Genomic DNA, 72,089 nt, shown 5'->3' on the forward strand with positions numbered 1-72,089 from the left:
TGTTAACGTTGGACACAAATGTATTTGCGTCTTCAGATTCGGTTGTGGAGGGAAATTACATGTACTTGAAGTGCGTACATGGAGCCGTTGGGGTCTACGTTAGGGGACACACTTGACCATAAAAATTCCAATTACCTCACCCTGACAGCAGCTTTGTCTCTATGCCCGCATCTATAATACGGCACAGGTGCAGAGGCAAAGGGCTTCCCTCATTTTCATGGGGCCACGCCCCATGCAGATGAAGGAGTGCATTCTTGAGAAAGCCCTGGCCCTACATGTGCACCACAGGTTTCAGTATTACAGAAGGGACCGCAGATGCTTATGCAGCCCCTTCTGTAATAGTTTATTTCAAGTTTATTTTATTTATGATCTCGGAACTCCATAGAGATCCACATAAACTGAAAGACCAACAACATATAAGAATTTTTATCCAACATAATTTCTAATATCCTAAGCGAAAGCAGACAGTAAAAATCTCCAAATATAAAACATTATAATATTTTATACAATAAAAAATAATTAAAACATCCGTTATGCCCTTAGTGCTGTATAACGGCGGGTTAAAAACCAAAGTTAACAATTGCTCCCTTCATCTAATGAGCCTTAATACAAATTTAAAAACCACTTAAAAAAGTTAAAAATCCTATGACTGAAAATTTCATTTGGTGGCTCATAAATAGAATCAATTAGTGCAGAGGCCGAGAGAATGGATGATTGTAAACAAATTGGCCTCATCCATTTATTCCGACACAATCATAAAGCAGTGCAAATAAATAACACATGATTATACATCCTGAATGGTATTATTACACAAATTACAGATCGGGGAAGAACCATACCATTTAAACAGTACCAGATTTAAAAGGAGCCTACCCTGCCTCAATAATAGCCAAAAGCGTCGCACTCCATGGGGTAGGTTCCAGGAAATATAGGCCTGTACTTAATTTATCATGCAGGAGTCAATGGCCGGGGGATATCCCTCATTAAAATGCAAGCTTCCCTATCCCTTGTGAAACTTAATTCCCAAGTGGCCTGTTTCAAAGTGCCCCTTAATTGATATGACGATAGGGTGAAGAGCAGAGACTCATTCAATTGCAGCAAATCAACCGCAGTCCTAACATTTCTAAAAATTAAAGACTGTTCTTTTAAACATTCTAATATTTCCTTTTGAATTAAAAATCTTAAAGTACCAGGATCCCCCTTTACCAGGCTTACAATCCAGTGCACTATCTCCGCAAGACCCTGTACCCAACTGCTTCTTAAACCAAATTCTAACCTGAGGGCAGCCACAGGACAATCAAAGTTAACTGAGGCTAGGCTCCTTAAAATTCGACCTTCTGTTGTATTTAAGAAACCCTATTTTTCTACAGCAAGCAATTCAATACCATACAACAGAGAAGCATGGATTTTTGCACGAAAACACCTCCAATAAAAGTGCAAAATGTTTTTTTCCAGTAGATTTGTAAAGGGAGCCCAAGCTTTTCCCCTGCGTACTAGCTTTACAGATGTTATTTTCCATATGGGCTTTGTCACTTAGGTTGCTACACACTATTTTCCCACAAAAAGTGTAAACATAAAAGTGGAAACATCCAAAACATTATTTGGTCGATTTCCCAACACATATTTTTAACCATGTCAGGCTGACCATTGAATAAAATTGTGTGTGGTACAGTCCCTTGACATTTTTAATATCACTAACTTTTCACACTATTGTCACGAAAAACCAGCTCTGCAGCATCGTGGCGTTGTAGCATACCAGGGAGGCATTTGGCTTCTCCTGGTGAGCCCGATGATGAAGCATGTCACCACCGAGGGTGGTGAGTGAGGGCTTCCTAAGAAATCCCTAATGATGTCCAATGCGAATTATTTAGGTTGATTCATTCTCTGTTGTTGTGCTTACACATTTGTTTCTTTTGACACTCTTTTGTTGTTTGACATACTGAAAACACACATCACTATCCCTGAATATCAGATGTACACACATTTAGTATTTGACCAAAGAAGGCATGAAAGAGCTGAGACTGGATCATAAAATCAAAGTTGGTCCGAACTGGGGCCACCAAATACATTTGGCCTAGGGCCCCCAAAATCCTTAAAATGTTCCTGAAAGTTTCTTTTAAAATTACACAGGCAGACTCGCAAAATGCCAACCAGCCATGTGTTGTTTAAACAGCCTGCAAATTGCCTGTCTTGACACTAAATAGTATGTATTCATGGCCGGCTTTAGCGCTGGTGGCGCCTGTTGCGAGAATCGTTTTTGGTGCCCCCACACCCCATGACTGCCTCCTCTGATTCTCTCACTACCACCAGGCATATGTGCCATTCATAGGTAATTGCTAAACACAGCACCTCCCCATGAGGTCGCCCCCCCCCTCCATTGGTCAGCGCCCAGTGCGGCCGCACCTGTTGCACTGCCCTAAAGCCGGCCCTGTACGTATTCATTTGTAATGTGACTTTTCTGTCTTTGTTCCCTTTTATTATCAGTCATGGATTATTCAGGCAGCTCTAGAAAACAATTAAAAGTTCATTCTATTTATATTTGCTGTTCAGAGTATGCACAGACAAGTGCTAAAAATTCAGCTTTAGGTGACTGCTTATATTTATATCATCTGTGACATCAAAATAATAATCATAAGATTGTAAATTTGTTGAGGGATGAGCACCTTATTTTCTTCCACCACCCTGATCCCTGGTTACTGCCATAATAGCAATAGTTTAACACATTTGAAACCCTACACTGCCGTCAATAACATGCTGAGTTATTTCAAGTGTCTGGGATTGCACCTTGCATTCAGACAAATCGCTCCTCATTCTAGCCCTTCACTTTCACCCTCACCCTGCACTCACACTGATCCTGAAACACCCACACCGTTCACCCACTTACCCTCCACTCACAGTGATCACTCTGCACTCACAGCGATCACAATGCGCCCACACTGATCACAATGCACTCACACCATTCACCCGCTCACCCTGCACTCACACCATTCACCCACTTACCCTCCACTCACAGTGATCACTCTGCACTCACAATGCACTTGCGCTATTCACCCTGTACCTCACCCTGCAGTCACACGAGCACTCTAGTCAACCTGTACTCGTGACACTTCACTCACTTGTCCCCCTCACTGCTTAATCTGCAATCTCACTCAAATAAGCCCCCCACTAACCATACATTCATTAGTCCCACTCTGCACTAACATGTGCACCCAAATTTATATGATCAATCACCTCACTCACCCCTGTAAACAAGTATGGGAATGCCCTGCCCCATCAAGGTTTTTGTCCTAAATTACAAAAGGAGACATCTAAATGCAATTCAATCCAGCCTTCCAGGGGCCCCTTGATAGAGACAGTTCTGTTTTTGCCCTGATGGCCTGGAATAATTCCTAAACAGATTCTTGCAAATACTGTTTTGTTTATTTTTTTTATGTGATTGATGTGAGGGAGTCTAGTACTATTTGCAGAGAAATGTGTTTGTTTCATGCAACAACGATAAAAAAGTTAACTATAAAAAAGTTAGATCCAAGCGGGCCTCACATAGGAGAAATTGAAGGCTATAACAGATATTATTCTTTGTAAAATTAGTGGGCTGCTGCTTTGTTACAACAGTGAAAACACATCACTATCTCTGAATAATAGATGTAAACGCTTTTAGAATTTAGACTACAGCGCCTGTGCACCGTTAGTAGCCTGGCTAAATAGGGTATGGCAGAGCTGAAAGTAAGTTATTTAAACTCAAATCTGTACTGAACAAGGGCCCCCAACATAGTTTTTGCCAAGGGCACCCAAAATCCCTAACATGTCCATGACATCACAAAGCCTGTCAGACAACATTACTCTGAACTAAAATACACAACATCATTACTTTATTATTAGCTTTATTTTTTTAAACATAAGCCTGGCGTGTCCTAAACCCCCATTGCTTCAGGCAAGCAGCTTATCGTACCACTAAGGAATTCTCAATTAGGTGTTCGGTCAGCGCCCTCTCCGCTGACTTTCAACTGTCTAGTAAAAACAATTTGCGCACAATTTATCTTGGAAAGTGGTGTTTTGAGCTGTGTAATAAGCCTCAGTCATTACACCACACCCACTCACAAACATGCAGTTTACTAAACACTCTCATCGTCCAGCTTGTCCTTTAGGATTTTGTTCTCCGCCATTACCGCCTCCATGGCCGTCTGTAGCTCCGACACATCCTCTACCAGCGATATCGTAACCAGTTCCAGTGACCCTACCTTCTCGGCCATTTTGTGGAGATCCGCCCGGATGAGGGTTATTTCGGCCGAGATGGAGCCCACCGTTGTCTGGACCTGCGTGAGAGCCCTCATGACATCGTCCAATGTCGCCTTCTTAGTTCCCACATTGTCCACTGTTTTCGCGGACGAGTGTCGTCCATCCGCTGGAGGGGACGCGGTTTTGCCATTAGTGTACCGTTCAATACGCTTCTGAGTCGTACCACCTTTAATACCCTTCCCTGCCATAGTGTTTTCGTGGTAATTACGCAGGCCTTCAGAGCGAGGGGAGCAAAAGGATCAGTCGCCGCTACAACGCGGCCCACAGTCCGATCCAAGGAGAAGCTCCTGTAGAAATGGGGGTGAATGCCCCAATATTCGTGTCGTAGCAGACGGTCTGCGTCTTCTGGCCGAATACTATCTCCCCGGTATTCCAGACTGTCTTCGGGCACCTCCTTCGACGCACTGCTCTCTTTATGGCACACGTCTTTTCCCAGGACAGAGACCCTGTCCGCTGGTCGTGTCGCGGGGCGCTTCTCCAGTCCCGACCACTTCCGGCCTGTCGCAGCCGGGTAAGACACACTTCCGGTCGGCTTCACTTGCCACTGGGTCCCCCGGAGTCAGGCCTATATTTCGGTCGCCTCGACACTCGACGATAACTCCGCCATCCGGCCTCCGATTTTCGTCCGGGTGCTTGCCGCCAGTTCCGCCCGGTCTCGGGCGTTCGGTGCCTCCATCCGAGGTGTGATTCAGCCACGGATTAGAGTACGGATAGTTGGAGAGGCCGCTTCCCTGCCGGAGCTAGTCCTCTATGCTGCCGCCATGTTCGGCCGCTAGCCATGCCCCCATATCACTACTTTTTTAATATGTTTCAAACTATCGATCTCAGAGGGACATTTATGTAATGAAGTCTTACTTAATATTAAATCTGCATCAAACAGAGGAATAAAATCTAACTGTAGTGTGTCCAAATTTTCCCAGGAGGGTTCAGCACCAGTCATCTCTGATTTACCTCTCTTTTTTACGGTGTCAGGGAAGGGGATAGCCAGGGGGTTAAGTACTGATGGAAAAAGATTAACTGCTCCACTGGTATAGTTAATGGAGGCCCCTCCAATACGGTAGTAACACAATCTCCTTTGGAGTACAGAATGTTCGAGAGGGAGGCCTCATAGGCCACCATCGACTCTGTTATAAATTTTTTATTCTGAGAGTTCACAAAATCAATTTCATTTTTCCAACTACATATCTCATGATGTATTTTGCAGTAGCTGAGAGGAAGTCTCCATACTAACTAAATCTTCAATTTTTATTTTAAACAAATTCTCCTTTGGTTCTTTTTGAGAATCTTCGTGTTGATTTAATCTTTTTCCCTCTATCCTTTTCCTTTCTCCCATTTCTTCCATTCTTTAACAAAACATTGTCTTTCTCACCACTTAACTGGGTTTTAAAAATAGGAAATACTTCCTGATCTATCCTTCGAGGTGAGTCCCCAAGCCTTTTACTTTTTGAGGCGAAGCAGAGATAACTTGTATGGGTCCAGGTTTAAGGTAAGGGGTCTTCTCAAGCATCAAACTTTTTCCACTATCTTATCATTTTGGGGATTGCCATCATGAGTAGTACAGATTGATCGACTACTAGCACCACCAAGTATGTTCTCTAGAACCTCTTCCGTCTTTACTTCCGCTTCTACTTGTTCAGTATGTACACTTGGACTAGTGTCCCTCTCCTGATTACTTTTTAACAATACCTTTAAAATTTGAGTTACAGTTTCCAACATACAGTCAGAACCTCCTACAAATGTTTCGAGCAGCTTTAGGATAGAGGATAATACATGTTCTAAGGATACTAATGAATCTGAGAGTATTACATCCTTTCTTAGGGTTTGACTGGTTTGGGTATCACTGATATTCAGATCAGGAGTCAAAGAGGGGTGTGATTGAAGAAGAGAATAATTAGATTTATTAGAGGGGTACTACTGAATAGCTTCAGTCAAATAGGAGTTGATATTGCTGGGGTATTTGCAAGTTCTGTGATCTTGCTAGTATCATGAGAAATATACCTCCTGCAAAGCTCTAAATCCAAATCGATGAGAGTAAAAATCTTTATTTTGGGCATACTCTACTAAGTAGGGACCAAGGGGATGGTAAGGTAAATCCTACAGATAACAGAAGGATTGAAGAGCCAATCAGGGCCTCAGAGCACTGTAGTAGATGCCTCTGGGATTCTAGGGGCTCTCCTCCTCCATGCTTACAATCAGTAGTATGGGATGGAATGGAATGGAATGGAATGGAATGGAAATAGATTTATAGAGCGCGATTGCTGCCCGGGGGCGTCCAAGCGCTGGGAGGTAAGAATTGAAGAGACCGGTGAAGTGACACATTATAGCTCGGAGACTTTGGTGAATAGTAAGGTCTTCAGGTTTTTACGGAATGACAGCAGGTCCGGGTTGGAACGGAGTGAGAGGGGGAGGGTGTTCCAAAGTTTGGCGGTGTTCACCGAGAACATCCTACCACCGGCTCTGGCTTTCTTTACTCGGGGGACCACTGCCAGAAAGGCCTCAGAGCGAGGAGCGGAGGTTCCTGTTTGGGTGGTAGGGGATGACGAGCTTGCTGTTAATAGCAGGTCCTGTTTTCCAGAATGCTCGGTGTGCAATGCACAACGCCTTGAATGACACTCTGTGTTTAACTGGCAGCCAGTGAAGACTTTTTAGTGCGGATCTGGCTGACTGAGCTCGAGGAATTTTTAACAGGGTGCGCGCTGCGCAGTTTTGCACTATCTGGAGTTTCCTGAGGGTCATCTCGGGAGCCCCCACGTATAGAGCATTGTTTGTGTCAAGGCGGGACTGGATCAGGCCTTGGACTGCCACTTTACTGGCTTCTGGAGGCAGAAGTGGAAGGACCTTCCTTAGGGTTTTGAGGATGCCGAAACAGGTGGCGGACAGTTTGGTAGCCTGGGTGGAGAAGGACAGCTTGCTATCCAGCCACACTCCTAGGCTCTTGACGCTTTCCTTGGGGGTGGGGGGAGTGCCCAGGGCTTGGGGCCACAAGGAGATAAAAGGTGTTGGCGAGGCAGGGCCTAGAAGCAGGAGCTCTGTTTTATCTCCATTTAATTTGAGGGAGGAGCTGGTGATCCATTCCTTTATGTCCTCTAGGCAGCTCAGTAGGCCTCCTTGGAGGTGACTGATGTTCTTTTGAGCCAGTGATACCACTAGCTGAGTGTCGTCGGCGTACGACACAATTTTGATGCCGTACGGTTCGACGATTCCAGCCAGTGGTCTCATGTAGACATTGAATAACACAGGGCTCAAAGAGGAGCCCTGTGGTACTCCGCAGCTGAGGGGCTTGCTGGCTGATACTGTGTCCCCATCGAAGATCTGGAATGATCTGTCGGACAGGAAGGAGCCGAACCACCTTAGAGCATCGCCAGAGACCCCGATGTCCCGGAGACGGTTCAGCAGGGTGGCATAGCTGACCGTATCGAATGCGGCGCTTAGATCAAGGAGGATCACTGCCACTGATCCTCCCTGATCCAGAGCCCTTCGAGATTCCTCGGCGACCGCTAATAAGGCAGTTTCGGTGCCATGTTTTGGCCTGAAACCTGTCTGGGATGTATCCAGTAGGGAGTGGTGTTCAATAAACTGGACCAGTTGGACGTTTATATATTTTTCCAGCACCTTGCCAGCCCAAGGGAGGAGGGAGATGGGGCGGTAGTTGGAATAGTCGTCGGGGTTCAAGTTTTTTTTTTTAGCAGCGCCCGCACCATGGCTTGTTTCCATGCTATAGGAACGACACCTGAGGCTATAGATGTGTTAAGAAGTTCTAGGATAACAGGCAGGGTGGTTTCGTGAGCTTGCATCAGAACTTCTGGTGGGGCTGGGTCGCGTGGGGAACCTGATTTGACTTGCCGTGCCATTTTACCGAGGGTGTCAAGGTCCAGGGGAGGGAAGTGCTCGAGGGTTGACTGGGCATGGGGAGGGAGTGTTCTCGGGGAGGGTGGGTCAGCTGTCTCTGGAACTGTTGCTCCTGTTTGAAAGGTGGAGTAAATTTTCAGGACTTTATTATGAAAAAAGTCCGCAAGTTCATTGCATTGAACTTGGGTTTTAGTCGGGGGGGGGCAGTGGTGACATTAAAACATTGTTTTATTATCTGGAAAATTTCCCTGGGTTTTGATTTAGCTTCTAGGATTTTGTCAGAGTAAACGGTTGATTTCGCCGTTTTGATCCCCTCTCTGTAAGTTTTTATTGCCTCTTTATATGCGTCCTTTTTTTCCGGGAGAAAATCCATGCGCCAGGCTCTCTCTCGTTGCCTGCAACAACGTTTTAATTCTCTTAGGGAGTCAGAGAACCAGGGCGCTGATCTCTGCATTCTTTTAGACGAGGATCTCTGGAGAGGGAGGATCGTGTCTAGTGAGTTCGTAATCCAGCTAACATAATTTTCGTTTGCTGCACTAGGGTCTGAACAGGGAGGCGGATGGGTGGCGTCCAGGCTAAGCAGCCAGGCTTCCAGCTGGAGTTTTGACCAGTTCCTCCTGAGTGTTGTACAGGGGGGTGACTGAGGGGTCTTGTGGGTTGCCCAGGAAAACGGTATCAGAAAATGATCCGTCCATGGGAGGGGGATAGGAGAGTCGACGATCAGGTCGCTGCAGCTGCTGAAAATTGGGTCTAGCAGGTTGCCCTTCTCGTGAGTTGGGGCTGTGACCAGCTGGGACAGCTGCAGAGCTCCTAGGTCGTCTGTTAGGTCTTTGGCAATGTTATCTGAGGGGGAGTTGAAGTGGAAATTCCAATCACCCAGGACTGTGTAGTTCGCCACGGACATAGCCCTTTTAGCAATGATCTCTGGGAGCGATCTATGAAACAGCTTTGATGGGTCAGGAGGACGGTAGATCAAGGTGCCCGGGAAGGATGTATTGGCATTGAACTCTATACAGAATTCTATGCTTTCGCATTCGGGAATGCTTTCTGTTGTGGTGCGGCAACGGTACTGGTTTTTGAGTATAATGGCCAGACCGCCGCCTTTCCCCACTGGTCTGTCCGATCTAACGATGTGGTATCCACTTGGTAGAGCTGCGACTAGGTCAGGGTCGGAATGAGTGGAAAGCCAAGTCTCTGTTAAAAACATAACATCTGGCTCGCGCTCCTCTAATAGTATGGACATTTGAGTGCTATGCTTAGGTAATGATCGACAGTTTAGTGCCAGCATGCAGTACTTTGATGACGGGGGGCCTGCTGAGATTTTACGGAATGAGTGTTTGCAGTCAGGGCAGCAGGACGGGAGGGATGGGGCTGGAAAGGTACGAGTACATGTGGCAGTAGTTCTGCTTCCTATGGACCGTAGAGCAGTGGGGCTATAGGTCCTGACCGGGGGAGCGGGAGAGGCAGGGGGGGTGGCCCCTGGTCCCGGCTGGTCGCGGACGGGCGCAGACGGGCTTGCCTTAGGCGCGCCTTTGGCGCGCAAACGGCGCTCCCGCTGCGCTCGTCCGCTGCGCGTCCGGTAACAGCACATGATGTAACTGAGGAAGGGGGCGTGGCCTGCCATGTGGGCGTGGCCCAGGGACTCGCCTGAATGGCGTTTGCAGCGGTCGTTGCAGCCGGCGCTATGCAGCGCTTCACGGCTGTTTCAGGAGGGCTTAGGTAGGTTTTACAGTACACAAGTTAAAAACAACAATTTTCAATTTTTAAAATTAGCGCTGAGAAGCTCCCGGCGTGTGCCTGCGGAGTCCTTTCAATTCTCAGGCGGCGCTCTCAGAGGCGCGTTTTTATTGGCTGCCTGGCGGAGGGGGCGTGGCCTGCGATGTGGGCGTGGCCCAGGGACTCGCCTGAATGGCGTTTGCAGCGGTCGTAGCAGCCGGCGCTATGCAGCGCTTCACGGCTGTTTCAGGAGGGCTTAGGTAGGTTTTACAGCACACAAGTTAAAAACAACAATTTTCAATTTTTAAAATTAGCGCTGAGAAGCTCCCGGCGTGTGCCTGCGGAGTCCTTTCAATTCTCAGGCGGCGCTCTCAGAGGCGCGTTTTTATTGGCTGCCTGGCGGAGGGGGCGTGGCCTGCGATGTGGGCGTGGCCCAGGGACTCGCCTGAATGGCGTTTGCAGCGGTCGTTGCAGCCGGCGCTATGCAGCGCTTCACGGCTGTTTCAGGAGGGCTTAGGTAGGTTTTACAGCACACAAGTTAAAAACAACAATTTTCAATTTTTAAAATTAGCGCTGAGAAGCTCCCGGCGTGTGCCTGCGGAGTCCTTTCAATTCTCAGGCGGCGCTCTCAGAGGCGCGTTTTTATTGGCTGCCTGGCGGAGGGGGCGTGGCCTGCGATGTGGGCGTGGCCCAGGGACTCGCCTGAATGGCGTTTGCAGCGGTCGTTGCAGCCGGCGCTATGCAGCGCTTCACGGCTGTTTCAGGAGGGCTTAGGTAGGTTTTACAGCACACAAGTTAAAAACAACAATTTTCAATTTTTAAAATTAGCGCTGAGAAGCTCCCGGCGTGTGCCTGCGGAGTCCTTTCAATTCTCAGGCGGCGCTCTCAGAGGCGCGTTTTTATTGGCTGCCTGGCGGAGGGGGCGTGGCCTGCGATGTGGGCGTGGCCCAGGGACTCGCCTGAATGGCGTTTGCAGCGGTCGTTGCAGCCGGCGCTATGCAGCGCTTCACGGCTGTTTCAGGAGGGCTTAGGTAGGTTTTACAGCACAGAAGTTAAAAACAACAATTTTCAATTTTTAAAATTAGCGCTGAGAAGCTCCCGGCGTGTGCCTGCGGAGTCCTTTCAATTCTCAGGCGGCGCTCTCAGAGGCGCGTTTTTATTGGCTGCCTGGCGGAGGGGGCGTGGCCTGCGATGTGGGCGTGGCCCAGGGACTCGCCTGAATGGCGTTTGCAGCGGTCGTTGCAGCCGGCGCTATGCAGCGCTTCACGGCTGTTTCAGGAGGGCTTAGGTAGGTTTTACAGCACACAAGTTAAAAACAACAATTTTCAATTTTTAAAATTAGCGCTGAGAAGCTCCCGGCGTGTGCCTGCGGAGTCCTTTTAATTCTCAACCATACCAGTGACAGTATGAACCATTATATAATCATTCCTGGTCACATTATACCCCCATTCCAAATGGTCGAATTATTTGTTTCAACTTGAAGATTTGTTTCCTTTTCCCTTTCCTATAGACTAAATAATTTACTTTTTCCTTTCAACAGCATGCCTGAAATATCCTTGTTACATAAGGGATTTGATTTAGTTTTTGCACAGGTCCTACCCACAAGCAATCGTCCCGACCTAAGTTTTTTGCCGTCATTTTTATTTAAGGCCTGCACAAAAAAAGTTCTGCGTAGGGGACGAGTCTCAATTATATTTGTTGTAGACGTATTCTTCTACAATTGTTGTAGGCTTGTTGAAGACTTGTTGTAGGCTTATTACAGTCCTTTTAATATCAAGATGTAACAGCAGTAGACTGCATATGAAGAGGAACCGCCCACAAACGAATATGCTGTATGTTATGTGTTAGTTGCTGTACCCTGCCCTTAGTTACCACTGGAACCTTTAGTAGTTGTCAATACCTAATGCTACAGAAGTCTTTTTGTATACTCCAATATACGCTTCCATTAGCTACTCACCTCTTACTTTTTTTATGAATAATGCGGTGATGAGAACACCCGCTTCAAACAGGGCAACAAACCACAGCAGCCAACAGCAAACAACGTTCACCAGTACTGGTTGTCTCTTCAGGCCCCTGGTTCACCACAGGAAAAAGACAAGCTGTATTCATCCAGCATAACCCTTTCTTGTTGAAAATCTCAAAGAGCTGAGGCAGGTAGCAGAGGAACGGCAGAAAAAACCACAGTGAGCAGCAAAGCGTCCTATCCTCCTCTCTCACTCGCTCACTGCAACCAGCCAGCCTGCCGGCCAACGGTCAACTCGAAAACACGGAATCAGGATCTGTATCAGAATGCAACGAGCAGTGTTGGAAAACCGGTCAATGCCAGAGATTCCAGATACTTTCCCTGCACCCGGTCAAAGCGCCGGGTCAGACCGTGTTCTACCTATCACTTCTCAATTCAGGACCCACGCATAAGGCAGGACACCTATTAGACCCCATATTTACCCATATCCCAGAATTAAAATGGACTCAAAGCAGCCCCTTACGTTGGTCAGACCACCACCTCCTCAGCTTCTGCCTAAATCAAACATACTCCCCTCAAAATACAGCATGGCCAGCAAACTCCATGAGAAACTGGAAACTCCTTGACATAGAAAAACTGAATCAAGCATTAACAAATAGTACACCCTCCCACGACCAGAATGTGGAAAGTCTAGTCGAAGCCACTAACCTGTGGCTAGAAAATGTAGCCAATGAATGCCTCCCTCTAACTCAGGCAAAAAGAAACTTCCATCGTCCCCCAGCCCCCTGGTTCAATGAACTTCTTAAAATTGAAAAATCAAAATGTAAAGCCCTAGAAAGGCAATGGCGCAAAGAATACAATCAAGAAAAAAAGATAATATACAACAAAGCCAGAAACGCGTACCACTCTTCATGCATCAAGGCTCGGGCCCTTTATGTGGCCAACACCATAAACAATGCTACAAACAAAGCAAAAACCCTATTCAACACAGTAAAGGACCTAGCAGGTGCTCAAACAACTGCGACGAAAAAATAGAAAAAATCCTCCTTAACATCAGCTCTAGACCTAATGATAAATGCCCACAGGATGATGTCCCTGTGTTACCGGACAAATCGATCACCCTTGAGAAATGGCCCCTTATAACCGTGGACTCCCTAAAATCCTCCTTGAAATCCATTTCTTCAGGTTCCCCTCGTGACCCTCTTCCCGTGAGTGTTCTAAAACAACTTGACACCACCCCCCTGACCATTATAGCAGACATGCTAAATGCATCCCTCAAATCCTCCACAGTCCCATCAAGCTGGAAACACGCAATGGTAACCCCACTCCTGAAAAAACCCTCAGCGGACCCCACTGTCCTAACAAACTATCGGCCAATATCTCTGCTCCCAGCCTTCTCCAAACTCATGGAAAGGCATATACACTTTGCCCTCACCCTCTCCGCCGAGGAAACGACATCCTCCATCCTTCACAATCAGGCTTCAGAGCAGGATACTCCACGGAGACCGCTCTGCTGGGCGTCACGGAAAACATCAGGAAACTCCTGGATGACAGACAAACAGTCGCACTCATTCTATTAGATCTGAGTGCGGCGTTTGATACCATATCTCACAAAATTCTCCTGGCCACACTAGAGAGAAACGGCATTCGCAGTGATGCCCTGCAGTGGATTAAGTCCTTTCTTACCGAGAGGACCTTCCAGATCAAATCCAGCCTTGCCTGCTCAGACACTTTTTACGCTCCACATGGAGTACCACAGGGCTCCATCCTGAGCCCGCTGTTTTTTAATCTGTATCTCAGACCGTTGGCCGACCTAGCGGACTGCGTAGGCCTAACACTAATGACCTACGCAGATGACTCCCAAATCATTTTCTCACTATCAGAGTCAAATCCCGCAGCTCCTTCTCTCCTCAAAATTGGACTCCAGAAAATTTTCAACTGGATGACCACCAACCAGCTGAAATTAAACGGTGATAAAACCGAAATCCTCCTACTAGGAAAAAATAAGGGGGCATATTATCAAGCAATAGCGATAATTATCGCTATTGCTTGGTTAGAGACAAAAATTTACCGCTGAGCTGCGGCGATTTTTACCGCAAATGAACCTTGGCATTAGCAAGGTTTATCGCAAATGCGATAAAAATCGCCGCAATGCATGAATATCGCTGAAAAGTCAGCGATATTCATGCATTACCGAGCTAATGCTCTTAGCCATGTTATCCACCTCCCATTGGATAACATGGCTGAGAACTGCTCAGGGCAGGTGTTAGCTTTGGAGATATTCGCGCTTAGCGCGAATATCTCCAAAAGTTGGTAATAGGAGATAGTAATGTTAGCGACTGTTTTCAGTCGCTAACATCTTGGCACGCCCACTTTGCATGTCATTAGTGATAAATATCACTGATATGCAAAGTGGGGCCCAAGATGGTCGCTATCTCCTACTAGCTGTCGCTAACTGGTGTTAGCGACAGCTAGGTAATAGGGAGATAATTTTATCTCTGCTTTCTTGGCTTTTAAAGCCAAAAAAGCGGAGATAAACCCCCTTGATAATATGCCCCAAGGAGCTCTGGAACTCCTCCCATTGGCCTCCGGAGTTGGGAAATCTTCCGTCTCCAGCAACCCAGGTAAGGAATCTAGGAGTCATCATTGATAATGCACTGTCAATGAAACAGCAGGCAAACAAAGTTGCAGGCCTATGCTTCACCATAATAAAATGGCTGAAAAAAATTGCATGGATGCTGCCCCCTGCCACACAAAAGACCGTAGTCAACGCACTAATAACATCGCGTATCGACTACGGCAACATCCTCTACCTGAGTTCAAACCAAGCAGTCATCAAGCGACTCCAAATGATCCAAAATTCAGCCGCAAGACTCCTGTGCAGGATACCAAAATCTGCAAGAGTATCAAAATACCTGAACGAACTACATTGGCTCAGGATTGAACACCGGATCAATTTCAAAACCCTGAGCTATATGTTTAGGATCAAATCCAAAATGGCACCAACCTATCTGCAAGCGTTAGCTACCCCCTACCTTCCAACAAGAAACCTTCGCTCCCAAACTGCAGCTAATTTCGCTGTTCCCAGATTTAGATTGCAAAGAACTGGCGGAAGATCGTTTTCTGTCAGAGGGCCTATACTGTGGAACACACTTCCCCTACATATCCGGAAAGAGGAAAACTACGCTAGCTTCCGGAAAAATGTAAAAACCTGGCTTTTCCAGAAACAACTGTGCTAAAAACCATGGCCAGCATATACCTTTGTTCAACCTTATGCCAAAGGCGCCGGGAAACCCTTTTTGGGTAGCTGCGCGCCATACAAATGTAAAAAATAAATAAATAAATATACTTGTATTCTTGTTTTTCTTTTAGTTTAATTCAATTAGTCCAACTGGAGTTCAAGTAGAGTTCCATAAGAGCTACCTTTTCTCTCTCTTTCCATTGAGACTCTGATACTAGTCGGCTTCTCCATAGGTATTGCCAACTGAACAGACAAAGAGAGCAAAGGGGCAGACAATAGGGGGGGCAACAAGCAGTCTCCGCTTGCACCATGAGCCCATGAGCCCTCTTTCACTCCCCTTTCCACTCACCCTCAGCAGTATGCCTGCGCTCCAGTGCTCCTGCGCTGAGCTTTTCTCCAGCACTGCACCAGCATGGCAGCACTGCACCCAGCCGTCCGCTCACCCACTTGCCACAGATGTTCTTTTAACTGCTTCCTTCCAGGTCCTGCTTCCCTCCAGCTGGCCGTCGAAACCAGCTGCATGTGCTAGCTTCAATCTGTCTCCACTCCGCTCACCACGGGCTGCTGGGAGGTGGAGTTGGAAGGTGGAGCCACAAAAAAAAAAGTTGTCCCAAGCGAGGAGAGAGAAGGGGGCATGGTACCTCTGCAAGCCAAATCTAGTCCTAGGACCTCCGGGTGACTCTGGGACCCTTATTCTGTCTGCCACACCCTGGCTCTGCCACAGTTTCAACGCCAAGCACCGCGTTCCGATCACCGAGGTCCAACAGACAGCTCTACGCAGCTCTCCACAACTCGCCGTAACATCCAGAAGCCACATGTCAAATGAAATCTGTAATAGCAAAGTCCCCCCAGGGTGCACAAAGCGGGTGCACATGCCCGTTGTGCCCACGAGGCATGTTATGTAATACAGCCCCAGGTGTAACGGATCAGCAGAGCACACTTTGCACTATTTAAGGACAAAGCCTGAGCTGCTTCTTCACAACATTTGGCAGATGTGACCCAGGAAACTAGGTTGGGAAGTCCCCGCTGTGCACTGGTGCAGTGAGTAAAGCCCCTGACGTCTGGGTCATTTGTTGATATATTTATTCTTCTTTGCTAATAAAGTAGAGTTATCTCTCCCATGAGTTCACAGTTGGTAACCTTTGATCCCAGCAAGCCCCCTCGTTTTCTCCCATGAGGCCTGGATAATCTATGTTGCTCCGTACGTCCCCCACCTAAAACACTAGGGGACATATTCTCAAGAACGTGTGATAAACATTGCAAAAGTAACTTAACGCAACTTCCAAAATCGCAGTCTATTGCGGGAAAATGACGCCGTGTTAACTAAGTATTCACAACACGGGGGTACCATGCGATAGTCTCCAGATAACGCTTCAAATGACTGCATTAAAATAAACGCCATGCTGCAAAAATCCGAAACACGAACATACAAAAAATTGGGATGAGGCCAATCGCGATACAAAAAGCAGTGAAAACCAGCAGCAGGCCTGCAAATCCCACTCGTCTGGTGGGAAAATGCACTGTAAAAGCCACAACAACAACACTCCCAAAACAATCCAAAGTGCGTAGCAACATCGATGCACCCTGACCGAGCACAGAGGCCAACGCAAACCCCACAAGCTCCACAGACCACCAGCAAGGAACAACGGGTTTGGGGAAGGCCAAAGAGAAGAGGGAGAGGAAGACTGGATGCAGTCCGCAGGAAAACCAGATCAGCGTCACAAAGGTGACAGAACACCACCATCAATTGACTCACAACCAGACTACCATGAATGCAGTTGGAGTGTCGAGGAGGCCAATGGAGGAGGCCAAGAGGCGCTGGCATGATGTGAAAATCTAAACCAGGCACAAACCCGCTGCCAACAGGAAGGAAGCAACTGCGACAGGAGGTGGGAGTCCTGCGCCACAGGAGGACCTGCAGGAAATGGAGGCCACAGTCACCAGTGTGGAGATGGTGCAAGGAGTCGGAAGTCCGCACACAGCTCGAGAGGACTTGACACAACATCAACAGGGTGAGTAACGACCAGGGACTGGGGGTATGAGGGTAGATGGGCTCAAAGGCACACATGCACAGCAATGTGTAGCACACTGCACACCCACAATTGAGGTTCCGTGACGATTGTAAGTGGTGTATTCGACTCGCACGAATATGGTCGAGTCTGGTATCTATGAACCGCAAATGACGAGTTTAGTAAGTGTGCGCAGTTTCGCTGTGCTAACTTAAACCGTTCGTTTGTTATGTGGGTTTTTTTATCTATACCCACGGGTTCCATCTTAGATACGGCATCCATTTTGTCTCTTGCCCTCAAAGTAGCCAGCGAACGGACGATGTCCGCTTCGCGACCCTGGGACTCCCAAGATATTTGCGGAAGACACATGTCCTTTGAGAGTGTCTTTATGACGAGGGGGATGATGCTGTAAGGCAGATGGCCCCGCTCGAGGCTCATCTCGCCGTGCCGGTTCATTGTCTCAGCCGTGCATCTCATTAGGCACGTCCCTTTGATGCCTGTATCTCGTGTTTCCCGATACCTCCCCTTTTACACCCTTTCCGATCTCCCCACTGTCTCCGTCTTCCTTTGCACCTGTTTTTGTTCCTATTTCGATCTGTTTTACTGTTGATTGGAATTCGCTAATGGTGGGAAGATGGGTTTTTACAGTTGGGAACCGCCAAATGTTTCCGCACTTATGTTCCGGACCTCATGTGTATCAAAGTGACCAAAGCGACCCCTCTGGGGGATAATGGTGGGACCCGGGTTGTAAACTTTTGTGTTCAATGTAACTCTATGGGTAAAAACTGTATAAAACGAGCGATCCACAGAACCAATTTGAAGCAGTCTCCCCGAACTACACTCGATGTACTTCCTGTGATTTCTGTGTTCCCTGCAGCAAATAAACCTTGAATCTTTGACGTCAAAGGAAGTGTCCCGTGTCTCTGTCATTCGTACGCCGGAGCAGGTTACCCACGAAGGTTTCAGGTGTTGTGCCCTGGCACCGCTGGGTCTTAAAGAACCCAGTCCTTCACAATGACCCTGGAATCATGTCTCTGATCCCCGTGGCACACTGCAACACACATACATAGCAATAACAGCACATCCACATTGACGACAATGTGGTACAAAGGGCAACCCCGACACTGCAGAACAGAAGACACAACTGGCTCAACACATGCGCTGGAACCGGCCAACTACATCTGACAGAGCAGAAAAATGTGAGATGGAAATGTAAATGTACCACCTCACACCCATTGTGTAGTCCAAATGTACACTCACGCTTCTAAATCCTGCACCTCCAAAACAGTCACAATGTACATTGTCATACAGTCTGCATGTTAACAAGAACAATGCCTATCAAACAAAAAAGGGGGGGGGGACCAAGGAGCTAATTTAGGTCCAGTGTCCATGCTCCTTATACTAGTATAATACTCAACAGGAGGACAAAGTTCCTATACTAGGGTGCAAAAAGTCACCCATGTATCAGGGTACAAAAAGTCACCCGTGCAATAAAACATAAAAATTAAAATTAAAGAGAAGAAGTAGGAAAAGAAGTAATCCTAGGTATAAAGGACCCAAATAAAAGAGGGAAAGTCATTTTACATCCTCTGCTGCCCTCACACACCCCAAGGGGTCTCATGCTTCATCATCGGGCGTTTGCTCCTCGTAGGGCCGGCGCTGCAATTCCCTACGGGTCCCCCAAAGGGTCACTTTATCGGAGATCTTTTTAGAGGATAGCCGGATGGTGCATGAGGGTGTGTGGGGAGTGGGTAAAGGAGGGTAAAAAGTGCGTGCAAGAGTGATAGTGTGTTAAAATTCAAGGGTAAAGAAGCAGCGATAAGATTTCATAGTAAACCCTTGGCAGTCCAAAGAACTGCTTAAAATGAATGACCCCAATGGGCCTACTTCGCCTGGGTGTCATTTTTCAAGGTCAACATGTTTCGCACCTCTGTCGACGGTAGGTCAATGGCGCTACTTCAGGACCAACATGGTAAAAAGTGAGGTGCACGTGATACAATGAGTATAAAAGATAAAAATTATTATAACCCTCTTATCTCAGCCATGGCAGGGCAGAAACCTGTATACCCTCATTGTGGTTACAGCTGCTACATGGAAGCCTCTCCTGAGTGATACCTAGGAAAAAAACAAACATAGTAAACCCCAAGGAAACATCAGTGACAACTTGATGCTCCACACTGTGCCACTTCAGTGTGCAAATCGTTTACACAAAAAGAATGAACACACACACAAGACAGGTCAGTTACAGGTCAGACAGCTGGTCACAGGGGCCAGTCTAGAATGGCATTTAATTTATTGTAAAGCGGAACCTTGACCTAACGTAAAAGCTATGGACTAATGTATAACAAATGAAAAATCATCCTGCCGTAGTTAATTTGGTAAGGTAGCCAACATGCAGGACTAGTAGTTCGAAATCAACATGCTTACCAAAAGCTAGTTTATAGCGATCCTCCAGTGGTCAGAGTGATGGACGCCCACGTATAGTTGGGCTGTAGAAACAATAAACACAGAGCAGGAACGTGAAAGCACTTTGCCAGGGCACCGATAATGCTGGGATAAATGTTAACAGTCATCCTGTACCTGCATCGTTAGTGTACTTACAATTGAATGTGGGTGCTGCCTCTTTTACACCTACCCCTGTCCAACCATCTGCCGAAAAAGAATTAATGGCGGCATGACGCAGATTTAAATCGAAGGATCGGGTCAGGAGAAAGGCGGTATCCATTTCCGGGAAAACCTTAAGGATTACATCTTAATGCGCATGTGCGGGTGCAGGAAGCAAATGCGCATGTGCATATGTAGGGCACACTACTCCCTAGCTCCTGCGCACTGGCTTAATGAAAAGGAAAGGTATTGTTGCCGATAATGCTCAAAGAAAGCTGGCAAAATTAATATAACTTGCTCGCATGTAATACCCTTCACATTCAAGATAGATCCACGTATGGAAATAGTCCTAATATCATTACTGGACCACACCTCGTACTGTAAGTAGCATAAATCTGTGTTATTGGTGACTAATCGAAAAACTGAATGTGGTTTATCTGATCACCTGCCCCTGCCAGCTTGGCTATGTTGGCATGACTACACGCAAAGTCAAACAGTGAATTTGCGAGCATCGGAGCAACGTTAGGTGCAAAAAAGTAACAACCAAACTAAGCCGTCACTTTTTGGACAGTAACCATACACCCAATGATATGAGGTGGACTGTAATCGAAGTAATCAAAGGCACAACAAATATAACAAGCAGACTATTTGAAAAAGAGCAGCGCTGGGTGTATCGTCTAGGAACTAATACCAACGGCCTTAACGATGATATCCCGTGGAACACTGTGCTATCTTGAGCAGAATATCTATGAACCCATTATGACATAAATAACTGATTTGCGTATAGTCTTAGTGTGGCTCGAGGGCAGTAGTCCGCGTGGGCCCACAAACACGTGTGGTTGTAATGCTGTGCACTGACTTGGTGGCACCACATCGAACGGAGCATAGTGACAGAAAATCTGCCATAAATAATGTTCTCTGCCATAGTATAATCAAGACTCAGTTCCAAATGAGTGACATACTAGTCCGCTGTGTATGCCGGTAGAGTACGTCAACCAGAAAGGAGTACTGCGGACTTGTGTCGCTTAGGGCGTCATGGTCTGAGGAGGACGTCAAGGTCACGGGCCTCGGCCTTGGAGCTTGCACCGGCATGTGATGGGCCCTCTTTGACACACGCCAGTGCCGGCAGGTAGGCATTGAGGCCTGGGTGCACAGGGGCGGGCAAGACTGGTTCTGGGACTAGTGTCACAGAGTGCAGCAGACGCACAGGATCACAGGCAACACTGCTCACGGCGCCGGTGTCGGGCTCATGGCGGGGTGAGAGGTGCCACCCTGGCAGAGATGTTGGGCATTCCGGAAGAGGACCATGCCCAGAGTCACATGCCTTTTATTCACAACCCTACGCTGGCCTATCGCATACCGGGCCAGCCCACTCCGCTCACGCTTACGGGGGACATAACAAGCTACATTTCTGCGATCTTCCGCACTGGCTGGGGAGACATGGTTGCGTCGACTGCCCACTACACTCATAACACCAGCGGTGTGTGTTGACATGGATATGTGTGTGGTCTGAATACTGCAGTCTGGCCATCACATCTACGCCAAACTTAGCATTATGTACATTCTCATTCATCGGTTACTTGCCTCCTTCGCACATACCTGGTCCCCACGTCTTCCCACATTCTGCTATTGTGTGGCTGAGGTGCCAAGCCGTTGATTGCTGATGTACATCGCTGGCCCAGGTTCCCACAGTAAGTTGTGCTGTTGTGTCTGGTGGGTGTGCATGTTGTCCGGCATGTTGTATGTGAGCTTGTGACATGTGCATTTCCAGTGTTGTGAGTTGCATGTTTGTGGGGCTCCCAGCTGCATGATCAGTGGCTCCATGGTATCTGTTGCCCTTCAGGTGTGGCTCTGGGCTGGGCTCCCTTTTTTGGTGCAGGCTTTCGTCCGACTTCCAGGTCAGAGCAGATGTTAATTTCCTGCTGCTAACGCCCCTTATCGCAAATTTTGGGTTCTTATCGCCGATCTGGCTGGTCGTTGAGAATGTTGCTGAGTGGTGTTGTTGCGGCTTTTTGCACGGGAGCGCCTACTCTGCATCTCGTTAGCGATAGTTGCGGGTGTCATCTGTGGTGATGTTTTTTGCTGCTGCTTTCGCAGCTAAAATGGTGATATGGGCTGTTAGCACTGGCTTGGGAATGGGGCGATGACTTTATCGCCACTTTGGCTGCAATAAGGTGCCGTTAACTTGGCGATAACTCCTTGAGAACATGCTCCATTGTGGTTTCTGACACAGACATCACCAGTGCCCATAAGCCTCATGGTAAAGCTGCACACTAACCTCACAAGATACTGTGATCAGCTATTCATGGGATGTCCCACCAGTGCTCGAGCAGCATGCCAGACACAGAGGGCCTCTGAGGCAGGGACCTGGCTGCACTCGGTTACGACCGGTTATGTGGCAGAGGCAAGAGGAGACATTATCTTCAGTACATTGATTTACTCTTTTATTTATGTTTCTAAATATCTTGATGTTTGTACGTTCAGTTATGTTCAGCATTGAGTATGCGATAGGACTGGCGGGTGTTCTATTTATGAAATTATATGAGATGCCTTTGAATAAACAGGAAAGTTTTGTTACTAATTTAATCAATGGATATGTTTATTTGATATTGGAATGTATTATACACAGTGCACACCTTAGTAATAGCTGGTTGTTACCTATGCATGGCTTATCATTCCCTCTGCAGCCCAATACCAGCCATGGTCCGTTGGAGAGCATGGAGCGGACTGTGGGTGTCCGTTAGGGACCATGAGTGGTCCCTGAAGGGACGTTGACACAACTGTATGGCATCTAGTTTGACTGCCATGCAGTTGAAGCCCACCCGCACCTGTTTAGCCAGATTCTCCTTGCACCCCTACACACGGCATTGGAAGGCCATGTGTTCTTCATGGGGTTCTGGGAGGCAGCCGTGGTGGTGGGTGCTGCCTGCTGTGTGGTCTGTGCAGGGGGTGGGGTCTCCTCGTAGCAGCTGGGCTGCCCTGCTCCTGGAGGTGGGCTGCAGAGGCTCTCCACGAGCTGTTGGAGGGCATCGCAGTTGATGCTGTGGTGGTCCTCTTTGTCATCAGAGCAGAGAGGCTCGGCCTGCTCTACAGGAGGTGTTGATTCTCCCTCTGCAATGTGAAGGGGAGATGCAGTTTATCAATGTGTTCACATGTATGTTGTCGCATTGTACATGTTTTCATACAGACTACATGACTGTGTACATTGTGGCTGTTTGGGAGGAGCTGCCTATTTGATGGTGGACAGTGGACATTTAGACAACATTGCGGATGTGTATTTTATTCGTGTACATTATCAACTCACATTTCCCTGCAATGCCAAATGTGATTGGCTAGTTCCTACAGACTTGCGACACCAGTTGTGTCCTGTGTTCTGTTATGAGGTGTTGCGGTTTGTACCACATGGTTTTCATTGTTGATGTTCTCTGCATGTTATATGTGTCTGCTGCATTTCGGTGGAGTCGCCCCTGCAGCTCTGATTTTGCTGCCCCTTATCTCTTTCATGCGGTGTGCCTTTTACTTCTGTGCCTATGCAGTGCTGAGATGTTGCATACTTGGGTACATTGCTCTCTTGGTGGGAGTTGGGGGCTGGGGCATGGTTTGTCCATAGATGTGCTCTACTCAAGTGTACATGTGTGCCATTGTACCCATCTCCCCCCGTCCCCCAGTCCCTGGTCGTTACTCACCCTGGTGCTGTTGTGTCCGGGCATGTTGAGCAGTGTCGGGTCCCCCAACTCATGTCACCATCTCCCCACTGATGATTGTGGACACCATTTCCTCCATATTGCCCAGCTCCTCCTGTGAAGCTGGACTCCCACCTCCAGTCTGCATTGCTGCCTTCGGGTTGTTGGCGAGTTTCTGCTTAGTTTTGCGCTTGATATCATTCCAGCGCCTCTTCACCTCTTGCATTATCCTCTTCAGCACTCCGACTGCATTCACCTTGTCCACGATTGACTGCCATAGTCCATTTTTTTTGTCAATGACACAGTGTAGGTGATGAACAGTTGTTGATGGTGTTCTACCACCTCTGGTTTCAGGATCCTGTTTTCCTGCGTACTGAACCGTTGGCCTTCCCTAGCCCCGAAGTTCCAGGCTGGTCCTTTGTGGAGCTTGTAGGGTTCTTGTTGTCCTCCGTACTTGCTCCGGCAACATCCATTGTGCTTCGCTGTAGTTTGGCATTTGTTTGTCTGTTTTCTTGTACTTTTATGGTGATTTTTCCCACCTGACGTGTGTGAATTGCAGGCCTGTCACTGGTTTTCGCAGATTTTTGTATCGCGATTGGCCTCATTGCAACTTTTTTGCGTTCGTGTTTTGCAGTTTTTCGGCATCATGGTGATTTTAACGCAGTCATTTGACGTGTTATTGTAAGGCATTCGCATGGTACCGCTGTGTTGAGAATACCACGTTAACACTGCGTTATTTTCCTGTGATAGACTGCAATGTTGAAAGTTGCGTTTAGCTAATTTTGAGATAGTTATCACACATTCTTGAGAATATCCCCCAATATGTTCTAGGGTTGAAAGAGACCACAAGTCCAAAGAGGCTGACCATAGAAGGGAGCCTCACTGATAATTGCGCTCAATTCTGAAGAGAGGGGGGAGCACAGTAGTGCTTCCTGCTCATTCTTTGGGTCCTACACCATCAGGTTACAAGTGCCAGGGCTTCTTGGACCAGCAGTAAAAAGACTGGCAGCTCTGCATCTTTTGTTGTTTGGAAGAAGAGACAGGGCAGTTTGTAGGAGCATCTTTGATGCGTGCTGTACAAAAACGTTTGTTGAGATTACAGAGATTACTGTGTGCTGAGTTCTTTACACTGCATTTGTTGCGATAGGATAGTAGCAAATGTCTTGGAATACTATAGTTTTTTAAAAAGTCTTTATTGTTTTTTTTAACAGTATATAACTTTTCCCGACAGTTAAGTACATACGGACATTCATCATACAGTATCAGATAGTGATCAATACATTCCATGGCATTATGCATAATAAAGAAATGCATGTGATTAATCAGAAATTGGTCAGCTGTATCCCATACTAGGCCCCCACATTGGTACCCTCCCAGTCCCTGCACTAATTGGTTCTTCTACAATGCAAGGGTATTTAATGAGGGAGCGGTCAACATAAACATAAGCCTTGTTAATCCATACTGTGGTGGTTTTTTTCATCCATCATGTCTCATATCTCCTTCATCTTCTCATCTTCCCTAGCCTCACATGTTACCTCCCTTGTCATTACTCACAATAAGGCAGATTCACGTACTCACAATAAGGCAGATTCACATGCCCAGGTCGTGTCCAGATGTATATGTTGCTGTTTCTATATCATTGTCATCAGTGGTAACACAGCGTTTAGCCTGTATAGGGCAAGTGAAACAAAGTGAAACAAAGAGCCTTTGGGGTCTCGCTACCAGCGCCTGTATGTCCCAGTATTGCCATCAAGGGTTCTTCCTCTAGTGGAAGGGCTGTCATCTGTGTCAGGGCCTCAAATACCTGTTTCCAGTAGTCATACACCCCAGGGTATTCCCAGGCCAAATGAAAAAAATCTGCACCTGCGACTCTACCTCTATCACAGCAGTCTGATTCTTTCAATTGGTGTTTAAACATTATAACTGGGGTGTAATGAAGTCTATGCTGAAATGTGAAGTGTATAATACGAAGTCTACTGCTAGCTGAGACTTGCTTCGTTTGTAGGCAACAATAATCCCACTGTTCATCCGTAATGTAAAAAGCACAGCTCCGCGCTCCAGCGTGTGCGGGATAGGCAAGGGGCAGTTTCTCATTGAGCTTGGACAGTATGATAAAATCTAGAGACTACATGTCCCTGTGAATCACCTTGTAATATCATGTGCAGTGTTGCTAGTGTGAGGCTTTCTTGCAGGAAACCCAGAGTGACATGTCGGACCCCTTGTCTGAGACTCAAATAAAGGAAGACATCTAAGGGGGATGATTGCATACCCAGAAACATGTGTGACTGCGTCTTAAACCTAAAGTAGAGGTCTCCCCAAGTTTTAATGTTGAGTCGTGTAAGTAAGTGGTGGAATCCCTTCTCCTGAAGTAGTGGTAGAAGCGGGTGATACCAGGGGGAGAAGGGGGGAATAGAGCATTGTTCCCCAGAGCATCGCAAGAATACAGTGCCAGGCTGTCACTGTACCCATGAGTGTTGTAGGTGTTCTGTCTATAGACTGAGGTGTAAAATATATAATTCCCTCAAGAGGAACAGAATCCTCCAGCCAATGTTCTGCTGCAATCTGCGGCATGTATGAAGGGGGATGAAACCAATAATAAGCATAGTGTGCTTGTGTGCAAGTGTGTTATAGGTCAAAATCTGGGACATCAAAGCCCCCCCAATGAGTATGGCCTAATAAGTACATTCCATTGTAAAAGGTGCTGTTTACCCCCCATATCAGTCTGATCATTTCCGACTTTAGTGCTTCAAAAAGTGTCTATCTGGGTGGTATGGAATATTGAGGAATAAATATAGTAATTGCGGGAGTACTATCATCTTTATCAGGGAGGCACGCCCCGCCATGGAGAGGGGCAGTGTTCTCCACCTGGTCACCCTATCAGTAATACGATTGAGAGCAGTACCGTAATTGAGTCTTATTAATTCTTTGCGATCCCTAGAGATGCAGATCCCTATGTATTACAGGTCTGAGTCACACCACTGCAACGGAAAGTCCAAGGGGAATCACTCGGCCGCATGTGTGAGAGGAAACATTTCTGATTTTCCCCAATTAATTGTTATCCCTGACAGATTACCAAATTTCATAAATTCTCTCAGAAGCGGATTGAGGTTGGATTGGGGGACTCGGACATAGAGAGTGACATCGTCAGCATAGAGGAATATCAATATTTGGCGTAGGTTACATTTTAGCGCCTTGTCTTGGTGTTGTTGCCGGAGCTTTGCAGCTTGAGGTTCAATGGCAAGCGCAAAGAGGAGGGGAGAGAGAGGGGGCATCCTTGTCTGGTACCCCTTGTTAGACAGAAGGCAGTTGATCATTATCCTTGCGGATGGGAAGCTGTAGAGCAAGCTGATCCATGATGGAAATGCATGAGGGCGAATCGAACGCCTGGTGGCGTCTAAGAAGACTGCTGCCAAGGCCAAGTTAGGCGTCATATTATGCAGTATGGTGAAGAGTGTGCGCAAGTTATGTGTGGTCGCACACCCCAGGATAAACCCCGATTGTTCAGGGAGGACTAATTTTTCCATAAGCAAACTCAGGCGATAAGCAATAACATTAGCGAGAATTTTGGCATCACAATTTATAAGGGACAAAGGTCTGTATGAGTTGCACGAGGTCGGTAGCTTGCCAGGCTTAAGCAATGAAATGATGAGCACTTCTCTCATGGAGGGGGGTAGTTTACCGTGTTCCAAAGCATCCTCAAACACCTCTTGGAGAATGGGAGCGAGTAGGTCAATGTATGCTTTGTAAAATTCGATGAGTATTCCATCCAACCCAGGTGATTTCCCTGATAATAGCTTCTCTAATTTTGTCTAATTCAAATGGGGCACTCAGAAATTCCCTCTGTGTGTCTCCTACCCACCCCAGTGCCACATCAGAGAGGTAATTGTCTAGGTCTAATGTGTCCTTTCTCCCTGAAGTGTATAAAGCAGAGTAGTGGGTCCGAAATGTGGTAAGGGTATCGGCTGTGTCTCTGTACACCACTTCCCCTGGCCCCTCAATCTCCAGTACATAGTTGGAGAATTTAGGTTTGCATATGGTCTCTGCTAGGGCCTTGCCTGGGCTCTCTCCCTCACCGTATCGTCTAGCTACCCAATACTTTCCCCTTGTCTCCTTGTCAGCTGTCTTCACATATTCCGAGAGTTTGTCCCGGAGTTCACTCTGTAGTGTACCATCCATGCCCCTCGCATGTTTATTCTCTATGTCCCTAATTTCCCTTTCCAGTGTCTGTAGTGTGCGTCGGATGTCTTGTAGGATGCCACCACTCTTCGAAATGCCGACCCCCACATTGTAACCTTAAAAGCCTCCCATACAGATAGAACACTATCCACTGATCCCTTATTTCTCTGCAGGATGTCCTCAATTTCCTGACCCAACTCACTCCGAAATACCACATCTAGTAGTGTAAGGGGCGACAATCTCCAATTTGGGCATAGGAGGGCACCTCCCAGGGGGGATATCTCCATCTATACAGGGGAGTGATCAGAGAAGACCAGCTGCCTGACAGAGCGTAATGCCGTCACAAGTTCTCTGGAAATGAGACAGTAATCTAGTTGTGCCCAAAGAGGCAGATTGTGCCATGAAATGTGTGCCTTCCAGAGCTTGGGGATGTAAGTGACGCCATGTGTCTGGCAGTTCTCCATCTTCCATTATGTCTTACAGTATTTTCTGTGCTTTAGTATAGTGATGTAGTGTGGGGTTAGACCTGTCCTTACCGGGATTTAGAGCCATATTGAAATCTCCAGCCCATATGATATGAATGGATCCAATTTCGAGAATCCTCCATAAAAAACTCTAGGGCATCAGTGCTAGGGCCATAACAGAATGCCAAAGTGACAGATTCGGGACCCAGCATACCCCACACTATGCTATAGTGTCCCTGCCTGTCAGTGGTCATGCCAAAGACTACAAAGGGAGTGTTCTTTTTAATGAGTATGGCCGTCCCCCTGGAGTATGAGGAGTAGGATAAAAAGGTGCGATGAGCCACCCATTTAGATGGGAAGGTGTGTGCATGATTAGGGTTGAGATGGGTTTCTTGAAGCATCACTATTTGATTCTGATGACGATCTAGATATGACAAGACCCTTTGGCGTTTTCTAAGGTCACGAGCCCCCTTATGTTCCAGGTGAGAACATTTAGACCATGGGATTGCACTGTGTTAGCCATTCGAGAATCAAAAGATAATAACAGTAAGAATGACCATGGAAATCAATGAATGTCGCATAAGGATTTGAAACCACATTTGTCTGATCACTCCTGTCGTACTAGTAAATCTAACTTTCATGAACCAAACAGTCCCTCCCTCCTCCCACTGAATCATCCCAAATATGCCAGAACATTCATTCCCTTCCCCCTCCCCCTCCCCCTCCCACAACCCAAAACCCAGGAGTTACCTCTGCGGTATAAATTTCCGCTAGAGACTAGGGGGGTACTCCCTTTGGGGGGAACATCCAGGGGCAAGCACATTACCTCCTCACCCTTCGAGAGGTAGGATGGTGGAACAATCATTTCTCTCGGGCGAGGGTTCCCAGTGTAATAGAGAATTTGCTTTTGCACCCCATCAAACCTATCAATTCCCAGTAATCATAGGTCGCTCATGTTAACCATAGTACATGTCCCCAGGGGGGGTTCAGGTGTCTTCAGCACTTTAATTCTGAGTCTTCATCCTGTGTCATAGCTGGCCTAGAAGCGGTATTGTTCTGACGTTTTAATTTTTTCAGGAAGTCAGCCACCTGCTGTGGGTTGACAAAGAAGGATTGCTTTCCCTTGTGCGTGATCCGTAGCTTCGCGGGGTAAAGCAGAGCATACTCAATTTGTTCCTGGCGCAACTTCTGCTTGGCAGAATTAAACTTGCGTCTTTGGTCTTGTACTGCACTCGTGCAGTCTGGATAAATCGTGAACTTGTTTCCATCGTATTCCAGCTGGCGTTTTTCCCGTGCTTTCTCGATCGTTCATGAGGTGCGCTATTAAAGGGGGGGAGTGCTTCCCGGTGGTGGTCTAGGCCAAAGGGACAGATGCACCCTTCCAACAATGAAGTGGGGAGACAATGAGGCAGCACCTATGGTATCCGTCAGCAGTCGCTCAATGTAGTCCTCCATTCTGCCCGTGTTGGTACTCTCCGGAATACCAAGGACGCGGATATTGTTTCTGCGACTTCTCGCCTCCAAATCTTCATTCATCGCAGCTATTGCTTTAAGTAGCTTATCCATTTGTGCCACCTGTGTCTTCATCCCGGACGCAGTGTCTTCCACATCGAAGATGCGATGCTCAGTATCCTTGATGTGGTCTTCGTACCCGTCCAGCTTGTGAACAATAGCGTCCGTCCTGTTATTCATGGCATCCACTTTGTCTGCAATGGTGGTCAGGCTTTGGGATACCTCTATCATTAAGGCTTTCATTTTGTCTTTGGGAGGGGAGGGGGTGTGCCACGCAGCAGCATCTCCACTCCCTCCTGCTTCTTCCTGCAGTGTCTGTCCCCCTTTTATAGCTTCAAACGGTAAATGGCCTGCCTGGCGTCCACCCTTCCCACTTATTGTCAGAATCGGTCCGTTTTGGGCCGCTGTCACCGCAATGCGTGGGGTTCTGAGGCCTTGAAGGATCGAACTACAATCCCCAGAGGGCCATGGGTGAAGTAGCGCGAGAGGTTACCGCGCAAATCCGGAAACATAAACCAAACTCACGGCACAAACGGAGCCGATAATTCTGGTGAGCCGGCGTGAAGGGTTGTTGTGCATTTCTAAGAAGAAACCGTGAGTAAGGATTAGCAGTGTGTTTCCGGCGGGGAACATACGACGCCAGAGACACATTTGTACTGTTGCTGGATCGTTGTAAGGATTCCGGGAGAGACGGACACGGCTGTGTTCGTCAGTTTCCTCTCCCGGTGGTCTTTGTCCGGAGGCTAAGTGTTTGTGTTCCGAGTGTTTGGGAAGCGCGGCTGCGCTTCTATTTGTTGGATGTTACTTGGATACAGAACGCGATAACTTGCAGAGTTTGGAAGTTTACTGAACTATTTGAGACTCACAGGTTTTGGTGAGCGATTCAAGACTGTGATAACGGACTAGTACTTGGCACTTCACCCTTATTTCAATTTTTGATACCTTTTGTGTGCTGAACTGAAACATTTGAAAGGTGCAGATAACCTTCAGCTCGTTATAGTTTTCCATGTTTCTTTTTCCACAACTCGCTTGTGTTTTCTTTTCATACTGCAGGAGAGGAAACAGGGGGGTACCTTGTAACGAAAGAGTGGAACAAGACAATCTCTGGTCAAGCATTGGTATGTGAGGTGGGATAAGCAACCTAGGGTGTATGGTACATTTGTGGTGTAATACATGTACCTTTGTGTTCTTTCCTTACAAGATTATTGCCACTGATAGGACCTTCCCTCTCTCTCCTGCATATAAAGATTTAGAATTTTCCTTTACAGGTAGGCCTGACTATCAGTGGGGGAAGGGAGTCCTATTGACTTCTATAGAGTGCATTGTTGTCATAGAGTAGATAGGGAGGGGTGTGAAACTAAATCCTGTGTTCTTTATCGTTTCAGATCTCCCTCCCCGCTGTCCCCTTCCTTTCCCGCGATTGCGGAACCCTCCTATTGGTCTGTGATTTATGCTGGGTCACGGGTGGGTTGCGTGATCGCGGGTTTGGTACTTTCAACACAGCTCCGAGGAGAAGCGTGTCGGATCTTGACAGAATTATCGGCCCAAGGAGACGATCCTCCTCTTGGCTGTGTTGAAAGAAAATGGCCACTATGGATGACGTTTTGGCTGCCCTTGCATTAGTCCAGACGGAATTAGCCGCCTCCAATCGAGAGGTCGCTGCTTCCAGAGCGGAGAACGCCCAGATTAAGGCCCGTTTAGATAGCCTACATGCAAATCCATTCAGTGCAGGGGCTAGTACATCCACTCCTTCCTCTGTAGTGGTAGAAATGCCCACCCAGATTCCGCTAGCCCCCCGAGAGGTTTTTTGGGGATAACAAAAAAGTCCAGGTGTTTATGACACAAGTACGCCTACACTTCATGTGTAAACCTAAAATGTTTACGACAAATCAAGCCCGAGTGGCCTTTTTGATTTCATATTTGGGTGGGGAAGCAGCTCAGTGGGCAGTTCCCATAGTCAGGAGAGATGATCCCCTCTTACACGACTGGGATGAATTCCGGTTGGAGTTCGAGAAAACCTTCGATCGCAGGGCAGAAACGTTTTCTGCAGACCGTGAGCTGTTGGTTTTGAAGCAAGGCACATCCGATCTGGTTTCATATCTGAACAATTTTCGTCGCTTGGTGGCTGAAACAGATTGGCCCGAGGCCAAGCAGTCTGCTTTATTCTATCAGGGATTAAACGACGAAATGAAGGACGTGTTGGCACACATTGACCCTCAACCCCGTACATGTACCGCACTCATAGAGCTTGCTCTTCGCCTGGACCACCGCATAAGAGAACGCAAGGGGGAGCTACGTAAGAAGGAGCCGGTGGTGATGGTTCATGAGAGAGGAGGGGGGAACAGTGAAAAATCTACGTCCGCTCAAGAGGCGATGGAGATAGGAGCGGTTAGAGCAGCACTGTCCTTCAGCGAGAAAGAACACCGCAGGAAAAACTGACTTTGTTTATATTGTGGAAAGAAGGGGCACTACCTGCGGGAGTGTCCGGTGAAACCGAAACCCGGAAGGTTCAGGACTGGCCAGACCGCAGCGAGCACCGTGGAGGAGAAGTCGGGAAACTTCAAAGCTTGAGTGTGAATGGAGGGGAACCCTCAAGCCAAATCATTATCCCTTCAATTACGGCCTGTTGCGATCCAGACAAGAATCACGTCTTCCTATCTATGATACTGGTGATGGATACTGGAGAGCAAGGTGTAAAGGCTATGGTGGATTCCGGAGCCACTGGGGTTTTTATGGATTATGCAGAGGCAGAAAGGCTGGGTATTCCGCTCCTTGAAAAGAAACACCCGGAACCTGTATATGCAGTGGATGGTAGCGAACTGATTGCAGGACCCATCAGATACCACACTCCTGAATATCGGTGCATTAGCAATGACTTGCATCAAGAAATCATTTCATTTAATATCATCCAAGCACCACAGTATGGTATCATATTGGGTCTTCCTTGGCTTCAAAAACATGAACCATCCATTCATTGGACGTCGAAGACGATCAATTTTGTCTCTGAATATTGCAAAGAACATTGTATGGTTTCCACTGTTAGTCCTTCTCAGACCTTGGCAAGGGTTTTCAACATCGCCACCGCGGCCGAGAAGGAGGTACAACTCCGTCGTGTTATGCTGAATACGCAAAAGTGTTTAGTGAGGAACAGGCGGAGGCACTTCCCCCCCACAGAACCTTTGATTGTCGCATTGACCTTGTTCCTGAAGCGGTAATCCCGAACGGCAGGCTTTACGTGCTTACTGTTCCAGAAAACGAATACCTGAGGAAGTACCTGGACAAATATTTGGCTTTGGGGTATATACGCCCCTCTCGGTCGCCGGCATCGTCGCCCTTGTTCTTCATCCCAAAAGCCAACGGGGACAAAAGGTGTTGCATTGATTATCGCGCATTAAACACCATCACGGTGAAAAACCAGTACCCTTTACCGCTGATTCCGGTCTTACTAGAACAAGTCCGAACTGCCAATATTTACACAAAGTTAGATCTGCGAGGAGCCTACCACCTGGTCCGCATAAGAAAAGGCGATGAATGGGAGACCGCATTTAAGACGCGGTATGGGCTCTTCGAATACCTTGTGATGCCCTTTGGATTGTGCAACGCCCCCGCCGCGTTTTAGTACTTTCTCAATGAAGTACTAAGAGAATATCTAGACCTCTTTGTAGTCGTCTACATTGACGATATCCTCGTATATTCCACCAAGACGAGTGAACATCAGTTTCATGTGAAAAAGGTGTTGGGTGCCCCGATGAAACACCATCTCTATTGTAAGATCACAAAATGTGAATTCCATGTTACCACCGTCGAGTTTCTGGGAGTAATGCTTACACCTTCAGGCCAGGTCATGGCTGAAAGAAAAGTTCAAGCCATAAAGGACTGGCCTTGTCCCCGTAATGTAAAAGACATACAGTGTTTATTGGGGTTTGCGACTTCTATAGGAGGTTCATATGTGGATTCTCTGCCTTGGTAACCCCATTGACCCGTCTAACGAGGAAGAAGGTGCCGTTTCACTGGAACACCGAGGCACAACTAGCGTTTGATGGGTTGAAAGATGCATTCATCAAGGCTCCTGTTCTCAGACATGCCAACCCCTCTTTCCCTTTTATTGTTGAAGCGGATGCGTCTGCAGTCGCCTTGGGGGCGGTTCTATCACAACGACAGGAAGACACAGGCATGTTACACCCAATTGCCTACATGTCCAGAAAACTCAACCCTGCAGAAATCAATTATACGATAGCCGAAAAGGAGCTACTGGCTATAAAAGACGCTTTTGTTGAATGGAGGCATTGGCTTCTAGGAACAGTTCATCAGGTGACGGTTTACACAGACCATCGTAACTTGCAATTCATAAGAGCAGCACATCATCTGACGCCCCGGCAGTTACGCTGGATGCTCTTCTTTGAAGAATATCGATTCATAGTCACCTTCAGACCCGGAACAATGAACAAAAAAGCAGACGCTCTAACCCGGCAGGAACATCCGGTGTTACACACGCAGACCCCAGAAAGATCAATTATAGATCCTTCTAAAGTGGTGTGTGTGACTCAATCCACCGATTTTGTGCAATCCTTGCGTTCAGGGATCCAATCATGCGTCTGGAGAACCTGGCTTAGACATCATCCAGAATGGCGGTTGAGACAAGGTGTGGCAATGAAAGGGAAACAAGCGCTAGTGCCCACAAAGACCTTACAATGTCTAGTGTTTCAATGGTGCCATGAAATACCGAGCGCCGGACACATGGGATATGTAAAAACGTTGGAAAAGGCTTTAAGACAGTTTTGGTGGCCCTCCCTTTGGCTGGACTTGAAAAGATGGGGAAACCAGTAGGCATGGGCGGAAAATCCGTTCCGCTCGCGGATTTTGCGGATTTTCGGGAAATCCGCAATCCGCGAGATTTGCGAATTTCCTGCAAAATCCGCAAATCCGCGAGCAGCGGATTTTGCTCGCACTGCTCGCACTGTTCGCGTGAGTTCGCGCCCCGCGAATAAGTGCGAAATTGCAGAAATACGATCTAAGCAAAACTGAAAGTAACTACTTACCAGGTTCAAAAGTTCAGGCACATCATTAGTAGCCATTTCCTGTAGTGCTTCCTGAGGGGCCCCTCCAGAGTTCAGTTGCCAGTTGCAACTATTATGTGACCCTGCTCTGAACCTCAGAATAGTTACACATATGCCACAAAGGTCCTGAATTACAGCTAAGGGAGACAAGCAGGAGCCAGGCTGGAAGTTAAAATCCATTAATCAGCCCCTAATTCATTATTGTCAGTTGGGGCAGGGCAGGTGTTGTAACTAATTTTGCAACAATGAAAGCACTTAGCAAGTGCAAAAGATCACTAATCAGGGCGCACTAAGGAAGCAGGTGCCAGCTAAAAAAATATTCTGTGACACATTAATCAGCCCCAAATTAATTCAGGTCACTTGAGACAGGGAAGGTGTGCTTTGCTTTGCCGAAAATAATGTACACTGGACAACCAGAGGGTGTGGTGATGAAACAGAGGGTGGCATGGGTGGGCCAGAGGGTGGCATGAGTAGTCAGAGAGTGGCAGTGGTGACAGAGAGTGGCAGTGATGAAGAAGAGTGTCCCAAACAGGTTGGACACGTAGAAACAACAAGTTCGCAAAACTTGCGACCCGACAGGTAAGTTCGCAAATTGCGAAATTGTAAAAACCCTCGCGAAATGGCAGAAACACGGGCGAACACAAAAAAAAAAAAATCCGCAAATTCGCGGGAATTCGCGGATTTTGCGGATTGCGAGTTTGCAAATCCGCAAATTCGCGGATTGCCAATCCGCAAAATCCGCTCATGACTAGAAACCAGTGCTCACAATGCGCCAGGATGAAAGCAGATCGACAACAACCTCAAGGTCTTCTGCTACCTTTGCCAACCCCCGAAATGCCTTGGGAAAGCATTTCAGTGGACTTCATAGTGGGTTTGCCAAAAGACCAAGGGAAGACGGCCATCATAGTAGTTGTGGACTTTCTTACTAAGATGGGCCATTTTATCGCTTGTGACAGGGTGCCTACTGCAGGTCACTTAGCTCATCTCCTTTTAACACACATAGTTAGGTTGCATGGGCTTCCGAAAGTTATAGTGTCAGACAGGGGGGCCCAATTCACTGCAGGGTTCTGGAGAGTATGGTGTGCTGAGTTACGGATCTCATCTTCATTATCCACCAGTTTCCATCCGTAGTCGGATGGACAGACTGAGAGGCTGAACCAGTCATTGAAACAGTACCTCCGCTGTTATGTTCAAGCTGACACAGATTCTTGGGTGGATTGGTTGTGGGTGGCGGAGCTGGCCTACAACAGCACTTTACACTCTTCCACAGGTCATTCCCCTTTCTTTAGCAATTATGGTCACCACCCTAGGGTTACTCCTCTGATTCTCCCCAGACCCACGGTTTGATTTCCTGATGTCAAGACACGATTGTTGCGCATTCGCAGAATACTTCTAGCGACGCGCAGGAATCTGGTTCGGGCCAAGGGGAGATACAAAGCTCAGGCAGATAAACACCGTAGGCCGAGTCCTGTATACAAACGTGGGGATCTGGTGTGGTTATCCACTAAACACATCAAATTCCGTAGATATAGTGTATTTAACCCTAAGTTCATCGGGCCTTATAGGGTGGTGAGAATGGTGAATCCGGTGGTTGTGAAGTTGCGATTGCCTGCCCACTTGCACATTCACCCTGTGTTTCATGTGTCCCTATTGAAGCCTTCCCGAAGCCCTGTTCATCGTCCTCCCGTACCTGTGTGGGTGCAGAATGAGTCTGAGTACGAGGTGTTGCGGGTGTTGGACTCCCGATGGGTGAGAGGGAAGCTGCAATATCTGCTTTCATGGAAAGGATATGGGCCTGAGGAGAATTCTTGGGAGCCTGCGGGGTCCGTACATGCTCCTCGGTTGGTGTCTTGTTTTCACGGCCGTCATCCGGAGAAGCCTGCTCCTGGACAGCGTCCCTTGTAAAAGGGGGGTGTACTGTCAGAATCGGTCCGTTTTGGGCCGCTGTCCGCGCAATGCGTGGGGTTCTGAGGCCTTGAAGGATCGAACTACAATCCCCAGAGGGCCATGGGTGAAGTAGCGCGAGAGGTTACCGCGCAAATCCGGAAACATAAACCAAACTCACGGCACAAACGGAGCCGATAATTCTGGTGAGCCGGCGTAAAGGGTTGTTGTGCATTTCTAAGAAGAAACCGTGAGTAAGGATTAGCAGTGTGTTTCCGGCGGGGAACATACGACGCCAGAGACACATTTGTACTGTTGCTGGATCGTTGTAAGGATTCCGGGAGAGACGGACACGGCTGTGTTCGTCAGTTTCCTCTCTCGGTGGTCTTTGTCCGGAGGCTAAGTGTTTGTGTTCCGAGTGTTTGGGAAGCGCGGCTGCGCTTCTATTTGTTGGATGTTACTTGGATACAAAACGCGATAACTTGCAGAGTTTGGAAGTTTACTGAACTATTTGAGACTCACAGGTTTTGGTGAGCGATTCAAGACTGTGATAACGGACTAGTACTTGGCACTTCACCCTTATTTCAATTTTTGATACCTTTTGTGTGCTGAACTGAAACATTTGAAAGGTGCAGATAACCTTCAGCTCGTTATAGTTTTCCATGTTTCTTTTTCCACAACTTGCTTGTGTTTTCTTTTCATACTGCAGGAGAGGAAACAGGGGGGTACCTTGTAACGAAAGAGTGGAACAAGACAATCTCTGGTCAAGCATTTGTATGTGAGGTGGGATAAGCAACCTAGGGTGTATGGTACATTTGTGGTGTAATACATGTACCTTTGTGTTCTTTCCTTACCAGATTATTGCCACTGATAGGACCTTCCCTCTCTCTCCTGCATATAAAGATTTAGAATTTTCCTTTACAGGTAGGCCTGACTATCAGTGGGGGAAGGGAGTCCTATTGACTTATATAGAGTGCATTGTTGTCATAGAGTAGATAGGGAGGGGTGTGAAACTAAATCCTGTGTTCTTTATCGTTTCAGATCTCCCTCCCCGCTGTCCCCTTCCTTTCCCGTGATTGCGGAACCCTCCTATTGGTCTGTGATTTATGCTGGGTCACGGGTGGGTTGCGTGATCGCGGGTTTGGTACTTTCAACACAGCTCCGAGGAGAAGCGTGTCGGATCTTGACACTTATGATGTCGAGCAGTGATCGTGAGCGAGATCACAGGATTCCAGAGTGAAGGTATTGTGTCGATGGGGTGGTCGGGTCTTAGTCGTGAGGCACAGTGGATTAGACACATTTGTTCTATTTATTCTTTATTTTGTTTTATTTCCCCCAGGCCGCAGTGTACTATAGGTATCTTCCTGGGAGGCAGGAGCTCACAGCACAGACAGTCCCAGCTCCCCATCCGGCCTCACATTTCCCTCTCCGCCAAGTTAGCGTGAGCTTCAATGGAGCACTCTATCTCCAGCCACTCCAGTTCAAAAATGAAAGGGGTAGGCCTGGAAGGGATGACACAGCAATGTCCAGGAGTGTGCAGCGCTAGTATCTGTAGGTCTGTGAAGGTTCAAAAACGGAAGGTGGAGGCATTAAAGGGGTGGTGCGGCATTGTCCAGAAGGGTGTAGCGCTAATATCAGTAGGGCTGTGAGGGTTCCTATGTTTGGCACCTTTTATGTTGGTGTGGGGTATCAGTATATGTCCGTTATCCTACCCCCAATGATCACTGTGCTCCTCCCGTGTCCCACTCTGCTGTCTCGCGTTATGACAGAATGCAACAGTCACAGCTAACCTTAAGGACACACAAAACCGCCTGCCTTCAGTCTAGGATGTGCCTCGCGCCTATGTTTGCCTTTTCTGTTGTGGCAGAATAGAAGCGCTCATTTTGCATGCAGCAGGCCTTGTCAGGGGGGTGATTATTCAGCCAGCAATTTGTTTTGTTATTTTACTTGTTTTTTTTTTTGTTTTTTTCCACTCCCCTAATGTCTCTGGATTCTTTGGAGGGCGGAGGTAGTAGCGCATGTTAATAATTTCACGCTTCACTCACCCGTAAGTAGCTTCCTGCAGTGCGATCAGTGCGCGGCCCAGCAAACCATCTGGGCTCTGAGGGCCTCGATTGTTCAGTCAAGCCCAGCAGCCGCTCTAGGTCACGCTGGGTCATCTGTCAGCAGCTCCGACGAGGTGGCAGCAGAGCAGGATGTCGTGGCGCCACACCTCTCAAAAGAGATCTAACTGGGCACCAGAGCTCGACCTTCAGCTTTCCACAGCTTTCCACAGCATGTAGTCAATTCAGGGTACAATCAGCAGGATAAATGGAAGGATAAAGGCGCCGAGCAGCAAGAGCCTCCCATCAGTGCGGCCATTTTGCTTGTGCACCACCTAGCGCCCCGTCTTGGAATACTACAGTTGTTTGAAACTTGAAATAGGACCTCTCCGCCACTATTGTTTAGACAGTTGTTTGACAGTATGTGCATGTCTTCAGATCTCAGGCGCTATAACTGATCATAAAGTTTTATTGTTGCACACAGGTTTGCCAACTTTTTAAACAATTTTGCAAGCTGATTATCCACTAAAATGCAGGGTGAATTAGCTGCTGTGAGAAGGAAAGAAGGAAATGTCTGGAGCTCCTGATGCCTATGTTGGTATGTATGTCTTGTGGATGTTTCCTAGTATATGTATGTGGTAATTTTAAATGGTAATGTTTGAAAGCAACCTGCTTCCAAGCCGCACCAGGACACACCCATGGACCCTTCACCTGCCAATTCTGCAAGTTCTGCTGCATCAGGACCCACACCAAATCCACAAACTACAAACAGAGCTCTGACACTAACCACCTAAAGTGCATCCTGCTCAACACCCACTCAGTCCACAGACACTCCATTGAACTATGGAACCTACTCGACACCACATCGCCGGACGTCGCCTTCCTTACAGAAACATGGATGAACTCCTCATCAGCACCCGACATCGCCATAGCCATCCCGGACGCCTACAAGATCATCCGTAAAGATCGCACCAACCAAACAGGAGGAGGCATCGCCATCGTCCATAAGAACACCATCCGCATCACGACCAGTTCCGACGATAACCTCGCTTCCGCCGAACAACTTCACTTCCAGATTCACACCGACCCCAAAACCACACTCAGAGGCACCCTCATCTACAGACCACCATGACCCCGCACACAATTCAGCGAAGACATCACTGACTTCATCAGCCCACATGCCCTCCCCTCCGAGAACTACATTCTACTGGGAGACCTCAACTTCCACCTGGAAAAGAAAAACGACAGCAACACCACCACCCTCCTGGACAACCTGGCCAATCTCGGACTCAAAAAACTTGTTGACACCCCCACCCACCTTGCCGGACACACGCTCGACCCTATCTTCACCTCCAGCAAGCACATCTCCTTAGATCACACCACAGCTCTCCATTGGATGGCCCACAGCTGCGTTCACTTCAACTACAATAAGACCACGGCCCACATCCCCCCACAACCTATTCCTCGAAGAAACTGGAACAAAATCACCACCGACCAGCTCTTCACATCGCTTCACCAAAACCCCCCTGCCAAATCATCGGACCCAAACCAAGCAGCCACCAACCTCACACAATGAATCACCCACAGCGCCGATGAACTAGCACCCTTGAAAAACCATTTAATCAAGCAAGGTAGCAAAAAAGCCCCCTGGTTCAACGATGACCTTAAGAAATCCAAGAAGCTCTGCCGTACTCTCGAGAAAACCTGGAGAAAAAACCCAACCACTGACAACTTAGCCACCTTCAAGAACGCCACCCGCAAACACCACCAACTGATCCATTCCACCAAGAAATCAGCATTCAAGGATCGACTTGACAACAATGCCCAAAACAGCAAGGAACTATTCAACATCATCAAAGAATTTACTAACTCCACCGCCGGCAACAACGACATCACTCCCTCCCAAGACCTCTGCGACTCTCTATCCTCATTTTTCCACAACAAAATCGCCGAAATACATAACAGCTTTGAAAACCAGACCAAAGACCAGCCCACTCCACCCACGCCCCAACCTAAACCGCTCTCTAACAACCTTTGCGACTGGAACCCAATCACCACCGAAGACACCATCCGCCTGATGAAATCCATCCACTCAGGATCGCCAACCGACCCATGTCCCCACTACATTTTCAACAAAGCAGACTCCATCATCGCTCCCCACCTCCGCGATGCAATCAACTGTTCCTTCAACTCCGCTACCTTCCCGGAAAACTGGAAACATGCCGAACTCAGCGCCCTTCTGAAGAAACCCAGAGCAGACCCCACCGAACTTAAGAACTACCGCCCCATCTCGCTCCTCCCATTCCCCGCCAAAGTCATTAAGAAAGCCGTCAATAGTCAACTCGCCACCTTCCTTGAATCCAAAAAATCCCTCGACCCTTCACAGTTCGGCTTCCAAGCCAAACACAGCACCGAAACCGCCCTCATCGCACCAACAGACGACATCCGAACACTACTGGACAACGGAGAAACAGTTGCCCTCATCCTACTTGACCTCTCCGCAGCCTTCGACACAGTCTGTCATAGCACCCTCATACAACGCCTCAGCAACGTCAGAATACAAGGAAAAGCATTGGACTGGATCATTTCGTTGCTCGCCGGAAGAATCCAGAGAGTCCGCCTCCCCCCTTTTAAATCAGAGGCCACCGAAGTCATCTGCGGCGTACCACAAGGATCATCACTCAGTCCCACCCTCTTCAATGTTTACATGAGCCACCTCGCATCCATCGCGAGCCATCACAACCTCAACATCATCTCCTACGCAGATGACACCCAGCTGATCCTCTCCCTCACCAAAGACCCAAATACCGCCAAAACCAATTTACACAAAGGAATGAAAGAAGTAGCCGAGTGGATAAAGAACAGCCGCCTAAAACTAAACTCGGACAAAAAGGAAGTCCTCATCTTAGGGTCATCCCCCTCTGCCTGGGACGACTCATAGTGGCCACCGGCCCTGGGAACCGCACCCATACCCACGGACCACGCACGTAACTTGGGCTTCATCCTGGACTCCTCCCTCTCGATGAGCAGACAAGTCAACGCCGTCTCATCATCATGCTTCAACATCCTACGCATGCTCAAAAAAATATTCTGTTGGATCCCCACCGAAACACGCACTGGTCACAAGCCGACTGGATTACGGAAACACCCTCTACGCCGGAACCACAACCAAACTACAGAAAAAACTCCAACGCATCCAAAACGCCTCAGCCAGACTCATTTTGGACATCCCTCGGCAAGCTCACATTTCCGACCACCTGAAAGACCGCCATTGGCTCCCTGTCAACAAGAGAATAACGTTCCGTCTCCTTACCCACGCACACAAAGCCCTCTACGACATAGGACCCGAATGCCTCAACACGCGACTTTCCCTCTACACCCCCTCCCGCCAACTACGATCGTTAAATCAAGCCCTCGCCGCAATTCCGCGCATCCACAGATCCACCATGGGGGCTAGATCCTTCTCCTACTTAGCGGCCAAAACTTGGAATTCCCTCCCCACCCACCTCCGCCTTACACAGAACCACCTCTCCTTCAGAAAGCAACTAAAAACTTGGATATTCGATAAGTAAAGCACCTCCCTCCCTCAAGCGCCTTGAGACCCTCTGGGTGAGTAGTGCGCTATACAAATTTTGAACTTGAACTTGAACTTGAAAGGAACCAACTAAACTCCTCAATAGCCCAAGTCATCAACTTTCTCGGTCATAAGACCATAATAGCACAATAAAAAATCGAATTTGGGGAATATCACAAGACAATAAAATCATATCGCAATCAAGTCGCAGTTACTGTGCCCCCCTTTCCTCACTTATCTTTACCTTTTAATCCCTTCAACATTTGCTTCTGTTGTCAGAAAGCTGAAAGTAGGGAGGAACTAACAGGTGGAGATATACCCGTAGGAAAAACTGTATCCACCCTGAGGACAGGGGCATTTATCCTTGCTTTCTATTTGTCATTACAAGTCACCTAACCAGTTCCTCCCACCCCTTTCCCTCCATCTGGACACCATGAACCTGTGAGTATTATTCTAAGCATAGTTGCTAGTGCTATAATTGGGCCCTTTTGGGCATCACACCAATCTCAAGGACGTTTGTGATCCAGACACTATCACTCTTGTAGATTAAGTTGTCCTAGCCCTTCACTCTTCATAATCTTGCTCCAGGTGCTTCCTCCGCTCTTTGTCTGTTGCACAGAAAGAAAGACTAGAATAAGTCTCCTCAGTTTTAGGAGGTGCCACGTGCTCCTCTTTTGAAGTATGGGAGATCTGCACCTCCTTCAAAGCTATGGCCACTTGCACACATCTTGGACCACATTCACAGTATATTGGCTTATTTTCAACCATAGGTTGACAGTATATGTGGCCAGGAGAGGAGATGAACTAGCCAGCTAATTTCCTAACCTACCAAACACAACCATTCTACTAAGTATATGGTATTGGCTGCCCCTTTGCGCACTCAGTTCCTCCTTCCAATAATTACATAATACAAATACTGACTATGTTAAGCCAACATGTAATCACCGTGGAATGGTACACCAAGTTAATTGCATTACAAACAGCCATGTATTCTTGCTTTATATGTGTACAAAGATGTCAACTCTCCTATTTAAGAAACACAAGGTCTTTAATTGTTGATGCTGAACACCCAGCACGGAGGATTTAATCACCCAAAATTAGGTAGATGTTGGTGCACAACCAATCCTTCGGGGTCACTGCAACCTTGTCACCTCAATGCAACACAATACCTACTTAATAGTTTGCCCCTCAATTGCCTAGCCTGCACTACTACCCGTACCTGTAGCTCTCAAGAAGCTTGTGTGAGTGGATGTGTGTAACAACTTCTCTTGGACTGGTGGCTGTATCCTTGGGTGCAGGGAGGGTCCTGGGTTGAGTTTGGCTGGGATCTCCAAATTCCATATTCAAATGTTCTTCCTTGCCTTAAGCTTTTATATTCAGAGGTGTATCTGTAGGAAAATGCATTTTGTACTGTTTTGTTTCAATGACATTGCAAGTGCGATTGATCATGATTTTGTTTTAGACAATTTGTTTATACAGTCTTACTAAAGAAGAACATCATTTATAGGTCTATGTGTCTGGGATGACGGCTGTTATATAATACCTCATGTACATATAAATTGTGTCTAGTGGGCCTCTTGCACCAATGCACATATATTATTGTGGGTGCCTATGTACCAGTGACTTTTGGTGGTGGGGTTGAAGTGTCTGTGGTTCTCAATCCTGACTGCCTCAGGTTTTCAAGTGTGTCCAGTTAATTCTTCTGTGGGCCTAGTTGCAGATTCAATCAATCAATCAATCAGGGTATTATAAGCATGCTGCTCACCTGTGGGGGGCACAAGGCGCTTATGGGGAGGGATCTGCAGGTCTGTTTAGCCGAAGAGCCAGGGCTTGAGCAACTTCCTGAAGGTGTTCAGGGAAGGGGCGCGTTTGATGTCTGCCGGGAGCTCGTTCTAGGTCTTGGCCACAATGTGGGAGAAGGATCTTACGCCTGCTCTGGCTCTGTGGATGCGCGGGGTTTCAGCCAGTGCGAGGTTGGAAGATCGGAGGTTCCTTTGGGGTACGTGGAAGTTGATTCTGTTGTTGAGGTATTCGGGTCTGGTGTTGTGCAGGCATTTGTAGGCATGGGTGCGGATTTTGAAGGTGATTCTTTTCTCCATGGGGAGCCAGTGGAGTCTTCGTAGGTGTTGGCTGATGTGTTTGTGCCGGGGATGCCGAGGACGAGTCTGGCGGCGGTGTTCTGTATCATCTGGAAGTTGCAGAGTAGAGGCTTTTTGTTGTTTGTGCTGGCATAGAGCGCATTTCCATAGTCCAGTCTGCTGGTGATGAGTGCGTGGGTGACTGTCTTCCTTGACTCAGGGGGATCCACTTGAAAGACTTGCGGAGGGTGTTGAAGCAGCTGGAGGTGACGGTATGGACCTGTCGGTTCATGGTGAGTGATGAGTTGATTACGATGCTGAGGTTTCTGGCGTGATCTGTGGGGTCAGTGGGCTTCTGAGGGCAGTCGGCCACCAGGTGTTGTCCCATGCTGAGGGGGTGGTTCCAAAGATGAGGACTTCTTTTTTCTCGGTTTTTGAGTTTTAGGCAGCTGTTGATCAGCCAGAGTGCTCTTTGTCTGCTCTGTGGTAGATGTGTGGAGGGCAGGGGTCTGTGGGGGCCCCTGAGTGGATGCTTTTCATGGTAGAGGCGGTGTCTTCGACAGTGATCGAGGTCCAGGTGCAGATGGGGGGATGGCTGGTGTGTCTGGGGGCGGGCCAGCTGTGGCGTCTGGTGGATTGTTGACAAAGTTGTTGTAGAGGTTTTTGATCTTGAGGTAGAAGTAAGTTTAAGCTTGTCGCAGAGGACTTGGGACGCGGTGATGTCTGCGGCTTCCCTGCGGGGTTGGTGAATTCCTGAATGACAGTGAAGAGTTCCTTGGAGTTGGCGAGGATTTTGTTGTAGATGAAGGTCCTTTTGGTGGTTCTGATTTGGTTGTGGTAGTCTGTCATGGCGTCTTTGTAGGTAGTGGAGTTTTCTGGTGTCTTGGTGTTTCTCCAGTTTTTCTCCAGGCATCTGCAGGTGCGTCTGGCTTCTTGGAGATCAGTGGTGAACCAGGCGGCTTTCCGGGGGCCCTGTTGTCAGTGTTGTGTAGCGGGCGAGCTCGTCTGCGCTGTTGGAGATCTAAGTGTGGAGTTCTCTGGCTGCGATGTTGGTGTCGGATGCAGTGGTGTGGTTGTCTCGGGTGAGGCAGAGTGAAGTTGCTCGTCTGTGACCTTGTTCCAGTTCCTTCATGTTGGGCGTGGGGCAGGCTCTTTCTCAGCATGATTCTTTATCATTTTGGAATTATGTAACCTTTTTGAGATGAGTTATCTATGTTTTCTCAATTACAATTATTCTGCAGCCATAGGTATTAAAGGACCCATTAAAGGGAGATATTTAAAAACTCTTGGATGGAAACCTTGCAATGCAAAAGAATGGTGTTTCCCAGGGCTACTGGAAGTAGGCAATTTTGCAGCAGCAGCGTTTTCCACAAAAATATGGATTTGCTGGATTTACCACATAATCCATTATCTTATGCATAATAATGGTTTCTAACTCAAACAGATCAAACGTTACTCAAAACATGGCAATAAGTGTTCCTGAGCAGAAGAAGTCCCTTCGCAAAGGTTGACTGGTCGTCTTTCACTTGCCTATTGCTGTATTTGTACAGACATGGTTAACGTGTAAAAAGTACATATTAATGAAGTAATACCATCAAAATGTGCGACAATATGCTCCATAATTTGACATTTCTTGCCACCATCAATTGCCAATGCCTTGCATTTTGCTCTTCCAGAAACATCGTAGATACTGACTACCTATATAAGAGATGATTGTTTGATGGAATCATTTAAGATGAACTACATCTGCCAAAAAGCACATGGCCGTTTTGTTTAAGCGTTAGGCAGCCTTTGGAATTGAGAAAATTAGCCATCTTTGTAAAAGCGTCCACTATCACCATGAGCACACAATATTCCTCAGAAGATGGAAGATCAGAAATAAAATCTGTTGAAGATATATGCAATACTTCAGGGCCACCGATATAAGATGCAGAAATCAGAAATGCTTAGAATACAAGGATACGTTGAGCAAGATTGAGGCCCACAAGAACAGATTCCTACACATCAGAATAAAAAGGTGGCCAATAAAAGATAGTGAAACCCAAATCTAAATTAGTCTTAATTTCCCTACGGCCGGAGAAAGTGAAATCATAGCAGTTCTTTTTCAGTTTGAACTTTAATTTCTTATTCGGAATAAACACAGCTGGTTGACTGAAATATAGTTTATTTTGCCAAATTAAAGAGGATCTTTCTAGTCCCTGGGATTCAACTGTTCTTCCAACATCTTTACTCTCTCCAAAAAAGGCTGAAGTGTTCCAAGAACTCCTTGTAGAGGAGCTACAGACTCTTCATTTGTGAGCGCAGATTCTGGATTTTGGGGAGACAAAGTATCCACTAACTAATTTTGAACTTTGAATTGAACTAATACCAAAAAGACCTGAGCTAAATTTAAATAACGCTGGCTTAATTGGCATGCTTTTGGAAATTTCACGTATTGTTTCTTATGTGGAATTCCCGAAATTATGTCATTACACCATTTTGTGTAATTACATGCCATTCCTGGTAAAAATGTACAGTGAATTCTGCAATCCGCAGTAAAAAAGTAACGGTGAAACCACAGGTACAGCCTGAGGATGCATTTCGTGGTAAAATATAGCACAAATGACTAATTGGCATCTCATACGTTTGCAGTAATTTCCCATAATTATGAAAATTGCTTGAATTTCACACACCTCAATACCAAAATCGTACCGTACAAAAAAGAATGACCATCGTGCTTGCTATTTTTGCATTGACACTTTCTCAAACATTGTAAATTTTGATGGTCAGTATGAATCTCAAAGGGTTCTGGAAATACCATCAAAAACACTCCTCTCAGTGAAAGCCCTTTTCATACCCAGAAGCTCTCTCTAGCACTAAATAATTTTGTTCAGGTAAAATACTGGATGTTCCTTCCCATCGTCTTCCTGTTTCTGAAGTAAAACTGCTCCCAAATATGTTTCTGAAGCTTCCCTCTCCACAATAAACGTATTTCTTGTGTGTGGATGATGCAAGAAAGGAGGCTGCAGAAATATATGATTCAATGCATTGAAGACTCTTCCAGAGAGATAATCCCAACACAACTTTCTTCAAGTTCTCTTTATAAGGGTTTGAGTAATATGACCAGTAATTTCTGCAAAGGCTATGATAAATCTGTATATAACAATGCATGTATCCAAGGAAACCTTGTGTCACGTTAGTGCTTGTGGGAGGTGACGAATCTCAAATAGAAGAAACTTTATTAGGATAAATAGACAAGACCACCACATTTAATCTAAGCACAAGAAATGTAACTTTTTCCGTGTCAAACTCACATTTCTCTAGGTTACAATGTAAATGCTGTTGCTGAGCCTAGACATTAACATACCCACATGCTCTTGGTGTTCAGTAAGAGTCTTAGAGGCAGATTTACTAAAGCCGCAATGCAATGCAGCAAGGCAAGTTGTTGCGCTGCGTTGCGTGACTAGAAAGCTGAATAGCACCATATTTACAAAGATACAGCACTGTTTTGCTCTCTCACTGCGCTGGCTCACTTTTGGTTGCCTAGCCCCAGTGCAGGCACCCTTGCATCATATCACAAAGGTGCCTGCACTGCAGTCAGGATTGTTTTTGTCACTGGATTCAAGCTAGCCTGGCTGATGACGGCTCATCCCCTTTGGTATCGCTTTGTTCGCCCAAAGTTGGCAGGGTATGCCCAGACGTGGGTCCCTTGCTCACTTTGCCACTGGATTCAAGCTAGCCTGTCTGATGACGGCTGATTAGCCAGTAACCCGTCCCAGGATGCTTGTTTCCGGTCCAGGGAAGACATGGCATGGCAGTTCGGGCTGGACTGTTCCCATGCAGCACAGGGTCAGACTGATTTGCATATGGCCAAGTCTGAACTGCGGTGGCCGAGTGAGCTAAAGAATGATGATGGATTAAACCCAGATCAGTTGACTGGGGGTGAGTGCTTGCAATGTTCAACACTCCGTCCATCATCCCCTTTGGTTTTGCAGGATTGATTTTGTGCCATAAGGTGTACTTACAGCTCAAAAACAATCCTCAGAGGCATAATCCACTTTTTTATATGGGCTGCAGAATGCCTCACACATGGAAAGAGGAATAACGAGTAGAAGTGAAGATATTTCTCCTCATTTCGTCTCTTTTGGATAGGCTCACCATTTTGGTGCAAACTTAGGTTTACTGCATATAGTAAATCTGGGTTTGTGTCAAAATACATGGGTGGGTGTATGGGAACACCCATGCTCCACCCATGCTCTACACCTACCCGACGCAGTATTACGCAACACAGCACAAAGTGATGCATTACTTTTGTTATAATGCCACATGTGGCTTTGAAAATCTTGACTACAATTGTACATTGTGGCTGCGCCAAAAGAAATGGCGCAACCATGATGCAAAGTGTTAGCAAATCTAGACCTCAGAGTACATTAAAATGTCATCCAGTTGCAACAGCACAAACTGATTCAGCATACACAAGAACTGTAGAGTGAATACACCACCAACAAATAGCTGGAGCATTGCACGATTCATTTAGCATTATGTATTCAGAATGCCCAAAAGAGGTGCATAAAGCCATATTCCACTCATAACCTCACTGAATGTGCAAGAGGTAAAACGATCCTTGTGTATCCAGTTTAATAAAGACTCCAGTGCCATGAACTAATTCCTAAATGTCTTTGATAAAGGGCAACTGATATCTAGCCTTAACTGTGATTTTATTCTGTCGTCTATAGTAAATGCAAGGTTTTTAATCAGATTTCATGGTGCAAAAAACAAAGGTGCCCCAATGGGTAAATAGGTGGAACAATTAGGTCATTTTGAAGATTCCCTTGTAATTAGCTCTTTAAGACTTCTTTCTAAGTTAATTAAACCGGGTAGTTTGAAAAGCAAAATGCCCCCCCGATGGCCAAGACAACCACAACCAGAACAAACTTCGCCAACTGCATGGCCATGGTAGCAGACTGGATGCAAACCAACTGACTGTAGGTCAACTCCGACAAGATAGAAGTACTGATCTTTAGCAACAGACCTCCCCACATGGTGGCCGTCGGAGCTAGGACCAGCACCCACAGCCAACACAAGAAATACAGGGAGCATCCTTGTCAACAAGCTCAACATGACGGCTCAAGTCAACGCAGTGTGCACCTCCTTTTTCCACATCGTACACATGTCAGGAAAGATCTTCAAATGGTTAGCTCAGAACACCAAAAGGACCATCACACAAGCACACATCACCAGCATGCTGGACTACGGAAACAATGTCTATGCCGGAATCTCCAAACAACTCCTAGACAGACTCCAGGCCATCCAGAACATAGCTGCAAGACTGATACTCGACCTTCCACGCCGCACCAACATCACACCACACCTCAAGAAGCTTCACTAGCTCCCCATTTACAAGCGCAGCCAATTCAAACTTCTCATGCACACATTCAAAACCCTATACAACACAGGCCCAAAATGCCTGAACAGCTGCATACACCTTTGCCAACCCACCAGACGCCCATGCTCTGCTTCACTCTCATTTGCACACATTCCTCACATCCGTAAAAGCAAAACTGGAGATATCTCATTTTCCTTAATTGGAGCCAAAACATGAAACGACCTCCCTCAACACATCAGAGCCTGCTCCTCAATTCTTGAGCTCCGCAAGAAGTTGAAGACCTGGCTCTTCGTATAAGCACCTTGGGGACCTCACACCTATGAACCTTATAAGCAACTGGATACCCTCTCAGGTGATAAGTGTGCTATACAAATCAAAATAACATAATATCATATATAACATAACACCATTAGGAGAAGCCGAAAAATCTTGTAACATCTGGATCTCCCCCAAAAATTTGAGTCACTTGAGGAACCTACTGGGATCGCTGTAGACCACAACCCTAGGGTCTGTTTAAGAGTCACATTTTTCAGGTGCAATTGTGGAGTTGTTTTACCAGGTCTCAGGATCCATGCTAATACAGAGCCTACGGAATCATTCTCATCACGATTTGTCAAGGACTGAATGTGATGTGGGTCTGTTAAGTGGCCTTCAAGATTGCCAGCAAAAAGGGCAACTCTTCCCTGTAGCCGACATGCCATCCTGCTCAGATTAGTATTTGTAGAAGGTTAAATGTGTCTTCTTTAGTGGGTCACAGCTAAAAGGAAGAACCAACAAGATAAACAACCTCTTTTGGCAATTTGTGTAGATGTTGATTGATGATATAGATTGAGTTGGTAATAATCAGCAAGCATCATACACCCAAGGTAAATACCACAGATGACAGCAACATCTACACCAGGCTAAAACTGAGGTGCTGATTGTGGGAAAGGCGCCGTCAGTCTGGACTTCAGCATGGTGGCCTCAGACACTTGGGCTACTTCCCATACCAAGCGAACAAGTTAGGAACCTGGGGATCTGGATTGACTCCAAAATCTCATTTGACTACCATACTAGACGTGTTGCGGGTACCTGTTTTGGCATTCTACGTGGTCTCAGAAAGACTCTGGACCTGCTCCCAAAAACAGCTAGGAAATCCTTAGTTCATGCCTTGGTTACCTCAAGGCTGGACTATGGTAATCCCCTCTATCTGGTAGCTAATATGAGATGCCTTCAGAGGCTGCAGCGTATTCAGAATGCTGCCGCCCGGCTGGTGTTGATGCTGCCTAAGAGAGCTCCTAAAAAAGTGTTGGAGATGCTACACTGGCTGCCATTCAAGGAGCAAGTGCAGTTTAAAGCCCTCTGTGTCAGTCCTCGGATTATACAGGGGAAAGTACCCCGCTTTCTTCTTAATTTCCTAACACCCAATATTCTGACTTGACAACTAAGATCCAGTGGGGCGGGTCTAGTGCAGGTTCCCAAAATCAGAAGAGCAAGGATGGGAGGGTGGTCGTTCCAGTTTCTGACAGCCCAATTGTGGAACAGCCAACCCCTTAGGCTCTGTTTGGAAGCCTCAGAGGTGGTTTTCTGTAAAGAGCTGAAAACCCACCTATTTCCCAGGGGATAGGTTTAGAGAGGGTAAGGGTGTGGAAGGCTACGATGGTGTAGGAGTCTCGGGCCGATACTTTAGCGAGGGGACACACAGGTTAGTGTAACCAGGCAATATACAAGCTCAGTTTACTTACTTACTTACTTACTTACTTACTTACTTACTTACTTACTACTGAAGAAGAACATTTTAAAAGGAAAGATCAAAATCTAATTTGGAAAATCAGGGAATGTATAGCCATGGAGTTATTGAGCGTGATGAAAAAGGAGAGAATGAAATCCGCTGCAGCACATTTATCCATCCATTCCACATGCTGCATTTAATTTGCCTAAAACAGGAAATTACATTAGAAGAAGGAACTCTGCTACATTTTGGAAGTTCATGTCATTTCCAGGGAAGAGACCACTATCTTTGAATGAATCTTTGGACCCTGATGGCGTTTCATCCTTACTTTATAAAATGTTATGTGTATCCCTCATTCCTACCTTCATGAAGATATTTCATTCATTTATAGATCTGGTTGGCAACTTCCACCATGAGAAAAGCAAAAATGATAGTCATTTGCCTAACCAGGTTTGGATCCAGTTCCATGCTCAACATATATACAAATATTTTTATGGGCATACTAACTGTTTAGTGAGGGCTGGTTGTACTGGGGCTTATTTGACTGGACCAGTCTGGCTTTATATTTACCATGCAATGCAGAGGACAACTCTAAAAAGATTTTCTTCAGACTGGACAACGTCCACTTTACCCAGACCACAGAGTAGCTCTTCTGCACTGTTTTGAAGCAGATAAAGTGTTCCATGTGGTTGGATTAATGCGTTCTCCAAAAGATACTAGAGATGTTTGGTTTTAGCCTGATATTGCAGGTCTAGGTCATGGTGGGATACAGGACAACGGCAGCCTCGATAATGGTGACTTTGATATTTACAGCACCTTAATACAGGAGTGCTATCTTCCTCCCTTATTGTTTATCATCACTATGAGCAATCAGCAGACTGAGTCAAATGGAATAATTAATTTAAGAAGCATATTTACAAAGAGTTCAAACAACACAGTACAGCAAGTAAAATTGCATAGGGTGCCCATACACCACCAGTTTGTGCTCCCTTGATGTTTGATACTGATATACACGCAGCAGTATAGAACATCCCCTTATGGTGAGGCACAATAAATCCCTGTGCATTGTGATTTGGGCCTCCATTGGAAGTGCATAAAAAGCTACTAACAGACATTCCAGTAGAGGACACTTATCTATTTGATAACTCCATACACGGACCAGCACTCCGGTTCAAGATGGCCGCCCATAATTCGGTACAAACTAGTCACACCCGTGCCAACTATTCCATTGCTATCTGAGATATTGGCTATCAGAGCAAAACATAAGTATAACCGTGAGTGGTATCTATGAGCTACCATGCAACAAACATCACGAGAAAATAACGAGGTAAAATTAGAGAATATTGACACTTGGGAGGCTCAATGAAGACAAGTACAACATGAGATTGGCTTTAGATAAGACATTTAGTAAAGTGCTTGAACTTTTGCGAAGATAGGCTTTAATTGGTAGTGCTAATAACTTTTGCAATGATACGCTTTATTTGGGAGTGGTCTAACTACGATTTTGATTGAGGTAATAGCCACACATATGGTTACGCGCTCCGTTCCAAGATGGCCGCCCGTAATCTGGCGCGCACAAGCCCCTTCTGTGTACACCACTCTCACGAGAAGGGGGCGGACTTGCGAACGCCGGAACAACGAGGCCGTGGGTTGGCATCTTAAAGACAGGAGCTGGCTTGGAAACCTCAATGGGGGGTGAGCGGAGGCCATTTTTCTTGCACGAATACCGGTAAGGCTGACTGGACAAATGTTGAGAAGGCTGTGGTTAAAGGCATGAGAGGCGCCTTCAACTTTGACTATGCAAGGGGCCTGAACTGACACAATAATATCTCTAGCGAGGTAGTAGCGCGTCCTATACGAAAGAAGCACGGGCGCAGATACACCTGAGAAGCAGGCATATGAGAGGGTGTAAGAAGGCTGTGGATGAAAGTGTGAGAGGCTTTTTCCATTTACATTTTTTAAAAAAAAATCTAATTATGAGAGCTGGCTGGAAAGCTACATCAGCTGCATGTGTTCGGTAGCAAGGCATCTTGCATGAAAGAAATACGGGTGCAGAGGCACTTGAGTCATAGGCATATGAGAATGTAAGAAAGCGTGCTAATACGGATTGAAAGATATGATACGATTCGAGTGGCACAGTTGGCCCAATCTTTTTTGTACACTGAGCGTGTTTCTCTCTCATCATAGAACTGACCGAGGGCAGTTTCTAGGACCTGCAACGAAGCAACAGGTTCCTGGCAACCCAGATTCTTCTACGGGGGCACTGGTGGGCGTGAGTACAGCAGCCACCTGGTAAACAACAAATGATATACCTAGCAGGTTAATTACAATTGTTGTTGGGGTCCCAACCAAGATACATTGAGTAAACTTATGTGTGTGATTTTATTTGTGTACAACCACAGGTACAATAAACGGAGAATCAAAATGTGCAGAGATTGCGCAGACCCAAAACCCTGATGAAATTGCCGGTAAATACAACTAGGCAATGAAACATGTTGGTTTTTAGTAGAGTGGGTACACAGCATGGAATAAAATTAGTGTAGCCAGTGTAGCCTAGCTCTTTTTAAACGGTGGTGGGACCAGATCTTGATGATTGAGTTTGGCAATCCACATTGGGCCACTTACACAGAGCACTTATAAGGTTTTTTTTCTGCACCGTTTGTTATCCCCTTTATGTTGTAAGTTGGCAGAAGCTGATGATGAGAACGTGAGGACACAGGCGAGTACCAGTCTGTTAATTCCTCCCCGGGTGTTGCTCCCGTGAGGCTCTGCCAACTCCCCTCCCCCTTTTTTTCGAAGGTTACATCTTCTTAGAAAGGCACTGTGAGGGTAGCTGGTTGCCACAATATTGTTACACACAAGTTTTTAGCTTCAAACCTGTGACTAGATTGAGCACACTGAGACAGGAAGGTTTATATATATCCTCTGTTGAGTAGGTAATAATAAAAAATACATGGGAGATCATTGAGTCCACATCATTTAGGGGCAGGTCCTTTGTTGTTGAAAGGGTATTGAGTGGGGGGCGGCCTGTTTAAACCCCGATATTCCCCCTAAGGCTCCTAGTAGTTTAGAGTACAAACCAATGCATACTGTGATCTGTGGTGGTTTGTAAATTTCATGACAAGACAATGTATTGAGTTGTGTTAAAAAAGAAACGCAAGCCTGATGCAAAGCCTTTGTAAATCTGAGCCTAAGGGTCTACAGATAGACATGGATATTCACGAATATAACCAGATGACATTTGGGGGACTGACCCAGTGCTTAATTGGATCTAGTGGGGGCAGCTGGCACTCATTTTTGGAGACTGGCACTTATTTTTCCTGATTAGACATTTCCTGAGAACAAGAGAGGGAAAACGCACAAAAGGGAAAAGAACAAGTAAGAGAAAGATGGAAAACCCTCACAAAGGGAGAAAGCAGGGAACCGACAAGAGTGAGATAAAGGGGCAGGGACTGCCTGGCAGTGGATAAAAGAGTCTTGAGGTGAATTCAAAACTATGCAGCCTTGGTATTTGGTGTGCCAACATTTATTAGAGCTGGCTTCTGAGCAACGATTTGGGCACCGGCACTCAATATTTTACAAATGAACCACTGACTGACCCCCCCCTCAATCTCCACCACTAATGGAGAGATTGTTGGCTTATGGCTGAACTGCCATAAATCACAGGCACAAGACATGTGGGCACAAAATGCCCTTAGGGCTAAAAGGGCTTTTGCCTCCCCGCATTATGTGTCTCAGCCCACTCTGCTGGAGCTTGAAATTCTGAGGGGTCGGCTGGGAAGTGTCTGGAGTCTTACCTCCACCACACCCAAGTTTTTCACTGGTTTTTAAAAGACCATTTACATGCCTTTGTGAACTAGTTAACAAGGATTTGTATTTTTTCACTGGTTCCAGTACTCCCTGGGTCTGTACTCTGCCTGTTCCTTACATTTGTATTTTATTTTTACTGCCACAGTGGGAGAATGCATTTTGTGAAAAGGCATCTCTTGTAGGGATGCCACCTTTCCTAGAAAAAAATACTGGCCTTTTGTTGTTGTTTAAGAAGTCTGCAAAGACCTTGCCTTGACATTAAGTAGGGATTTAAATAAGACGGTATGTATTCATTAGTAACATGATGTTTTCTTTAATTATTAGTCATAGATCACTAATGCAGCCCTAGAACACATTTAAAAGTGCTATTTATATTTGCTGTTTGAAGTATTCACAAATAAGTGCGAAAAATACCAGCTTTTGGTGATTTCGCTTATTTTCAGTACCGGCTGCGACATCAAAATATGGGTGGCACCGGTATAAATCCGATCAGCTGACAATCCTAATCAGGAGACTGAAAGTTTGATGCAGGATCAGCACATTATTTATTTCCTCCTCCCTCCATCCCTGATTGATAATAGTGATAGTTATATCTGAAACCATATTCCAGATGTCAATACAATGCTGAGTTACTCCAGGTGTCTGGGAATATATCCTGCATTCAGGCAACTCCCTCCTCATTCTCACTTCTCACCCTTCATTTTCATGTTCACCCTACGCTCACAGCGATCACATTGCACTCACACTGCTCACCATGCACTCACGCCATTCACCCTCCTCCTACACAGAACTCACACGAGCACATTGCTCACTCTCCATGTACACGTTCACTGCCAAATCTATACTTACAGTGATCACACTGCACTCACGCTGTTATCCTGCACTCTTACTGTTCAGCCTCTTCTTGCCCTGCACTCACAGCAACCTCACTGCAAGTATGCCCCTTGCCATGAACTCCATCCTTTCTCCCTCCACTTACCCTGTGGTCACATGAGCAAACCTCTCACCCTGCACTCCCTGTGATGACACTGCACTCACACCACTTACCATGCGCTCACGCTTTTCACTCTTCACTCACACAAGCATACTACTCACACTGCACTCGGGACTCTTCACTCACCTGTAGCTCTCACCACTCACTCTGCAATCTCACTCAAACAAGCACATCCCTCACCATGCATTAATTCCTCCAATGCTGCACTTTCACCCGCACCCAAACTTATATGTCACTACATTCACTCAGCAGTCACTCCCCTCACCCAACTCTCACATGGTCACATCATTCACTGTACGCTCACATAGGCCGTCCTGTCACTCATACAACGCACCCTTCATTCACATGGGCACTGCACTCACCCTGCTCTCACACCACTCAAACAAGCACCACACTGACCCTGGAGTCACACCACTCACTCCGCACTTCCTCCTCTCAGCCTGCACTCACATGGACAAACCTCTAAGCCTGCATTCATACAGGCACTCTATTCATCCTGTCTGCACACAGGGACAATAGTCTGCCGGGTCTCAAAGGGATACATCATTCACTCTGCACTAACTCCTCTCACCATGACCTCACTAGTCACTCTCACAGATCGCCCTTTGCTCTTGCTGCTTGCTCTGCACCAAACGCAGGCACACCGCTCAGCCTGCATTTACACTGTTCACACCCCCCTCCACTCACTCCTTTCACTTTGTGTGCACTCCTTTCACATAGGCCCTCCCTTCACATTGCATTAATGCAGCTCACCTGACATTCACATTGGCCCATTTTTTAGCCGACACTCGCACCACTCATGCTGTACTCACTCACACTATTAACCATCACCCAGCACCTACAAGAGCACACCTCTTATCAAAATTACACAACTCTCATGAATATATACATACTTCTGCAAAGGCACCAATAGAAAACCTGCTCTTTATGTAGTTCTAGATTCCTACTTAATTCCATCTGCAACAACCGGGCTGGTGCAAGAGGGGAAAGTGAACTGAAAATGTGGGATGCATGAGGAGGGAGAATAGGGCTGAGACTTTGGGGTGTGGTGATAAATTGAGGATCATGTGACACCTTCAGCCAGTCCTGGCTTTCCATTCTCCACAATGCTTCATTTTGGGACGGGTAGCTTTTTTTTTTCATTTTCAGTTGAGTCTTGTTGGAAGTGTAGGTCCCTGTCGCTTACCACCGCCACCAAATGCTGGAGGCGTGCTTCCCCGATCCCTTGCTTCAACGTTAGGCTAAGTAAGGACACCGTCTGAGATCGCCCTGCTCCCCCTTAGTAGCTTGGCACGTGTTCAGTATGTGCAACCACGCTCACATTAACCCCTTGATGTCATCATAAATAGGCTCCACACGTGTATTGATAAAATGAGTATAATCTTTATATAAGCAATAATATGATGCGACCAGGCAATACAAAATCAACAGATAAGAATGGGTAGTATTCTTTCCGGTGGGGTGGTAGGTTCTAATCACAACCACTGCTTCTAACAAACAGTTAAGCTCACTTCTAACTGTTTCCAAAAAGGTTAGGCAAGTCGTTTTACTAGAATCACACATGTTGCAAATGGAAACAATACAGCAATGTGTAACGATATTCTCTTATACTGTGCAACACAAAATCAGTGCCATACATAGCGCCACAGTCATGTACTTTGTAAGTGAAGGAATAATGCAACACGTATCACCACCAGCATGCCCTGCACCAGGAAGAAACAAAGCAATGAGTCATGCAACAATCCTGTACGATACAATGAAGAAATAATACACTGTGCCACATTTTACTCAGATACTGTGCACTGAAGAAATAATGCAATGCGTCACGTTACAAACAGGTAATATGCAAGGGAGAAATAACGCAGTCATGCTACAATCCTGTATGATACAATGAAGAAATAATACACTGTGCCACGTTATACTCAGTTACTGTGCACTGAAGAAATAATGCAATGCGCCACATTACAATCAGTAATATGAAAGAGAGAAATAACGCAGTGCGTAGCTCATCATGCATAAAGTTTGTCAGGCCCAAATGAGGTCAGGCGTCATACAACAGTTTAATAGTTTGATGACACAAAAAGTACTGCTTCCAACTGTGGCCCCAGTACTGCCCCGTCTTGGGTCAGCACGGGCCAGGCCGGGATCCGAGCCGAAGCAACGGCTCACACAGCTGACTGAAGCACGAGGCACCCCAGGTGTTGATCCACATTACCTTGGGTGGCGCGATCCCACTCTCCTTCCCGACATCAGCAACTTGGGCCTTGATCCAGAACTCTGTCACAGGCTGTGTCGGCCTTGGGCCGGTGGCTCAGTTCTTCCGTGGCTGTGGTCCGGGCCGCTGCCGATTGACTCCGAGGGCCCCAATGACTTGGCCCTTACTCTGGCGGTCTCAGTCCACACCAAGATCCGCCCTCAGCACTGTGGAGATTTTACTCCACTTCGGTGCACACCCTAACCAGGCACTCCTCACCAGCACCTCAGGTTGCACTTTCACATGCACACAGTGCATCCGAGACTCTCCTCTTCTCTGGTGCTCACGACGATCCGACGCTCTTCCCCAACGCTCCGCTTGCACCTCAACACGCACCCTGCGCGTTCAAGCCTCTCCTCTTCTCCCGGTGCACATGATGTCCAGGTGCTCTTCACCAACACCCTGTCTGCACCACGACACACACCCAGCACGTCCGAGACTCACTTCCTCCGTTGGTGCATACGATGTCCAGGCGCTCCTCACCAACACCCTGGCTGCACCATGACATGCACACTGCACGTCCGAGTCTCGCTTCTTCCTTTGGTGCACACGAGGCCCAAGCGCTCTTCACCAACACCCGGGCTGCACCATGACAAGCACCCTTGTGCGTCCGAGCCTCGCCTCATCTCCCTGTGAATACCATACCAGATGCTCCTCACCAATGCCTTGGCCTGCACCACAACACACACTATACGCATCTGACACTTAGCTTGCTCCTGCGTACCCACAATCACAAGGCACAATGTATGAGGGTCTCTAGCGGCAAAAAGCACGTGCACACTGCGTTGCTTGGGACTTCTCCGGAAACTTTTATTATCCTGTATTTCCAAACAGGGAACCAGCTCACCTCAGGCCCTTGGGGTAACAAGACACAGCATAAATCACAGTCTTCTTCAAGCAGGGGGACCCAGCGCCTCCAAGCACAGTCCCAACAGCCTCTTCCTTAGTTAGAACAGCAAACTGCAGACCAGACCAGATCACAAAGCAAGGATTGGTCTATCCACAGCAGTCTCTTCAGTTGTTCCTTCTTTAGCAGAGTTCCTCTTGACTACAGAATCGGTCCAAGCCTTTTCAGTCTCAAGCCATATCTGTTTTATTCCAATGTTCAGGGATTTCAGCTCTCAAAGTTTTACCCCTTAATGTATTTGAAGTTTGTATGTGCTCAGGGGTCCCAAACCAAATGGAGAGTTTTTCACTGTCAGAACAAAACACACACCTCAGTTCATGTTCTGCCTTTTACCAACACTGCACCATGCCCAGGGGTTACCTGATACATACCACAGGGGTGCCCCATGTGTATGTAAGAGGGAAAGTCAGGCCTGACAAGTGGTTGCATTTGTGAGTACTACATGCTAACTTAGCATTCTGCGTCCAGGCCCTACAATAATGGCCTGAGTTCCGTTGTCTGCACGCCCTTGCTTTACTAGCCTTTGCAAACACAGTGCACATCACTTTGGACTTTCTACTTTTACATAGGGAATTCCTGTACTTTGACACTAATCAACAGGGCAAAGTATTCAAGGCATTTAAATTGGCATCTCTAGGTCAGTAAAACGGTCTAGGGGGAACGCAAAAGTTTTAGGGAACTACAACCAAAAAGGCCAAGTCCTCCAGGTCTCACAAATCAAAGATGCAAAGTGTTACTAGAAAAAAACCATAGTTGCAGAAGAAGTCAAGCATTTTATAAGATCAGTTAGATATTGTGATGTTACATGTTAGAACGTGGATTTGTTCATTTCCAATACAGTAACTGCTTGATTCACACATGAAACCAAATATAAAGCCCTTACAGCTATTTTAAGGAAGTGTACTTTCATTCAAATTATACTTGTAACAAACATTGACAAGGCAACATATGATTATTATTATTATTTTTGAATAGATTATACAAAATGTTTTTCTTAAGCTTCACTAAAAAGTAGCCCTGGGCGGGCAACTTCGCTACGCCCACAAAGTGGGCGTAGTGCTGCCTACTTCGCCCTTTGCAAAGTAGGCAAAGCATGCAACACTACGCCCACTTCGTGGGCGTAGCGAAGTTGCCCGCCTCCCTCCTGCCCTCACTAAATGCTTAAATTACCTTAAAAAGGAATTATAAAACCACTTACCTTGTCCTCTGCGTCCCCGGGGCTCCCTCTCGTCATCGCGCCGCTGGCGCCGCCGTCTTAGATACTAATGCACATGCGCGGCTGCCTGCTTCTGGCTGACTCGCGGTCAGCGATTGCCAAAATATGCCCCCGATCCTGTTACAAAGGAACCAAAGTGCAACACCCCAATCCGACCCCAGTACTGCCACTCCTCGGCGAGTATGGGCCGCGATATTGACTTGAGCGGAGGCTCACGCTGCAAAGATGGGAAAGGCTGAGAGCAGTGCATAGTAGCACACATTTCGCCCCAGTCGGTAACACACACACACGCTCGCTGAGCGTTACCTGGGGAGGTTCAGTCTCTCTCTCCTCTCCTCGTGCCTTGGGTGTCATGCTGTGCGGCTTCGGGTTGGCGGCAGCTGCTTCTCACAGTGAGAATCGGGCTACCAGGCGACAGCCTCGCAGCTGATCGGCTCCTGGCACGACTCCATTGATCTTGTGCAAAGGACCTCGGACCCACAATAGTAAAGGTTCACAGGCCTCTCCTTGGCAAAGGCAGACTCTGGCCGGCGGCGGTCATTTCTCACGGCTCCCCCGTGGGACGACGGTCTGGGCCGATGGCGATAACGATCACAGCACTTCTGGTCACAATGTTGATCGAAGCAGAGTGCAAGACTGCTCCGGGGCACACTGTCACAGGGCAATTCTCACGACTGTCTCAGGCTGCAAAAAGCACACGAACACAGCGTCGCTTAGACACACTTTGAGAATGTTATGTTCCTGGAGTTCCACAACAGGGAGCCAGCTCCTCTTGGGCCCTTGGAAACACGAAACACGTTACTTCAGGACACAGCACACAGCAAAGTCCTTTCAAGCAGGGAGACACAGCACACAGCAAAGTCCTTTGTCCTCTCCTTAGTCAAATCAGCAAACTGCAGGCCAGCCCCAGAACACCCAGCAAGGGAAGTCCTTCTTTTCAGTCTCTTCAGCTGTTCTTCTTTAGCTGGGCTTCCTCCTGATCACAAACTAGTTTCAATAATTTTTCAGGCTTGAGTTCAGTCTTGATTTCAGGGGGTTCACTCTCACATTTATACCCCTGAATGTCTTTGAAGTCTTTGTGTTCAGGGGGCTCTGAGCCCGGTCCAAACCAGACCTGGGTGTCTTCCTGCCAGTGCACACCCTCTTCCTTTGATAGTGAGGGTCTGGGCCCCAGACATGCCGCAGGAGGTGGAGCCATCCTTTGGTGGCAGCAATACAGCCTACTTCACTTCCAGTGGGCTACTCCTCCCCCCACACCAAATGCAGGTCAGCCTGTTGCTGTCTCACATACTCCTCCCTGGTGCCAGGACACTCCCCAGACACTGTCACATCCAAACCCAGACAGTCAATACACAACCAGGGGGAGGCACACAGGATGGTTTAAGACAAGAAACCAGGCACTTCTGTAAGTGTGGTTTCTAAACACATAATTTAAAAACCATCTTCACAAAAATTACATTCTGAGTTGAGGCACACTAAACTCCATCTCTCCATCTTATGCCTATGGGAAGATATGCTGGAAACATGTGACACAGCATTCTACATTCTGTCCTATGGGCAAGATGGCCAGCAACAGTGAAACACTAATTTGGCAGTATTTCACTGTCAGGACATGGTACACACCTCAGTACATATCTTACCTTTCACATACACTGCACCCTGTCCAGGGGGGTACCTTGGGCCTACTATAGGGGTGTCTGATGTGCATAAAAAAAGGGAAGGGTAAGGCCTGGCAAGTGTGTGCACTTGTGAGGACATCAAGGCAGTTAACAAACTGTGCGCAGGCACTGTAGTGGCAGGCCAGAGATCTCTTTGTAGGGCTACTTATGTGGGTGGCACAATTAGTGCTGCAGGCCCACTAGTAGCAGTTGCATTACCAGCCCTGGCACACATAGTGCACTTTACTAGGGACTTTACTAGTAAGACAAACCAATTATGGACAACCCATTACCATAACACTTTACACAGAGAGCATATGCACTTTAGCACTGTTCAGCAGTAGTAAAGTGCCCAGAGTTCTAAAACCAACTAAAACAGGTCAGAAACTATACGGGAGGAAGGCAAAAAATGTCAGGGATGACCCTGCAAAAAGGGTCAAGTCCAACAGTCAGTGTATGTGTGTTATTTGTCAAGTGTGCTGCTGGTCTGATATACTGGAGGATATTCTTGCCTTATGAACAAGGGTACTAGTAGAGTATGGATGGGAGGTGTTACCTATGACAAACTGCAGGTCCTGACATGCTTCTATTAAGACACCATAATTGGCTGGGGGGACTCAAACTGGATACCTGAGGCAGGGACACAGAACACACGTCACCACATGTGGCCAAAGGCCCTGACATGATGCACGTAATTCTTAGCATATGGGGTGGATCCATAGCAAAATGTTGGAACTGATATTTGAGGTAACTCTTGTGATAAGATTTCCTGTACTCATTTTATAGGGGGTGTCAATGGCAAAAGGCTAACTCTTGTATATCGGAGGGAATTTTTATAGGTACCCATAGCTGAAGTATCCATGGCAAATTTCTGGCACTGTCATTATGAATGTACTCCTTGGCATAAAGGGCTCACCCATTAAAAAATGATGGCCTTGGTATAGTGGAAGTAATTGCTGACATAAGACGTTTGTAAAAAATGAGATCTACTCCTAGGAAAGGCTTTCCTGGTGCACCATAAAAGTACAAGAATATTTCATGAATGCCCATAAGGGTCTGCTGCGTTTTAGCAAATTTGATCCAAAAGTTAAAAGAAATTCTCAAGGGAGAAGTTTACTCTCTCTTAAATCACTTACGAGAAATGTATTCACTTGTTTTGCTTGCTGGAATTGGAGGGAACTCTCACATTCCGCCACTTACATTGATCTTTTTCCTCTCATAATGGGTATGAGGTCAGCTTTCACCCCATTTCTGGAAATGCTTGTCCTACCTTATTGCTGGGAGCAGGACTGGCTTTAGGGTGTTGCGAATTGTGCAACTGCACCTGCCGTTGACTTTGGTGGGGAACGCTGACTAAAAATAGTTTGGGGTTTAAAAGCATATGAACTTCTTTGTGCATCAGGTACTTTTCAGGCAACAATAAAATTATTAAGATAACTCTGATGAATAAAGTTCCTACTTGTGAGAGTTCTGGCTCATCGTAAAGTAGCATAGACGTTTAATGTGCTTGCTGCAAAGAAAGTGTACCATGCAGATCACAGAACCCAGTGCCTCATTTATGAAAAGTGACGCATCGCTGCGTGAAAACAGCGATGCATCACTTTTCATTGCACCCTCCTTGCGACATGCTGGATGCGTCATATTTACAATATGATGCATCATGCCACAAGAAGTTAAAGATACGTCAGTATTTCTGATGTAGTTGTAGGCGCAAAAATTATGCATTGCTGGAGTGTGTCACAAAAGTGACGCAACTTCAGCAATGGGTCATTTAACATGGGCAATTCCCATTTCAATGTGCCTGCGACAGTCTTACGCCTGTTGTAAAGTAGGAGTAAGATATTGACCCATTTGGGTCCTAGAAGTGGCGCAGTGAAATCCCATAGATTTCACTGCTTCACTTCTTGGAGGCTTACTTGCTTCAGAATGGCCACCCTGCATACATTGTACCTAGCGCAGGTGTAATGTGGCGCAGGGGTTTACAAAGTGATGCATCTATCTAGATGCGTCACATTGTAAATATGACGCAACATGGGGCATCTTTTACGCCGCTGGTGTATCACAAAAAGTGACGCCCCGGCGGAGCAAAAGTGATGCAAGGGCTCATAAATAAGCCCCCAAGTGTGAGTGAACTATGAGTAGCACTATAAAAAATATAATGTAAGTCAGAGAGAGGCTATGGAGAGATGAGGTGCACTGTTGGATAGTGGTAGTGAGGGAATTCATTGAGAAGGAGGATATGGGGGAGGAGAGTGTCAAGAAAGACTGTCGTAGCAGCAACCAGCGCTCGAGCCGGCCCCCAAAGTTCAGATCTTCTTGCGCCCCTGAAGACATGTCGTCCAAAAAGACCTGCCCCCTGCATTTAAAGATTTCTTTCTATTTCGATGGACAGATGAATAGATAACATACCAGGTGATTCAGATCAGTCCTTCAGTAGAATGGTGACACTAGCTAACTATGGCCCATTATTACATGAGCTGAAAAAGGACCAACAAGCTTGGCACAAGGAGGAGCTCTCACGGTTTTAGCCATAAAGTAGCAATTCCTCAATCGATCAATCAAGAAATTTGTAAAGCACACTACTCACCCGTGAGGGTCTCAAGGTGCTGAGGGGGGAGGGGTGCCAGGTTTTGAGTAGCCTCCTGAAGGTTAGTAGATCCTGGGTCTGCCGTAGGTAGATGGGGAGTGTGTTGAAAATACGAAAAATTAGGAACAGGTTAAGATTATGGACTACGAGTGACATTAGACAACAAACATTATGTCTGAACCAAAGTTTGGGTACAAAAATATTCGTTCTTTATTAAATCATAATGGGTTTAAAAAGGGAGAATTACATGTGAAGAACTTTCTACATGTATTGAATACTGTAGATTCCAATTTGTGGATTTTTAAAGTGCATTACAGTACATATTAAAACATGGCTATAGGTTACAGTGTACTACGCGCGTTTTTGGCTGTGAGCCTTCATCAGGAAGCCATGACTCTTTCCAGTTACCCTATATGGGGAAATACATAAAATAAAAAATACAAAAATGTATATCAGTATCATTTTATACAGATCATAATGTCAGTCTATTGTCCTACACAGTTAAAATATGTGAAGGACGGAACCTTAACGGTGTCTATCTATGTACAATATTTACAAGTGTCTTATATACATTTCTACCTATCTACAACTATACATTTCTAAACACACAAGGCGCTAGATTACAGTCATGCGAAAGTAAGACACAGTGTTGCTTCACTTTCTTACATACATATGTACAAATTTACAACTATACATGTACATAGAGGGTGCAGGTACATTTGCTATAACTGGTTACACATTTGAATAGGCCCATGTGGGGGGTGTGTAAGGATGGGAGAGGGAGAGAGAGAGGGCGGGGAAGGAAGAAAAAGGGGGGGGGGGGGAAGAAAAGGAAAGCCTGCAACAATATAAGTGCATGGGCATACCTTGCAAGTAGATGGGAATCTGCCTAGGCCGTTCTTTGAGACTTGATGTTTTAATTAATTCTGGAGAGGGGATGGAACAGGATGGGGAGGAAAAAATTACAAAATTGGACGAATGAAATAATCCCTTACATCTCTCCCTAAAAATTAGTGTGAAATGTAATTTGGTACCTGTCCAGGGGGTATATGGTGTGATCCAATATTGGTGTCCAGTGGAGAAGTGGGTGCGGATAAAAGATGCAGAAACACGGAGGGGTATAAGGTTATATCTGCAAATAGATGAGGAATATGAATCAAATGTCGATATTGTATGTTATCAGATGGAACTAAATAGAGCAGTGGAGGCACTTAATTGTGTTGACATGCTGGGAATCAAGGGGAAAGTGACTAGAAAGAATGCACTTTAACGGTACCTGAAGTATCAATGTTAGGTGTTTCTCTATCGGTCACTCGGTTTTCCAAAATGTATGTACAGCCCCGTGTTGAAGGTCCGCTATGCTAATTCTGAATATGAACAAGATAATGTCGCGTTAAATCTACAAAAGCCCTCAAACGCGTTTAAATTAAAGTAAGACGGGGTAGGGCACCGGTAAATACCTGTTTGGGAGGTGCACAAAGCGATCAAATAATGGATTCTGTGTGTTGTTTTCCGGAGTAGTCCCCGGAGTCAGAGGGATGAAATAGCCTCAGTCTCAGGTCCGTAATGTTGGATGCTGGGGAGACAGACGGCAGCGTTACGTTAGGTATGGTCAAAACCATATGACGCCCAAGGTAACAGGGTGGGGGGAGGCAGCGGGCGGGGGTGGGGGAAAGAAGGGAAAGGGAACAGATAGCACGGGCTGTCGGGGCAGCCGTTAAATACCTCTTCAGACGGTTCCGCGGGCGATCCAATGGTGGGTTCTGTGTGGCGTCTCCGGTTGAGGTTCCGGTGAGCCGAGAGCGCTGTAAGACGGCGTATTTAAGTTTGCAATTGGCGCGTTAGGGTGATAGGGGGCGGGTGTTCCTGGCTGGAGTAACTGAAAGGGAGAAAGGGCAAGTGCCCCAAAGGTCGAATGTTGAGCCGTGTTCTGTCGGACATCTTGAGCAACAGAAAGGGAGAAAGGGCAAGTGCCCCAAAGGTCGAATTTAGAGCCGTTTTGTGTCGGACATCTTGAGCAGGGAGAGGGGGGAAAAAAAGGAGGGTAAAAAAACTAGTAAGACGGACATGCATCCGTATTCATCCCATGTGTGTAGTATGTGAAAAAGTACATGGTTAATGATGAGAATAAGTATGCTTGTGTATAAATCTGAGGATAGACTGTGTAGATGACAAGCCAGCCAAGTTTGAAGGGTAGGGGGAAGGGCTAAGGGTCAGCAGGGAGAGGAAAGAAAGGGCCAGTGGTGAAAGCTAAATTCAGCCATAATTGTACTTAAGAACCTGGTCCCAGGGGATCTCATTATTCAGTCCTTTGGCATATGTATCTAGAGTAAAAATCCAGAACCCTTCTCTACACTTACGCACTTGTGTGCTTAAGGTTCCAGATGATTTGCGTATCTTTTCCAGAATAAACCAACGTATGTGGTTTGGGTCATGTTTTGCTTCAATATAGTGTTTGACTAAAGGTGCTTGCAATTTGCCTGTACGTATGGCTGATTTATGTTCAGATAGACGTGTAGACATCATGCGGGATGTTTTGCCTACGTATCCCATGCCACACGGGCATACCAGTAGATATACTACATTTGTAGTTTTACAGTTGGTTAGTGTTTGGGATCGTAGTGGTTTTTTGTTGAACATCCATTCTTTAGTCTCAATGGCAGATTCACAGGCAGAGCAAGAGAGGCATTTAAAATTGCCTACTACCGGGTCATGCCAGTGAGGGAACGCTGGGTTGGAGGATTGATTTTGGGTTCCATTCTAGATCGAACAACTAGATCTTTGAGGTTTTTGTTTTTTCTATACGCAAAAACTGGTTTGGGCAGCTGGTTTTCTCTGTCTTTCGTGGCATTCAGAATGTGCCAGTTACTGAAAATTATTTGTTGAAGTTTGGCGTTCATTGTGGAATGTCTTGTCACAAAGACTAATTTGGGATTAGGTTCTTTGGTACTGGGTGTCAGTAGATATTGTCTATCAAAGAGACTGGCTCTTTTGTATGCATCACGAACTAATCTTTTGGGATATCCTCTAGATATAAATTTCTTTTGCATTTCAGATGCTCTTTTATCAAAGTCTGTAAGTGAAGAGCAATTCCTTCGGACTCGAAGGAATTGGCCAAAGGGGATGCTGGATTTTTGGGATTTGGGGTGGTAACTTGTGTAGTGTAGAAGTGTATTGCGAGCGGTAGGCTTCACAAACAGATCTACACTCAAGCAGTTGTTGGTGCTGATTATATTAATGTCCAGAAATTCTACCCGCGTTTGGCTGGATGTAGCTGTGAGGTGTATATTTTCATCGCATAAGTTTAGCCAGGATACAAAACTAGAAAGGGGCGCAGTTTCTGAGGTCCAAATGAAGAAGATGTCATCTATATAGCGAGCCCATGATGTAACGAACTCGCTAAAAGGGGCAACTTCATTGTATATGAATAAAGATTCATATTTGGCCATATATATATTGGCTATAGTGGGCGCACATGAAGCCCCCATGCTTACCCCTTTCGCTTGCTGAAAGAGGGACCCATTGAAGTCAAAAGTGTTCTCAGATAAGACTATTGCCAAACAGTCAAGGATGAAGGTTTTGGGGCAATCTATTGAGTAAGTGTCAATGAACCAGGAGACAGCAAAGATCGCTCCCGATTGGGGGATGTTTGAATAGAGGGCCTCTATATCCATAGTGACCATCCATTGTGTGTCTGGGTTGAAGGATAATGATTCTACAATATTTATGATGTCTCTGGTGTCTTTGATGTGTGAAGGGATTTTAGAAATGTGTGGTCTGAGAATAGTGTCAATGTATTTAGATAATGGCTCAGTTATGGACCCAATGGTGGTAACTATGGGCCTGTATGGGGGATCCTCACTGTTCTTATGGATCTTAGGGACCCCATAAATTGCCGCCATTTTTGGTTGGTGGACATTTAGAAATTTCCATTCTTGTTCACAAATGACCTCTTTGTTTAGGGCCTTGGTGGTTAGAGTTAGGATGGTAGTCTGAACTTTTTTGGTAGGGTCTTTCTTAATAGAAGTATAGTGGTTTGGGTCATTGAGAAGTTTCTCCATATTTGATATGTATTGTGCAGTGTCTAGCACCACAATTTCTCCACCTTTATCGCAACATTTAATGGTAATGTCTTTGTTTGATTTAAGAGCTTGTAAGGCTAGATGTTCTTCATGTGAGATGTTATAGGTGGGACATGGTATATATTTTGTGGAGGCAGTTAATTTATTGAACACTACATGTTCGAAAATCGCTATTTCTGGGGCTACTTGTTCCAATGTTGGTAAAAATGTGGATGCTGGTTTGAGGCCGGATAAATTGTTTCTGGTTTCTGTATCCTGATTAGCATTTTCGAAGAAGTTTTGAAGTCTAACCTTCCTAAAAAAGGTCATCAAGTCTTTGAAAAGTTCACATTTATTGATGGTACAATGAGGGACAAAAGAGAGCCCTTTGGTTAGAAGTTTTTCAGTTTCAGAATTTAGTAGGGTGTTGCTTAAGTTGAAAATGGGGATTTCCTCTAGTCGCGCCAGTATTGTGCATGTCGGGTCACCAGGTATTGGTTGGGGTTCGGGTACGTCTCTTGGTAGTTTTGAGGTGGAGGGTAAGCATGCATCAGAGGCACAGGATAGAGCTGGTTGGGTGGAGGGGGAGGGTAGTGTTGGTTTTGGTGTTGAAAATTGCCTCTGTGACGGGACTGGTATCTGGGTTTCCAACGTCCTTGTGGGTTCTCGCGCCTGGATAAAAAAGGTCTATTGCCTCTAGCGCGTCCCCCTCTTTGATGGGATCCTGAGTCATTGTCACTATTGTTGCTATCGTTGTCAGATCCCGAGGTGTTGGAAAAAGTGGTTATTTTCTTGGGAATAGTTTGTTGATTTGGGGTGCTAAAAGTGTCACCTATGGGTTCAGGTTGATAGTAATTCTCAGCAAGATAGGGATAGACTTTCTCATTGCTGAAATATTGGACATCCTTCTTTTATTTGTCCATTTTTCTCTTGAGCAGATAATCGCTATACGATTGCATTTCTTGTTCCATGTCCTGTAGTTTTTTTACTGCGTCATCTACTGCTGTGTTGTTTTTAAGTTCGAGTTCAAGCTCAGCTATTTCTTGTAGTAGAGTGTCAACTAGTTGTTTAGCAGTTTCTACTATCAACATCATGAGGTCCCTTGAGCATCTATTTGCTATGAGGGACCATCTTTCTAGAAATCCTCTTATTTGTACAAATAGACCTGGGATGTTCCTAACTCTAAGGCCTTGAGGGATGACTCCAGCTTGCAAGTATTTGAGCATGAAATGGCCATGAAGTTCTATTCTTTTAGTTTTTTTCTTTAGAGCTAGTAGTTGTTGATAGTCAGTATTCAGTAAGTTGGTCCTAATGGGGTTTTCTGTGGAGGCTAACTCTCCTACCATGGATACAAAGTCCTCATCTGAGAACCCGAAGGTGAGTAGTTTGTCCATGATGGTGAAAAGGAAAAAGTGACTGACTGGCTGAAGGGTGAAAGGGAAGAAGGGAAGAGGCGAGGGAATGGATATAGGGTGGACCCAAAGTTGTTGTAAGAACAGAAAACAATGGTGACACCCAGAATGTATGTACAACACCCTGGTAGAAACGGAAGTTAATACAGACACTTATACATAGACATACTATACTTAAAATAAACTAGACTAAACTAGACCCTCACACAGACAGGCTGTGGAGATAAATGTGTGCACAAAAAGAGGGTATCCCCGACTAGAGTTCCTAATTCGGGATAAATCAAACAGTTAAAAATACGAAAAATTAGGAACAGGTTAAGATTATGGACTACGACTGACATTAGACAACAAACATTATGTCTGAACCAAAGTTTGGGTACAAAAATATTTGTTCTTTATTAAATCATAATGGGTTTAAAAAGGGAGAATTACATGTGAAGAACTTTCCACATGTATTAAATACTGTAGATTCCAATTTGTGGATTTTTAAAGTGCATTACAGTACATATTAAAACATGGCTATAGGTTACAGTGTACTACGCGCGTTTCGGCTGTGAGCCTTCATCAGGAAGCCATGACTCTTTCCAGTTACCCTATATGGGGAAATACATAAAATAAAAAATACAAAAATGTATATCAGTATCATTTTATACAGATCATAATGTCAGTCTATTGTCCTATACAGTTAAAATATGTGAAGGTCGGAACCTTAATGGTGTCTATCTATGTACAATATTTACAAGTGTCTTATATACATTTCTACCTATCTACAACTATACATTTCTAAACACACAAGGAGCTAGATTACAGTCATGCGAAAGTAAGACACAGTGTTGCTTCACTTTCTTACATACATATGTACAAATTTACAACTATACATGTACATAGAGGGTGCAGGTACATTTGCTATAACTGGTTACACATTTGAATAGGCCCATGTGGGGGGTGTGTAAGGATGGGAGAGGGAGAGAGAGGGCGGGGAAGGAAGAAAAAGGGTGGGTGGGGGGGGGAAAGAAAAGGAAAGCCTGCAACAATATAAGTGCATGGGCATACCTTGCAAGTAGATGGGAATCTGCCTAGGCCGTTCTTTGAGACTTGATGTTTTAATTAATTCTGGAGAGGGGATGGAACAGGATGGGGAGGAAAAAATTACAAAATTGGACGAATGAAATAATCCCTTACATCTCTCTCTAAAAATTAGTGTGAAATGTAATTTGGTACCTGTCCAGGGGGTATATGGTGTGATCCAATATTGGTGTCCAGTGGAGAAGTGGGTGCGGATAAAAGATGCAGAAACACGGAGGGGTATAAGGTTATATCTGCAAATAGATGAGGAATATGAATCAAATGTCGATATTGTATGTTATCAGATGGAACTAAATAGAGCAGTGGAGACACTTAATTGTGTTGACATGCTGGGAATCAAAGGGAAAGTGACTAGAAAGAATGCACTTTAACGGTACCTGAAGTATCAATGTTAGGTGTTTCTCTATCGGTCACTCGGTTTTCCAAAATGTATGTACAGCCCCGTGTTGAAGGTCCGCTATGCTAATTCTGAATATGAACAAGATAATGTCGCGTTAAATCTACAAAAGCCCTCAAACGCGTTTAAATTAAAGTAAGACGGGGTAGGGCACCGGTAAATACCTGTTTGGATGGTGCACAAAGCGATCCAATAATGGATTCTGTGTGTTGTTTTCCGGAGTAGTCCCCGGAGTCAGATGGGGAGTGTGTTCCAGGTCTTGGTGGCAAGGTGGGAGAATGATCTGCCGCCGGAGGTCGCTCTTCAGATGCGGGGGACGGTGGGGAGGGCGAGGTCGGTGGAGCGGAGCTGGCGGTTCAGGGCCTAGAAGGTGCGTTGTCTGTTGATGTATGCTGGTCCGGTGTTGTGGAGTGCCTTGTGTGCATGGGTGAGGAGCTTGAAGGTGATCCTCTTGCTGACGGGAAGCCAGTGCAGGTCTCTCAG

This window comes from Lissotriton vulgaris, chromosome 7, assembly GCF_964263255.1.
Source record: "Lissotriton vulgaris chromosome 7, aLisVul1.2, whole genome shotgun sequence".
Lineage (NCBI taxonomy): Eukaryota > Metazoa > Chordata > Amphibia > Caudata > Salamandridae > Lissotriton > Lissotriton vulgaris.